Source organism: Schistocerca cancellata, chromosome 2 (assembly GCF_023864275.1).
Source record: "Schistocerca cancellata isolate TAMUIC-IGC-003103 chromosome 2, iqSchCanc2.1, whole genome shotgun sequence".
NCBI classification, from domain to species: domain Eukaryota; kingdom Metazoa; phylum Arthropoda; class Insecta; order Orthoptera; family Acrididae; genus Schistocerca; species Schistocerca cancellata.
The window spans coordinates 1,063,609,502-1,063,681,590 of NC_064627.1; positions in this window are offsets into that span (position 1 = coordinate 1,063,609,502).

The window sequence follows — 72,089 nt, forward strand, 5'->3', positions numbered from 1 at the left end:
GTTATGGATGTGTCGAAAGTGCGTTTGTGGGTGCGACAGTTTAATGAAGGCAGAACATCGTGTGACAACAATCTGAAACAACCTCAGGCTCGCACAAGCCGGTCTGACAACATGATCGAGAAAGTGGAGAGAATTGTTTTGGGGGATCGCCGAATGACTGTTGATCAGATCGCCTCCAGAGTTGGCATTTCTGTGAGTTCTGTGCACACAATCCTGCATGACGATCTGAAAATGTGAAAAGTGTCATCCAGGTGAGTGCCACGAATGCTGACGGACGACCACACAGCTGCCCGTGTGGCATGTTGCCGAGCAATGTTGACGCACAACGACAGCACGAATGGGACTTTCTTTTCGTCGGTTGTGACACTGGATGAGACGTGGATGCCATTTTTCAATCCAGAAACAAAGCGCCAGTCAGCTCAATGGAAGCACACAGATTCACCGCCACCAAAAAAATTTCGGGTAACCGCCAGTGCTGAAAAACTGATGGTGTCCATGTTCTGGGACAGCGAGGGCGAAATCCTTACCCATTGCGTTCCAAAGGGCACTACGGTAACAGGTGCATCCTACGAAAATGTTTTGAAGAACAAATTCCTTCCTGCACTGCAACAAAAACGTCCGGGAAGGGCTGCGCGTGTGCTGTTTCACCAAGGCAACGCACGCGCACATCGAGCTAACGTTACGCAACAGTTTCTTCTTGATAACAACTTTGAAGTGATTCCTCATGTTCGCTACTCACCTGACCTGGCTCCTAGTGACTTTTGGCTTTTTCCAACAATGAAAGACACTCTCTGTGGCCGCACATTCACCAGCCAAGCTGCAATTGCCTCAGCGATTTTCCAGTGGTCAAAACAGACTCCTAAATAAGCCTTCGCCGCTGCCATGGAATCATGGCGTCAGCGTTGTGAAAAATGTGTACGTCTACAGGGCGATTACGTCGAGAAGTAACGCCAGTTTCGTCGATTTCGGGTGAGTAGTTAATTAGAAAAAAAATCGGAGGCCTTAGAACTTGAATGCACCTCGTATAATTTTTCTAAGGGGACGTTTCAGTAATAGTGTGGAATTCACGAGTGATTCCTTCCGCTGGTTTCATGCGACTTCTTACTACGACCCGACGAAATGTCCGATGGGCTTTATCCGTCAGTTAACATAAACGAGTGCGTACTCTTGATTGAGATGTGGTTTATCATTCGCGTTTCCACTTCACATTTACATCACCTACAGTGGTTTTGGGTAGCTTAATGTCCTGATGGACTTATTACGTAGGTAACACCCAGTGACGTGTCCACGTTCGAAGTCATTCAGCTCTCCAGATCGATCCAGTCTGCTACTACTGCTTCGCTGCTGACTCCCGTTGTCCTGTTTAGGGGCGGGTCCACTTCTCCTAACACTGTGACATTTAGTAGTCAGTCCCGAATTACGCGTAGGTGGCCGGTCAGAAAATGTAGTTAGAGACACTATGCAATATCAAGAGAGATACTAAGAGAGAAAAAATGGCTCTGAGCACTATGGAACCTAACTTCTGAGGTCATCAGTCCCCTAGAACTTAGAACTACTTAAACCTAAGTAACCTAAGGACAGCACACACATCCATGCTCGAGGCAGGATGCGAACCAGCGACTGTAGCGGTCGCGCGATTCCAAACTGTAGCACCTAGAACTGCTCGGCCACTCCGGCCGGCTCCGCATAGCGAGCGCAATGTTTTTGACGAAGTAAGCATAACGTCGTAGGAAAAAAAAAAGGATTTCAGGTGGCCAGTGTAGGAAGTGCAGGCAATGCACTTAACATCATTCAAGCACAGCTCCAGCACAAGCAGTAGGTGTGACAGAATGTCATTTAGCCGTCTAAATTTGGTAAACACCTGCCCACTGTGGCCCTCAAGTCTCCACTACACTTCAGGTCCGGCTTTTTTTTTTTTTTTTCTTGCGTCATCAGTCTTCTGACTGGTTTAATGCAGAATGCAGCCCGCCACGACGAAATCCTCTCCTGTGTCAATCTCTTCACCTCAGAGTAGCACTTGCAGCCTATGTCCTCAATTATTTCCTGGATGTATTCCAATCTCTGTCTTCTTCTACATTTTCTAGCCTCTACAGCTCCCTCTAGTACCACGGAAGTCATTCCTTCAGGTCTTAACAGATGTCCTATCATCCTGTCCCTTCTCCTTGTCAGTATTTTCCACATATTCCTTTCCTCTCCTATTGTGCGAGGAACCTCCTCACTCCTTACCTTATCAGTCCACGTAATTTTCAACATTCCTCTGTAGCACCACATCTCAAATGCTTCGATTCTCTTCTGTTCCTGTTTTCCCACACTCCATATGTTTCACTACCATACAATGCTGTGCTCCAAACGTACATTCTCAGAAAATTCTTCCTCAAATTTCGGCCTATGTTTAATACTAGTAGACTTCTCTAGCCCAGGAATGCCGTTTTTGTCATTGCCAGTCTTCTTTTGATGTCCTCCATGCTTCGTCCGTCATTGGTTATTATGCTGCCTAAGTAGCAGAATACCTTAACTTCATCTGCTTCGTTATCATCAATCCTGATGTTAAGTTTCTCGCTGTTCTCATTTCTGCTTCTTTTCATTACTTTGGCCTTTCTTCGACTTACTGTCAGTCCATATTTTGTACTCATTAGGCTGTTCATGCTATTGGGCAGATCATGTAATTCTTCTCCACTTTCACTGAGGATAGTAATGTCATCTGCGAATGTTGTCATTGATATCCTTTCATCCTGAATTTTTATCCCACTCCTTTTATTTCCTACACTGCTTCTGACTACACGGTTACAAGTAACTGGGAAAGTGAGATACTCTGCACATCACACACAGCTGTGTTTCAGAGTTACGAAAAAGGTACATGCAGATTTACACCTTTCATAAAAGCAATGACCGTAATCTCGTTTGGAAAACTCTTGAGTTCAGACCATGTGCTTCACTGGACTCAAATAAAATAGCCATAAAAAATATCGAATTGTTTTCTAGAGACATCTGATGATACAACACAAAACGTTATAAGATTAAAGAAAAATTTCAGCTCCGCCGTTATCGGTCCCAAGCCTGGGGTCCCATCTCGCAAGTAATCCGTGGGTGGTGGGGGTAAGGAGGGAGCTAGGGCGGTGACGGGGAGGGGTAGCAGGGTATGGGTAGGGGCAGAGGACGGTGCAGTGCTGCCTTTCCAGTGTTACGTCGAAGTCCTCAACGGCAGCGAAGGCGGAGATAAGACCATCGGCGCAGTGGAACCGGCGGAAGAGGCAGCCCTCCTCTTAGGATTCAAAAATGGCTCTGAGCACTATGGGACTTAACATCTGAGGTCATTAGTCCACTAGACTTAGAACTACTTAAACCTAACTAACCTAAGGACATCACACACATCCATGCTCGAGGCAGGATTCGAACCTGCGACCGTAGCCGCCGCGCGGTTCCAGACTGAAGCACCTAGAACTGCTCGGACACAACGCCCGGCGGCTCTTAGGGTTAACAGAAAAGTTAGAAATTAAAATCCTAACATGTCTGTTCCCAGATCGAGCAGTGTTTGCTCAGTGTCGGTACTCCATATTAGGGCAGGTTGGAAAAGAAGACTCTTAACACTAACAATCTTAATTTTAAGTATGGTAAACAGATGTCTCTCCGCATTGCAAAAATAGGACAACTATGACGTGTAACGAAAAAAAAGTATTACTTCAGATGCTTAACCACCACTCCCGAAAGGGGAGCAAGCACACGTTCGACGTGTCTGCAGCATCAGGCAAGGATCAGTGATCAGATCTCCTCGCGTGATCACCCGAGAGGTGGCGTCGTCTTGTCGCAACATTTCAGTGAGTTTCTACCCATCATCTTCAGGCGAAGTGTCCAGATGCTGTGTTCTGCATATCTACATAGCCGCTGAACCGCAGACCTCTTCTCTGCGCGGGTCAATTAGGGGCCTCGTAAGACGATGGACAGGACAAACAACTGGAGTTCTCTGATAATACTCCAAAAGAAAATTCAAAACCGTCAAGCATCGATACGATTAGAACTTACATCAAACAATTAAAACACAACAACGTTTCAGGTGAAGACTTTGTTACAACAGAAGTTCTAAAACCTAGTGCAGATCTAGGAGTCAAAATTGTGAAAGAAAAACTAGATAAGGTCTGGCTCACTGAAACAGTTTCAGAAAACTGGACGGCCGAAGTAATTCAACCACTTTACAAAAAGAGATATCAAAAATTACATATGAATTTGACTACTATCCTTAGAACACAAAATCTTGTCGAATACTCTTCTGGTCATATTAAATCCTCAGTTAGATAAACAAACTGGAGAGAGTCAAGTTGGATTTAGAAGTAACAAATACTATGCAGAGAAAATTCTAAACCTTAAGCAAACAATCAGAGATATGAAAATCTATACTACTAACCAATCTGTAACACTGTAGTGCCGGTCCATTTGTCTTTGAAAACGCTAATCTCCAAAACTGCACACGAATTTTAAGGCGGTTTTCGCAGATAACTTGAGCATAGTTTGGGGCACCGCTTCAGCAGATCAAAAACGGATCAGGAAAAAAAAAGCTATCCCCATTTAAAGTTTTACTAAAACTTTTTTTCTGTCTGTCTGAACACACGAATCTTCAGAAATACTAGACGGGTTTTTGTTCAAAAAAATGGTTCAAATGGCTCTGAACACTATGGGACTTAACTTCTGAGGTCATCAGTCCCCTAGAACTTAGAACTACTTAAACCTATCTAACCTAAGGACATCACACACATCCATGCTCGAGGCAGGATTCGAACATGCGACCGTAGCGGTCTCGCGGTTCCAGACTGACGCGCCTAGAACCGCTCGGCCACACCGGCCGGCCCGGATTTTTGTGGGATGTTTCATTGGTAATATAGGATATATTTCGTCAAAATCTGATCACGAAGAAAAATATATTCATATACATTATAAAAATTTATGTAAGTGTGTATTATATGTACTCGTATGTTTGTTCCAAATCTCCGAAACCACTGGACCGATTTCAACCAAACTTGGTACACGTATCACGTACTGTCTGGAAAGAATCGCTGTTGAGGTAATAACCAACTACCTATCAAAAGGTTGAGGCTGGGGGGGAAAAAGAAGTGTAAGCACGGCGCGAAAATACTCAGAGATTTTGTTCATCCAGTATGTAAGAGCGACACCACTTAGTGCTTTGCAACAAACTTTGTACATAATTTCAAACTTTTACGAAAAGTTTTCTCGCTTACAACCCCCACGAATTGCTGAAAGGAAAAAAAGGTTTATCGCTTACTACATATTCGCTGCTCATGTAGCATCAGGCATGACGTTTTTGTTTGTTACTTCTTTACTACTAACTGTATTTACTCACATTAAAATTTGCAGACGGTGGTAACACGTAGCACTGGTTTTACCTGCAAAATTATATCACTGTACGGCACATAGTTCAGGAGATATGACGCCAAAAACATTGAGATGCGTGAGAACTGTCGCATCGTGTATGACATTTGAATTTATTACTTCTTTGATACTAACTGTATTCGCAACACATTTAGCACACAGTATTCACATACGCCACTAAATGTACTTACGTTGTGCGGCGGCACAGAGAGAAGGGCAGTAGGGAATGGACAGAGAAAGGGAAGAGGAGGAGATGGACAGAAATGAGGAGAGGTTGGACAGGGAGAGAGGGGAATGGCAGAGGGACAGAGAAAAGGGCAGGAGGAGATGGACAGGTAGTGGTGGTGAAGGTGGAGGGCAGATAGAAGGGGGAGAACGAGGCGGACAGAGGGGTAGGGGGCAGAGGAGCTCGACAGAGAGAGGGGGAAGAAGGAGACTGACTAATAGAATTGAAGTAAATACATATGCTGCCAACGCTGGGTACTCAGCTAGTATCAGACAAAAAGACAGGGCTAGTATTTGTTGATCGTAAAAAGGCATAGGATTCAGTATACAGGCTCCCTCCGCAAAAATCGTAAGGGGTTTGCGGTAGTTTGGAAAACTCTGGAAATAAGTAAAGAAACTCTTATAAGCAATGTATCTAAATCTTCTAATCAAATTGTACCAGGAGTTAGACAAGGAGATGGTTTGTCACTATTAGTATTCAACTGTGTGTTGAAAGAACGCTGAAAGAGTATAGAATATAGAGAAAGAAAAAGAGTTAACAACTACATAAAGTTGGGTAAATAAAAAGAAGCAATAAATTATTTGGCGTTTTATGACTGAAAACAGACACAACACTGGTGAAATGATAGTGAAATCATTATGTTTTAAGTACATGTGCTCATCTTTTATTAACCAACGTGTTCCCACTATTATTTATTGATATGTTACTAGATGATGGTTTTACGTCTGGCATTTCGTGGGGAGCCAATATGTTTCTTAATTTATGGCCAACTTCGATCCTGACAACATGTTAAGTGTCCTGTCGTATATGTTACGAACATAAAATCAAATTCTTGAAAATGCTCAAAAGGTCGAAACCTGGGTTGTACTTATAAAACAATCAAATGGCGATTTGTTTCTTTAAAAAATACTGTACGACTGTTGCTAAGAAACGCCAAAAACACTGTACAAAAGCAGAGCAGAAAGTATAATGGGGAGCTTATTCTAAAAGTAAAATTGAACATTTGACAAATCCATTTAATGCCGTACTACAAAACGTGTTGATGCTTGTTAGATAACATACCGTTCAAAATATTCAGAAGCTGTGAATATGCATCACAAGCATCATGAGCTGTAGCCATGCAATAACATACATCCGTAAATACCAAAACAATAACAGTACATAATTAAAAACATTACCGTGAGCAAGCCATGTTGTAGACCTGCTGAAAAATTTTAGACCAGAAATCTTAAAAAGCTTATCTTTGCATCCAAATCAATTTTAAAATTATAAAAGAAACAATGTTATAAAGTTAAAATTATAAGGTAGATATCTGTATTAGATCGTTAACTAGAACCCTGCCGTTTGTAGGAGGCAAATCCTACATAATTGGCATTAATTCAAGAATATTATCCAAGAAGATTGTGCCAAAGTCCAACTAATTTTAAAACAATAAAAATAACAGGAGAGTGAAGATGAAAAATACAAGACCAGGAGGCAGCCTTACATAGCTAACTGGTAACGTGCTGTGTGTAAAAGACAGTCAAATGACAAGTACATCAAAGTACAGTAATCTCGCAAGATGACGGTAGTATAGCAGGATGTCCAGTTGCGTGAGTGAAAGTTGCAGAAAAAGCTCATTATTTGCAATAGTGTAGCAGGTTAATAATTGGCTCATTTTACCGACCCCCCGACTCAGCAGCATTAGTGGCAGAACAACTGAGAGAAAATTTGGAATAAATTTCACATAAATTTTCTCAGCATGTTATAGTCTTAGGTGGAGATTTCAATTTACCAGATATAGACTGGGACACTCAGATGTTTAGGACGGGTGGTAGGGACAGAGCATCGAGTGACATTATACTGAGTGCACTATCCGAAAATTACCTCGAGCAATTAAACAGAGAACCGACTCGTGGAGATAACATCTTGGACCTACTGGTAACAAACAGACCCGAACTTTTCGACTCTGTAAGTGCAGAACAGGGAATCAGTGATAATAGGGCCGTTGCAGCATCCCTGAATATGGAAGTTAATAGGAATATAAAAAAAGGGCGGAAGGTTTATCTGTTTAGCAAGAGTAATAGAAGGCAGATTTCAGACTACCTAACAGATCAAAACGAAAATTTCTGTTCTGACACTGACAATGTTGAATGTTTATGGAAAAAGTTCAAGGCAATCGTAAAATGCGTTTTAGACAGGTACGTGCCGAGTGAAACTGTGAGGGACGGGAAAAACCCACCGTGGTACAACAACAAAGTTAGGAAAATACTGCGAAAGCAAAGAGAGCTTCACTGCAAGTTTAAACGCAGCCAAAACCTCTCAGACAAACAGAAGCTAAACGATGTCAAAGTTAGCGTAAGGAGGGCTATGCGTGAAGCGTTCAGTGAATTCGAAAGTAAAATTCTATGTACCGACTTGACAGAAAATCCTAGGAAGTTCTGGTCTTACGTTAAATCAGTAAGTGGCTCGAAACAGCATATCCAGACACTCCGGGATGATGATGGCATTGAAACAGAGGATGACAAGCGTAAAGATGAAATATTAAACACCTTTTTCCAAAGCTGTTTTACACAGGAAGACCGCACTGCAGTTCCTTCTCTAAATCCTCGCACAAACGAAAAAATGGCTGACATTGAAATAAGTGTCCAAGGAATAGAAAAGCAACTGGAATCACTCAACAGAGGAAAGTCCACTGGACCTGACGGGATACCAATTCGATTCTACACAGAGTACGCGAAAGAACTTGCCCCCCTTCTAACAGCCGTGTACCGCAAGTCTCTAGAGGAACGGAAGGCTCCAAATGATTGGAAAAGAGCACAGGTAGTCCCAGTCTTCAAGAAGGGTCGTCGAGCAGATGCGCAAAACTATAGACCTATATCTCTGACGTCGATCAGTTGTAGAATTTTAGAACATGTTTTTTGCTCGAATATCACGTCGTTTTTGGAAACTCAGAATCTACTATGTAGGAATCAACATGGATTCCGGAAACAGCGATCGTGTGAGACCCAACTCGCTTTATTTGTTCATGAGACCCAGAAAATATTAGATACAGGCTCCCAGGTAGATGCTATTTTTCTTGACTTCCGGAAGGCGTTCGATACAGTTCCGCACTGTCGCCTGATAAACAAAGTAAGAGCCTACGGAATATCAGACCAGCTGTGTGGCTGGATTGAAGAGTTTTTAGCAAACAGAACACAGCATGTTGTTATCAACGGAGAGACGTCTACAGACGTTAAAGTAACCTCTGGTGTGCCACAGGGGAGTGTTATGGGACCATTGCTTTTCACAATATATATAAATGACCTAGTAGATAGTGTCGGAAGTTCCATGCGGCTTTTCGCGGATGATGCTGTAGTATACAGAGAAGTTGCAGCATTAGAAAATTGTAGCGAAATGCAGGAAGATCTGCAGCGGATAGGCACTTGGTGCAGGGAGTGGCAACTGACCCTTAACATAGACAAATGTAATGTATTGCGAATACATAGAAAGAAGGATCCTTTATTGTATGATTATATGATAGCGGAACAAACACTGGTAGCAGTTACTTCTGTAAAATGTCTGGGAGTATGCGTGCGGAACGATTTGAAGTGGAATGATCATATAAAATTAATTGTTGGTAAGGCGGGTACCAGGTTGAGATTCATTGGGAGAGTCCTTAGAAAATGTAGTCCATCAACAAAGGAGGTGGCTTACAAAACACTCGTTCGACCTATACTTGAGTATTGCTCATCAGTATGGGATCGGTACCAGATCGGGTTGATGGAGGAGATAGAGAAGATTCAAAGAAGAGCGGCGCGTTTCGTCACAGGGTTATTTGGTAACCGTGATAGCGTTACGGAGATGTTTAACAAACTCAAGTGGCAGACTCTGCAAGAGAGGCGCTCTGCATCGCGATGTAGCTTGCTCGCCAGGTTTCGAGAGGGTGCGTTTCTGGATGAGGTATCGAATATATTGCTTCCCCCTACTTATACCTCCCGAGGAGATCACGAATGTAAAATTAGAGAGATTAGAGCGCGCACAGAGGCCTTCAGACAGTCGTTCTTCCCGCGAACCATACGCGACTGGAACAGGAAAGTGAGGTAATGACAGTGGCACGTAAAGTGCCCTCCGCCACACACCGTTGGGTGGCTTGCGGAGTATAAATGTAGATGTAGATGTAGATGTATTATCGTGAGAACAGTATGTGTAACGCTTCTAAAAATTCTCAGCTGTTCCGTAGCTGTAACCATACAAGCCAAAGAGTCCGTAGTTCCTTTATAACAAAGCTATATAATCAATAGTCATAAAACGAGAGGAAATAATATACCTTGGCTTACAAAAGAATGATCTTGCATGGCGTATAAAGTAGTTATCTTTATAAAATGTGCAAAAAGTTGAAGAATAACAGAAAAATGGTGAAAGCCCACCAGCCTGACAGCACGCCCCAAACTAAATGAATTATGCAAGGGCTCCTACGGGCGATAACTAACGAGAGGGAGCTTGCATTTACAAAAATTGACACAATTGTATCGTATGTGTACTGCAAAGGAACAAAGTAATGACGACTAAAAATGAAGGAAATGTGTAACTTAACACCTAATGTAATAATATACAAGTGAATAATTATAAAAAACGACTAGAGATAGAATCATCATCAATAAAGTGAAAGTATCTGAATAAAATATAGAGTACCCAAATTATCTTAAGATTATGAACAGCAGGGACTGCAATGTTGTTCTTCACAGAATTTTACATTTCAGGGTGTGGTAGGATCTCGTAATAACAGATGGAACCTCAGATGAGACACAGAAAAGACTAAAACATCCGAAGGAAACAGCTCAAAAGGCAGGTTTACAAATATCCTTAAAAAGACAGAATACATGACCAATGTAAGTAACCCACCAAGAATTTTAAAAATAAAGCATAACGACATCAAGACAACAGAGAACGTTAAATATCTGGGTGAAAATACATAAATAAAAAGCTAAAAAGTAGCAAGTGTAATCAGAACTACAAAATGAAACGAGCATACAGAGAAGAGAGAAGGATGTACAATAAAACACGGTGGTTTGCTAAAGACATCACCTTAAGACACTGTAATACAGTTGTAAAAACTAAACTCTTCTGCTGTGAGTACTTTTATTGGATGCAAAATGGCATTAGAAAATTTGAAAAAGGTAGAAAGAAAAGTCCTGCGAAAAATATTAGGTCGAATTAAGAATGAAGATGCCAGCTGGGTTTTGAAACCACATAAGGAAATACACTCACTCTGCCCTAACATAACAGACGAAATCACGAAGAGACGTAATACAATACATAAAAATTAGAGAGCATGAAGGCAGACAGGTTAATAAGGAAGATCCATATGTTCTTCCCTAAACAGGCAAGCACAAAGAAAATGGGTGGGGAGGCAAAACAAAAAAGGACTTGGAAGAAATGCAGATGGAAAAGGAGACGTTACTGAACAGAGACAACTTCAGATTGCAAGTCAAGAAATTCAAACGTTTTGACGAAGATAAAATGAATAGGAAAACAACTGGTTTCAGATGGTCGGACGAGAGGACTAAAGCACATTCCGAGAATCTACATGTACATCTACGTGATTACTCTGCTATTCGCAATAAAGTGCCTTGCAGTGGGATCAATGAACCACCTTCAAGCTGTCTCTCTTCCGTTCTACTCTCGAACGGCGGGCGGAAAAAACGAGCACTTAAATTTTTCTGTGCGAGCCCTGATTGCTGTTATTTTATCATGATAATCATTTCTCCCTGTGTAGGTGGGTGCCAACAGAATGTTTTCGCAATCGGAGGAGAAAATTGGTGATTGAAATTTCATGCGAAGATTCCGTCGCAACGAAAAACGCCTTTGTTTTAATGATAGCCACTCCAATTCACGTATCATGTCTGTGGCACTATCTCTCCTATTTCGCGATAATACAAAACGAGCTGCCCTTCTTTGTACTTTTTCGATGTCATCCGTCAGTCCCATCTGATGCGGATCCCACACCGCACAGCAGTACTCTAGAATAGGACCGACACGCGTGGTGTAAGCAGTCTCTTTAGTAGACCTGTTGCACCTTCTAAGTGTTCTGCCAATGAATCGCAATCTTTGGTTGGCTCTACCCGCAACGTCGAGATCACTAATGACAGGGTAAACTTGGAATTAACAGCCAAGCTGCAGGAAACCGCTTGGAGAAACGATCTCAACACTCGTCTAAAGTGACATGAGGAAACCATAGGAAAACATTAAGTACAAATACCCAGAGATTTTGACTGTGCTTCTCTCGTCCAATACTGCAGAGGGCTCGCTCGGTTTTTTACTGCATTTTTACATGTTGTTTTCTGCTATTCTATCTACATTTGCCAATCTACCTGCTGTACTCTATTCAACATATTCGATAATGTTAGGATTTAAATCAAGGCTGAGTATGAAGAGCTATTTATTAATGTAGGGGGGGGGGGGGGGTACATTCTCCCTCTCTCATTAAGGGGAGCCGGAGGTGCCTATGCTGCCCATGTTAAAATCACTAAGTTTGAGGAACATTTATGAATAAACTACCAAATAGAAAAATTTGAATTTTTTTTGCATATAGAGTGGTTTAGTATTGCAGTTATGACAGAGGGATTTTGGAGTATCTTTTCTAGTTTCCTTCCAATTATTTTTTTTATTAATGACCCAAATTTTTTTACAAATAATTGCTTTATAATTAAACTGAAATGAAACTACTGAACATATTGCCAAATGGCTGTGTTACACTGTAAGTTTGACCTCTAGGAGTGCTGTATAAAAACTTCATCTCTCTAGCTTGAGTGGATTTTGAGAAAATGTTCCTTATTTTCGAAAAATTCTAATTTACGGGAAACGGCTATCAAAGTTTCTCAATACATTCCTGCACTATACGATGGATTATCAGGGTCTTCTTCTTCATCCTCCAAAAGCTTCCTCTTCTGTCTTCTTTTCTGGCCTGTTGTTCCATCATACTTCATATACCTTTCTCTTCTTTCTGCTCCTCTTATCCTTTCTCTCTCAATATTTCTTAGTGCTCATACAGTGTTCACCCCAGCTGTAAATCCTAATGCCTTCAGAACTTCACACTTCACACTGTTCCCTTGGTTGTAAGTTGCTATTGCATCATAAATGCCAAAGTGCAGTGTTTTTATGCTTACAAACACCCTTTTACGAATCACTTTCCAAATCAAATTGTTTACGCTCTCATTAGGATTCTGCGTCTTTCAGTGTAGACATTTGTGTAACAATTCTGGCTGTGCTAAGTCATGAAAAATTGGTTTTATTGCATTTATCAGCTGCTGGGAAACCATGTTTGTCATCATAGTCCTTTTTTGCATTATATTTGCACCAGGAATCTTTGGGGCACAGGCTGCGTTGAGGGTATTCATTGGAAGAGGCAGTATGAAGGAACAATGCCCACACTGCTTTTCGCATGTCACTAACATTACTAGTATTTTTCCTTATAGCATATCCATAGTATCTCTGTAGACGTTCAATCACCTCATCAGTAAGCCTGCCTCTCCCTCCTATTGTCTTTCCATCACTGAGCTTACTTGAACCCAAAGTTTGTTTGAGCCTTCGAAGCCGAAACGGTAAACAGCAAAGAGAGGATGTTCCTCGCTCTTAGCACTTCATTTGTCACAGAAAACAATGTAGCCAACCCTTGCACACTCGCTGTATGCGTAACAGGCCGAGAAAATCCCAAGCAGTTCGCCAGGAAGTCACGAGAGGGTGTTAGATGCATTCAGCGGCCGACCATTTCCTCTGCAGGCGTGGGGGAAAATGGTAATAACTCCACTTCTAGGGCGAGTAGAACAATAATTCAGTTTACATTAAAGAGGAATGTTCCAATTAATTTACGGTAGCAAAAAAAAAATCGTAATTTTTTGGATTTGACCACCTCCGGCTCCCCTTAACCAGGCGATTGAGGCAATTGTGATGGTGGTGCACTTTCTTTTATCGTTCCCAAAATAAAACAGTTAGTTGGCCACGTGAGGAGAGATAAAAGCTGGAATCTTAAAACACCAGAAATGATATGCCCCTCTGTAAGAAGCTTGATGTTTACATTAGGAAACAGACCCGAAACGAACTTTTCTACATTACGTAAATGTTCGTTGATATTCACATTTGTTGGTATGCTGGACTTCATTAACACATATTCAGGCGACGTAAAGATGTTCGCCATGGAACAAGTAGTACGATCCGTATTCTGAGGAACCTTTTAGGGAGGTTTTCTTTGGTTAGTAGGTTAGTGCCAGAAGACAAAGTCCCCTCTCAGACATTTTCAGTTCGAAATCCGTATGCACCACTCCCATCTCACTGGAAGTTTACTAAAGAAAAATCATTTCTGTTAAAGACCGCCTAGCTCACAGGTAGCGACTGAAAGTTGAAAAATTAAATAAATCCAGGTACACTTTGGAACACGGCGTGCAATTCATCGACATTCGTCTCTTAAACGCACCATTAGGAACACATACACAATGAAGACGTTACAACTGCAGTAACAAAACCAAGGTAGTTCCGGTCTGATAGTTCTTAGCGAGTTACTGGGGAAGATTCCTTTTCTCGCCAGGTAAATGTCGTAAATGGTAACCTCCTTCCGTATGTTTCCCCGTTGGAAGCGCCCTAGAACACTCCCAGTTCGATGGGATTTATCCAAAAAGGGACGACTGCTTGCCAAAAATCTCCTTTGTCCTCTTGGATTAGGACTGAACGGTTCCAGAATGCATTCTTTAATAGTTCCCCACAAACGTTGAGGGTGGCCCCAACAGTAATAAAAAAAATTCTTATACGGAGCTTGCAACATTATAACATTACAAACAGGTATGAGCGAGTTATTTCACGGATTCAGTATTTAAATGTGTCACATCTCATTTCCGATATAGCGTCAACACCGTAAACAGAAATTTAATATTAATACCGAAACATTACTCGAAGTTGTGAGTAGCAGGTAAGAGGTTCGCGATGAATGCCTGAAGATATGTAGACAGTAAAGTGATACGGCATTTACGGAGCCGCGCCATTAACATTTCGTGGAGTCCGCTGCCGCTGAAGCGGCGAACACACGATCGGAGTGAACAATTCATGCTGGGGACGCGCCGAATGCTAGCACCTGTCGCACAGTAGCCGGCGAGACGGAGCGACTGCAGACGAAGAGGAGCGCGGCCTGCGGTCCTCTCGTTTATATTTCATACGCCGCCGCGGCGTACTGCGTACGGCGCGCGTTGTTTTTATAGCGACATGCGTCCGTGCCTGGGGCGCCAGAACAGCCGCGCCGCGTGTCCTGGCGTAGCGAGGACACCCCAGGCTGGAGGTGCCACCGACGCAAAACTCGTCTGGGCTCGCGTCGAAGGTGCTGCCTGGGTTTCAAATAAAACTCATCAGCAATGGCGACCGAAGACTTCCGGTGTAACGAGTTACCCTTATTCTGCCAATGTACGAGGGGGAGTCAAATGAAAACCTTAACTATTTTTTAAATATTATTTATTCAGCAGAAGTGGTACAAAGCTGTATCAATTTTTAACATAATCTCCCCCACGCTCAATGCAAGTCCTCCAGTGCTCACAAAGTGCATAAATTCCTTTAGAAAAAAATTCTTTTGGTAGTCCGCGCAACCACTCATGCACCGCGTAGCGTACCTCTTCATCAGAACGGAACTTCTTTCCTCCCATTGCGTCTCTGAGTGGTCCAAACATATGGAAATCACTTGGAGCAAGGTCTGCTGAGTATAATGGATGAGGAAGACACTCAAAATGCAGGTCTGTGATTGTTGCAACTGTTGTAAGGGCAGGGTGGGGCCTTGCATTGTCACGTTTCAAAAGGACACACCTACTGACAGCAATCCATGTCGCTTTGATTTCACTGCAGGCCGCAGATGATTTTTTAGGAGATCTTTGTATGATGCACTGGTGACAGTGGTCCCTCTAGGCATGTAATGCTCCAAAATGACGCCTTTTTCGTCCCAAAAGAGAGTCAGCATAACCTTCCCTGCTGATGGTTCTGTTCGATACTTCTTTGGTTTTGGTGATGAGGGACGGCGCCATTCCTTGCTTGCTCTCTTCGTTTCCGGTTGGTGGAAGTGAACCCAGGTTTCGTCCCCAGTAACTATTCTTGCAAGGAAGCCATCACCTTCTCGCTCAAAGCGCTGAAGAAGTTCTTCAAAGCATCAAGACGTCGTTCTCACATTTCAGGAGTTAGCTGCCGTGGCACCCATCTTGCAGACACTTTGTGAAACTGGAACACATCATGCACAATGTGATGTGCCGACCCATGACTAATCTAGAAACATGCTGCAATGTCATTCAGTGTCACTCGGCGGTTTTCCTTCACTATGGCTTCAACTGCTGCAATATTCTGTGGGGTCACAATTCATTGTGCCTGACCTGGACGAGGAGTATCTTCCACTGAAGTCACACCATTTGCGAACTTCCTACTCCATTCGTAGACTTGCTGCTGTGACAAACATGCATCATCGTACTGAACCTTCATTCGTCGATGAATTTCAGTAGGTTTCACACCTTCACTACGCAAAAACCGAGTAACAGAATGCTGTTCTTCCCTGTGGGGCGGCCATCTTTATACTGATACTGCGGTGGTATGTGTGCATCTGCACTATGCTGCCGCCTACAGGCCATTCTGCACGCTATTAGTAGCATGCTTACCAACTTACAGGATAACCGCGGGAAATTTCGATTTGTTATTACAAATTTAAGGTTTTCATTTGACTCACCCTCGTACTTGTCAAAATGGAATTTGTGGCAGTTGCGCAGAGTTGGAGAGTTATAAGTAGGCTGTTTAGTTTTTTTGTTGGTAACGTCACGTAGCGCTCTGTATGAAAATCACTGACTGTGCTGTGTGCAGTCTGTGGCTGGTTAGCATTGTTGGAATATTCGCTTTTGCAGTATTGGGCAGTTGGATGTGAACAGCGTGTAGCGTCGCGCAGTTGGAGGTGAGTCGCCAGCAGTGGTGGATCTGGGGAGGGAGTTGGCAGAATTTTAAAAGCGGACGATCTGGACGTGTGTTCGCCAGAAAGAGTAAATTTGTAATACTGGATGTCATGAACTGATATACATATGATGATTTTTGAACATTATTAAGATAAATACATTGTTTGTTTTCTATTAAAATCTTTTATTTGCTGCCTATACCTGTCAGTAGTTATGAGAGGTGGCATGATCCCCCTCTCATATTTCTATATTAAGATTTTCCTCTCTAATTGTATGCAGTGAAAAGTTGCTATTCCTTCACACGCGGACTTCCCATGCAGCGTCTTTCGTCACCCAGGTGGTCCGCTGACAGGTGGGCTCTTTGCTCTTGAAAGGGTAAGCCGTCGGGTGTGAGGGAGCAAATTTCCGCGCTTTCTGCAAAATCATAACTGTGATTGGCTTGCTCAGGGCATAGCTCCGTGACGTAGCAAAATCGGCGCGGAAATTGAAGCCAAGAATCTCCATTGGTGGAATGGTAGTGCTCCGGCAATAGAGTGGAATTTTCCGCCGGTTTTCGAGTTGCTGATTGGAACGGTTAACCACGGCCACTGTCGTGGGGGTGGGAATGTTCTGTGTTCGGTTTGTACGGGTGCTCTTGTGGGGTGTCGGCTCTCGCCTTTCGGTCGGAGTAGGTTACGAGACTGAGCTCTCGCTGCTCTGGCCAGCCTGCCTTCCGTTGGCTGTCTAATATACTTTTATTTAATTGTAACTGTTTGACGAAGTTGCTGAAGTTTCAACTTCAACATAACTTTCCGAGTACAGTTGGCAATTGAGCGTTCTGCATACAAGAGGCCTATGTTGTCTGTCTTGAGCAGTTTTGGCTAAAGTTGACTGTATCGGAGTTACTGGGTGACTTCGCTTGTTAAAATCAATCACTGTACCGTCAGTGATTGTGTGGCGAGCCTTCTTCGTCTCCCTCAGAGGCGCATTTGTATTGCTACGAAGTCTTTAGTCTGGAACAACCAGGCCAGGATAATTTGTTTCGGGCTATACGCGCGACATTATCATCACCACGACGGGACATCGAAGCAACCAGCCATCGCCTCCATTGTGCCAGATCGTGTCTGTGCAGTTAAGAAGACAGCTTGGTAATGGACGTCCGCAGCACCAGCAAAGCAGGCAATTTTGCTAGGTGATAATCCGAGCTCAGTAGAGCGCGCCTGTTTGTCTTTTATAACTTTGATCTGTCTTGGGTGTTCATTGTCTGAGTTATCACTAATGTAGCAGCAATTAATGCTGGGTTGGCTGTGTGTCTCTCTTAAGACTTGAGTTGCAAGGAATTGGCTCCACATACCACTTCGTCATAAATGTCACAATCTAATTTAGGGACAACTTCACCTTCATAGTATTTATTTGAGTATCCAATTTGAGCCAATTTGATGTATTGTAAATGTTTCATGTGTTTTTGTTTATTATTTTGAGTTATAATAAATCATATTGTTATTTTGGACAGAACTTTCATTCTGTTAATCAGTAGAGCAACCGTATCATTTCTCACTATGTTAATGAAACTTTCCTTTATTTAACTTATTTATCAAATTAAATTATTGCAGGTGCCAAACTCTTTTCTACTCCACTTGCAGGATCGATTACAGTCAGTTCGCGTTTCTTTTTAATCCATGTGCAACAGCAAAAGTCGGAGTTAGAATAGGGGGGGGGGGCTTAGAGCATCATTTACATATGTATATTCTAGAAGAATTTAGTGTTAAATACACTGGTAGCCGCGGCACCTCGCATAAAATGGCGACCCTGCCAGGATCTTTCCTGTGAATCACTGATAAGCTAACAGTGTTCTTAGTAGCAACATTCAAATTTTTTTCTACTTTTTTTTAATGATTAGTTCCCAAGTTCTTTTTCTTGTAATTCCGAGATTAGTTTTTATTAGCGGCACATGATTTCAGTTTTTGTTTTCAGTGTATATATTTTTTGTTTGTTCATTGTTTTTTGTGTTTCTTTGATGTGGTGTCCATACCACATCACACTTCATCGGGTTTGTGTGCGGTTTCTGTACCACAACAAATCGTGCTTGTAGTTACAGCGTTGGAACGGCGTTGTTGAAATTTTATGTCTATGTGGAAAAATATTGGGAGTAGATTATTTTTATTGTGAATTTTAGATAAATTTGTTTTTTTATGAATGATAACGAGAAGTAAGGCACGACTATTTGCGTGTGAAACTAAAACAAAAGAGAATAGCATAATGGATAAGAGGCAGGTTGCTGACGAGGATAAGTTCGGAGATGAGATGGGCAGATTTTTAGCAGCACCGGACGACAGGGTCATTGATGAGGAAGGTGATTTGGACGCGATCTTAGAGCAACGTCGCGACCATGATAGTGAGATAGAGGATGAAACAGAGACAGGCACACAGGTCGAGACGGCAGCAGAAGTTTATAATCAAACGAACGAGTGCAGACAGAGGCCAGCTCGGTCACGTCAGAGCTCTAGCGCCCAGGTGTCCAGAGTTACATCACCCATATGTGACGAGGATCAAAATGATGACATTAACCCAATACTGAACTTACTACGATCAATGAAAGAAGAAGCTGACGAACAGCGTAAGAAGGAGAAGGAAGAAGATGAGAAACAACGCAAGAAGGAGAAGGAAGAAGCTGACGAACAGCGTAAGAAGGACACTCAGGCAATAATTTCGCATATAGGAGAAATTCGAGGGGAATTACTAACAATAAAGAAAGAATGTGGAGAAGTAAAACAAATGTCAATGGCTGCACAAAAAGTAGCAGGCCTGGCCAAAACGGCGGCAATAGGGGCAATGAAAGTCGCGGAAGCAACTTCTAAACTCGCAAGGCGCTTGCGATGTACAACACAATCTCACTCAAAATCCCTAGCGTTCTTAAAAACTCAGGGTAATATCGCGGTTGCGAACAACACGAAACGAATGGAAGAAGTAGAGAGTCGGATAGCAAAACTAGAGCAAAACGGGCACACGAGCACTGCGCGTTCGGATACCAATGATGGAGTACACAGAATTGTGTCTCCGACGAAAAGCCCGCCGTGCTCTAGCCCAATGACCGAGTGCGGAACTAACAATGCTCCAATAATTGTAGCCCACTTAGGAGAGTGAATTCTGAGTGCCACTTCCACTGTGATACAGTGGTAGCACGTCACAATTATCAGCTAGATAGAACAGGACACTCAGCAGACGTGCAAGTATCGGAAACGAGTGACAACACCAGTGCGAGGATCAGACAGGATTTTGATCACAATCACTTCCTGTCGATACTAAAATTCCAGAAGTTCAAAGAAAATGGAGGGTCGATGCATCCGAAGAGCTGGGTGATGCAGTTTACAAATTCATTACCGGCATCATGGCCAACCCAGGAAAAATTAGAATTCATGTGTGGACACATCGAAGGCCAAGCCGCGGAAAAGATGCGAGGTGTGGCAGCGACGTATCGGACTTATCAGGAATTTGTTGGTGCATTCCTGCGGACCTACTGGTCAAAGGAAACGCAAGACAGGATTAAAGAGGAAATAATATTTTGTCCTGAACTGGAAGTGTCCGGGCATAGGAGCGCAACCATTTTTCTTGATGATTTACTCAAGAAGAATCAATTTTTAGATAGTCCATATAGCAACGGAGAAATCATTAAATTTTGCTTTTCCAAATTGCCAGTTAGGTACCAACAGACACTTGTCGGGAAGTGTGGATCTGACATAGAAGCTTTCAAGAGTCTATTGCGCGAACTCGAAGTAGTCTTTGATAAACAAGACGCAAAGGACAGGAAGAAGGGGCAAAGTAACAAATACCACGGGCCAGGAAGGGAAGACGACAACAGATCGCATAATCGCACTGGTCAGTTAGGAAACCAGGGTTACGGAAGTCAAGGTTACGCTATTCAAGGTTATGGGAACCAAAGACACGGAAACCAGAACGTCAGGGAGCAGGGTCAATCTAGACAAGGAATCTGGGATAGGAGGAATAACGAACGGCAAAGCGACCGTAATTGGAGAGAGCGAAACCAAGGACAACAGTGGAGGCAGGAGATTGAAACTAGACCCGCAAATCCTAATGCACGTCAGAGGAGGGGGAGCTTAAGAAGGGTTTGACGCCAGACTAGTGCGAACACAGGCCGCCGTAATGTCGTACGTAATCTCGGACCTGGCCGACTACGGATGATAAATTACGAAGATTTATCAGAAATCCTGCTCGAAGAACATAAAACAACTCCTCGACAGGATCGGCAGCCTCTTATCACAGTAGCAATAGCTGAAAAGAGTCTGAATGCGATAATAGATAGTGGAAGCTACATAACAGCAATATCTGAGGCAGCATACAAGAGGTGCTCTCAGGAGATGGACTGGCCTGTCCTATCGGTTAAGGAAACCAAAATAAAAGGGGCATTAGCGGGTAAATGTACGGAGGTCACCCAACAAACAAGACTGGAATTCTCCTGCCAAGGAGACAAAATAGAGTCTAACTTCTGGATCGTGCCAAATCTGGCGATCGACATGATAATAGGAACGGACTTCCTAAATGAACATGAAGCGATAGTTGATCTAGGACGAGGTGAAGTGGTTTTGAGGAAAGGGAATCCCGTCCACATTAAGTTCGACGACCAGCTGATCCCAGCTCAACTACCGTCTAACTGTGTACTGATAAACTATGCGTGTCTGAAAGACAGAAAGGAAGAACAGGTCGACGTTGCGGGTAGGGGAGAGGACACGGATGAGAATGAAGTCGGAATAATGGGAGGAATAAAGGAGAAAATAGGAGAAAAAGTGGAAGCAATAAAGAATATAAGGTGCGACCACCGCAAAGAACTTCATAAATTACTAGTAGAACATGCGGAGGTCTTCATTCCCAAGACAGGATCAATAAGGAACTTCCAATATGAATTCCGTGTATGTCCGCACAACCAGTTTCGTGTGCCACCCTATCCAATCCCCTTGGCATATCGACAGAAAGTAGCAGCTGAAATTACGCGAATGCTGAGTGAAGGAATAATAGAACCTACGGCTTCAGCCTATAATAACCCGTTAAGAGTAGTCGAGAAGGCAGATGGTAGTATTCGTTTAGTATTGGACTCGCGACAAATTAATACCATAATAGAACCCGAAACAGACAGACCGGAACGATTACAGGAACTCTTACAAAACTTCCATGGAATATCAATCTTCTCATCAGTTGATCTAAAATCGAGTTTCTGGCAGATCAAGCTCCATCCAAATTGCAGACAGTACACAGCCTTTTTAGCATTTGGAAGATGTTACCGGTTTCGTCGTCTACCATTTGGTTTGAACATTTCGTCTGCCGCATTCATTCGGGGGCTGGACGACATACTAAGCGATAATTTGAAACGTCATGTCACCAGCTATGTGGACGATTTGCTGATCGCGGAGTAATCTTGGGGAGAGCACAATGCGGTCCTTGGTGAATTCCTTGCGACATTCAAGGAATACGGAGTGACTATCAATATCGAAAAATCGAATTTTGGGACGTCCTCTGTCAAATTTCTAGGACATATCATCACGGGTGAGGGCATTGCTCCAAATCCCGAAAAGATCGAAGCGATTGAAAAGTTTCCCATTCCTACGACAAAGAAGCAGTTAAGGGGGTTCTTGGGGATCATAAATTTTTACAACCGCTTTATACATGTCAAAACTCAGAGCAGTCCTAGGTTGCATCAACTTACAGGAAAGAAGATTCCTTGGGAATGGGATGAGGCGGCCGAATCCGAATGGAAAGCATTAAAATTCGCATTATTACAAGCACCCAACCTCTCACACCCTAATTTAGCAGAAGAGCTTTGCATAGTCACGGACAGTTCATACTCAGGTCTGGGTGTCATGGTGTTGCAAGACTATGTACATGAAGGAAACGGGGTGTGGAAGACAATTGCGTTTGGTAGCAGAGTACTAGCCAAGAGTGAGAGGAATTACTCAGTAACCGAGTTAGAGGCGCTGGCTATTGTATCGGCGTTTGAAAAATTCAGATACCTTCTGTTTGGTCGCAAGACGAGGGTCTACACAGACCACAAGGCACTCGAGTTCCTGATGACTGCAAAGCTTAATCACAGGCGGCTCATTAGGTGGGCATCATATCTGCAGCAATACAATTTTTCGATAGAATATATCCCCGGCAGTCAGAACATTATTGCAGACGCCTTATCACGGTCACCGATCGGATTTGAGCACAACATGGAAGAAGATCTGGAGGAAAATCACTACCGCCTTTTCTATATGCAGAAAGTAGCCATTGAAAATTTTATTACCTGTAGTATGCAGGACATCAAGAAGGAGCAAGAGAAGGACCCTGCCCTAGTGTTATTGAAACAGAAATGGATAGACAGAAGACACGCCACCGTCAGGCAGTTCTACCTCTTGCGGAAAGGCATAATTTTCCACCGAAATTATGCCAATGACACTGAATGGGGGGTATGCATCCCTGAACACCTAATAAACAAGGTTATATGGCATACTCACCTCAGCTATGGACACTTCGGACCACGCAAGTGCAATCTCAAGCTAAGGACCATGTGTTACTTTCGAAACATGGAGCGTCGAACTCGGAGGGTACTGTCGGTGCGTAAAGACTGCCAAAAGGCTAAGCACACCACTGTGAGCATGCAGGCACCATTATACCCAATCGTACCAACCAAATTAAGACAATTAGCAGCAACAGATTTGATGGGACCTTTGCCAAGAACAAGAAGAGGATATACTTACGCATTAGTGTTTGTTGAACTAACGTCCAAATACGTTACCTTTACGGCACTGACGAGGGCGACAAGACGAACTGTATCACGAGCCCTAATCCGTGATTTCATACCACAGGTTGGTCATGTGAGTAGAATTATTTCTGATAACGGGTCACACTTTAAGTCAAAACATGGAGGGAGACGTTGCGTCGATGTAAAATTGATCCCATTTTTATATCTTCACACCATCCGAGCTCGAATGCTGCAGAACGGATTATTAAGGAACTCGGGAACTTGTGCCGGTTGCACTGTAACAAACAGCACACGACATGGGACGTTTTCCTTAAAGACTTCCAGGAGGTGATCAATGAGGCACCCCATGGGATAACAAAATTGGCACCCATTACAGTACTGAAAAACCGGATTCCTAAGGACTTGATAACCGAAGTCGTAAACTTCCCACCAAGGGCGCGAACGCAGCACCGAGCCATAGTGGATTTGGCTCTCAAGAGGATACGGGCTGCAGCAGAGGTCAGGAAGAGGCGTGCCGACAGGGGAGCTCGTCTACGACACTTCCAAATTGGACAAAGGGTGCTCGTGAAGTCTTTCCGACTCTCTAACAAACAAAAAATGAAATGCCAAAAATTCTATTCTGTTTACAACGGCCCGTACCGTATAAGGAGAGCAGCTCACCACAATACTTATGAATTGGAGACGCTGAAAGGAAAGAAGTCCATAGGACTCCACCAAATCTCTCACATAAAGGAGTTTGTGGAATAGTAGTAGTGTAAGTGGTGTACATAGTAGAATGGGGAAATACATGAACCTTGCTATAGAAGTAGTGTAAGTGGTGTACATAGTAGAATAGGCAAATATATGAGCCTTTCTTCTGGGAACAATAATCGTTGCATTAATAGATTAAGATTGCTAAAGTATTAACACGCTGCGTTGTCTCGCATAAGAATTTACTGCTGCTATCCTTTTTTGTTTCTATTAGCGACTTCCAATGTCGATGGAGTAGGAGACACTACCTTTCCATGAGCAATGTTTTAGTCCTTTCCTGACTGGTGTCCATGTTGAGGGATAATGATGAGTGAGGAGATGTCGCACAAACGGGCGCATACAAGAACGTGCTCTTAGAAGTCGTGATACGCTCCATAGCGGCCACAACCAGTTCGTGAGACGTTCATACCAATGCTTGCAGGCACGCGTCAGTGCACTGCAAGATTGTGGTATATTGCGTGGTTTCGAGGATGAATATGGGCAGTATAGTTTTTACGGTGATGCGCCAGCATCGTTGTCTTGCAAGTCGGGGTGAACCTGTGAGCGTTTGACTCCAATGGTGCCCCAGACGGTAGAAATGCGGGCATAAAGCCTACCATGCCAATGTGCTGGTTGGTGATTTAGCGTGCTGCTTGTGACTGTCACAGATGAATAACCAAGGAATTATACTTGGAGATTCGTGACATACTGTGTAGCTGGTGTGTGGTGGGCGACGGAATCCTCAACAGGAACCAGTCCTGGCTTGGTCATATTACATTGCCTCTGGAAAGGTGTGCTTTGATCGCGATAACCGCATCACATAGAAAAAGAAGTTGCAACTATAAATTTATTGTCTTGTATAGCCATGGCTAACCCAGTCCCTGGAGTTTCAGTGAGGCGTAGTGAGAACTCGGAGGTCATGTCGTACGGCGCGCACATCACTGTCGTCAATAGTGGCGAGCAGCGAGACGTCTCAGCGTAACAGGAATTATGTAAGAGTGTTGTATAAGGTAAACAAAAAGAAAGAGAGAGAGAGTACCATATACTAGGATAAGTTAAACTTTAGGATTGAACAATAACTAGATCCTTAATATTGTGGTGGTTTTCTACCACAAGTGTTTGGCGCGCGCCTGTTGGGATGCTATTTTTCAGGTCACCAAACCACAGACCGAGATTGAGGGACGGCGGGCGAGCGAAAGTAGAATAGTTGCATGTTCTTTATAGCACAGTAAAACTTCGACCTGCATAACAACATAATTTAATCAAAAGACATAGAATTTAGATCGTTGGCAAATGGTAGTTAATTCTTGAGCATGTCTACTGTCGATCTATATAATTAATAGTAATATTAGTGTGGGCCCACACATTTAGTTGTTCATCCATTACGTAGCATCAGTTGTCACACACCATGTACAGTACTGAGATCGGTCTCTACACAAATGTCAAAATAAATTATTTCCATGTCTAGATTAGATACATTAAGATTTCGTTATAATGATAGCTACAGAGAAATAACTATAAAATTAAAATTAGAGTGTCTGAAATGACAGACCATCGATGTATCGTTATGTAAATTTATTATAACATAGAAGGTCATGGGGAAAAGTTAGGCATAAGATTTTTGTAAGAATTGTGCAGATGACGGGGATCGTGGCAATGCAGAGGCCAGCCGGAGCAAAAACAAGAGGTCATCGGCTACCTGCAAGAAGGGGAGCGTCAGCGCACCAACTGACGAGAAGGGTGCGAGAGCGTCCGGTCCTACAAGCTGACGATCACCGGGCCGTATACCTGAGGGATTAGGTGGGATCCTCGCCGGGCCACAAGCGAAAGTGAGGCTGGCCGTTGACACTGACACGCGACCAGCACGCAACAGCCAGCTAGTTCTCCGGACGCGGCAGCCGTTTGGAGGGATTCCCTGCAGCATACCACGTTGTCGTGAGTACACGGAGATCACGTAAGGTGCCAGAACCTGCGCCTCATGTGCCTCAGGACAGAAAGGGACGTTATATAATCACCTATTTGAGTTTTTACAACTCACTAGCATTGGCCGATCTGCATACACAAAGCAGTATCGTGCCACAAACTCTAACAAATGAATTGTCTCATTTCTAACTTCTCCTCTCACTTAGAGAGCAGTTGTAGCAATCGTCGCTCCTAGTTCGATCCTGTCTGGATGACCTCACACACTTGTGGAGTCACTCCACGTGCCATCATCCCTTGTCGAACTGCAATATTGGGAAACGTTAAGTACTGTCCAGGGAGAGAAGAGACCTGGACTAGTGATGTATCCCAACTAGTAGACCTCAGAGACAATTAATCGACGTGAGGAGAGCCTATCACTATGTCTTCCTACCGGAATACCGTGATCATATGCGTTGGTCTTGCTACAATCTCAACAGAGTACTGCAGATGCTCCAGCACACCCTATTGCTGCTGCAACAACGTTGCAACAACAGCCGACGTTTAGCCCTATGTGATGTCAGTACTGTGGCCCCATCCCAACAGTCCCCCCTCCGATGCTCTAGACATGGAACCACATGCATCAATGCATATGACTCAACATACTAACCCCCTCAGAGAAACTACCGAATTTCTGAAGTGCTTCGAATATTTCTAACAATGTGATTTAGTGCCTCATTCTCAGCACAGTCGTAAACATAGTGCAATTTGCAAGCACAACTTGACACCTCATGAACCTTGTTTTTTTTTCTTAAATTTCTTTCTCTAGAGTTGTTTTTGTAATGTATGTTATACCTTGTATGTGTTTGTGTTTTACACTGTAATTCTTATGTAAGTGATAGAGTGGGGCGCACAAATTACAAATTACTGTATTGTTCTCCACACCATGTTGTTTTTTGTATTTTGTATTTATTGTTGTGTGTATGCAAACAGTGTGCCTGAAGTACCCATAAACTGAAGCAGATACCACCACTGTCATTGTGAATGGACCATCAGTTCAGGGAACATTTTGTAAAGGTTATTCTTGCTGCAGGGAGAGTGAATGAATCGGAGGTTGTAATTAGATTCTGAAATCTCACAAAGAGATTGTTAACTTAAACAGTATCATGTGTGAGTGAGTTCAGGTTAGTTTAATGATTCAAATTGTAGTAACATCTTGGGCATTTAATTGTGGACCACTCCAACTCTGATTGTAAAAAATAAACTGCTCCATATTTGGCTCACATGCCAGGGCCATATTTAGAGCGTGAATGTCTGTGTGAATCGGTGTTTGGAAGGGGCTCCCTGAGTATGGATGTGTGATGTGAGTGTTAGAGTTCCATATTAAGAAGGTGAAGTTGGCTACATCATAAATAATCCTCCCTCTATGAGCTGCATTTTTCAGTTGCAGTGATTTTCCTTATAGAGTGCGGCATGTGGAGTCAGTTTACAAAATTGTTCTTGGGCGATTGACTCACTACCTTGCTCCTAAGTGAGCCAACCGCTCACCAATTACAATCTAAAATGGCGTAGGGGCTATGAGAGGTGGCATGAGCCCCCTCTCACATTCCTATCTTACGATTTTCCTCTCTAATTGCATGCGGTGAAAAGTTTCTATTCCTTCACATGCGGACTTCCCATGCAGCGTCTCTCGTCACCTGGGTGGTCCGGTGACAGGCGGGCTCTGCTGATCATGAAAGGGTAAGCCGACGGGTGTGGGGGAGTCGAGTGGATGCTTTCCACACGCCAACATTGTAGAATAGCGGCGGAGACACGCTCGCAGGGGCCTGAAATAGCGGCTGGGCTAGAGGTTCCGTTACTTCGCAGAAACTTAGCGAAAACACTTTTTTGGCGGGCTACCAGCGAGGCGTGGGAATGACTTGTGTACCCAGGCAGTTTTGGTGGGCAAATTCCCGCGCTTTCTGCAAAATCGTAACTGTGATTGGCTTGCTCAGGGCATAGCTCCGTGACGTAGCAAAATCGGCGCAGAAATTGGCGCGAAGAATCTCCATTGGTGGAATGGTAGTGCTCCGGCAAAAGAGTGGAATTTTCCGCCGGTTTTCGAGTAGCTGATTGGAACGGTTAACCACGGCCACTGTTTCGGGGGCGGGAATGTTCTGTGTTCGGTTTGTATGGGTGCTCTTATGGCGATTCTGCTCTCGCCTTTCAGTCGAGGTAGGTTACGAGACTGACCTCTCGCTGCTCTGGTCAGCCTGCCTTCCGTTGGCTGTCTAATATACTTTTATTTAATTGTAACTGTTAGACGAAGTTGCTGAAGTTTCGACTTTCAACATAACTTTCCAAGTACAGTTGGCAATTGAGCGTTCTGCGTACAAGAGGCCTATGTTGTCTGTCTTGAGCAGTTTTGGCTAAAGTTGACTGTATTGGAGTTACTGGGTGACTTCGATTGTTAAAATCAATCACTGTACCGTCAGTGATTGTGTGGCGAGCCTTCTTCGTCTCCCTCAGAGGCGCATTTGTACTGCTAGGAAGTCTTTAGTCTGGAACAACCAGGCCAGGATAATTTGTTTTGGGCGATACTCGCGACATTATCATCACCACGACGGGACATCGAAGCAACCAGCCATCGCCTCCGGTATGCCAGATTGTGTCCGTGCAGTTAAGAAAACAGCTTGGTAATGTACGTCCGCAGCACCAGTAAAGCAGGCAATTTTGCTAGGTGATAATCCGAGCTCAGTAGAGCGCGCCTGTTTGTCTTTTATAACTTTGATCTGTCTTGGGTGTTCATTGTCTGAGTTATCACTAATGTAGCAGCAATTAATGCTGGGTTGGCTGTGTGTCTCTCTTAAGATTTGAGTTGCAAGGAATTGGCTCCACATACCACTTCGTCATAAATGTCACAATCTAATTTAGGGACAACTCCACCTTCACAGCATTTATTTGAGTATCCAATTTGAGCCAATTTGATGTATTGTAAATGTTTCATGTGTTTTTGTTTATTATTTTGAGTTATAATAAATCATATTGTTATTTTGGACAGAACTTTCATTCTGTTAATCGGTAGAGCAACCGTATCATTTCTCACTATGTTAATGAAACTTTCCTTTATTTAACTTATTTATCAAATTAAATTATTGCAGGTGCCAAACTCTTTTCTACTCCACTTGCAGGGTCGATTACAGTCAGTTCGGTTTCTTTTTAATCCATGTGCAACAGCAAAAGTCGGAGTTAGAATTGGGGGGGGGGGGGGGGCTTAGAGCATCATTTACATATGTAGATTGTAGAAGAATTTAGTGTTAAATACACTGCTAGCCCCGGCACCTGGCAGTTAGTGCCTTCAGTAGTTAGAATCTTTTATTTAGCTGGCAGTATTGGCGCTCGCTGTATTGCAGTAGTTCGAGTAATGAAGATTTTTGTGAGTTAAGTGATTCATGAAAGGTATAGGTTATTGTTAGTCAGGGCCATTCTTTTGTAGGGATTATTGAAAGTCAGATTGCGTTGCGCTAAAAATATTGTGTGTCAGTTTCGTGTTGATGAGAATAAGTAAAGAGAGAAATGTTTGAGTACGTTCAGTTCTGCTCAGCTGTTTGAAAATCAAATAACGTAAGAGGTTTATCAGTACAGTAATTCATTAATTTTTCAAAGGGGATGTTTCAGAGTGCTGACATTTCTGCAGACGCCAAGACACTTCAGGCAGTTTTCTTGCTTTCACATGCCAATCTAACATAAACCTCAGGCCAAGCTACAGATCAGTTTCTCATCACTACCAGGTTTTTTGCTTTAACATTCGCTGGCTTGTTCAACTACAACCAAACTTGCACATTCTAACCTAACATACACCTCGTCAGAAAATGGCAAATCATCCCGAAATTGATAAGAACAAAATAAAAAGCCGTAAAAAAGTGACAGGTCCCAGTTTCTTCAACACGTCAATGTATATTAAAACTAATTCCTAGTAACATATGTTACAGAATTTTGTGCGGGGAGTTGCTGCTTTGTTTGAGCATTCCTTTCGTTTCCTTGTGTCGGCATAAAGAACTGTTTGTCGTCACCAGTAACGATACAGGAAAGGAACGGTCGGTGCTGTTCATGAGCCAAGTGATGACGAGCAAATGGAGATGCACATACGGCCACCCGTTGTTTTCTGTAATTTTGGCTTGGAGCGTGCTGTACCCACACAGTCGATTTCTAAACTTTTCCCACTGCACGAAAATGTCGCACAATGACAGTTCATCACATTTGCCAGTACTCATGTGGAGTAATGCGTTTAAGCGATCTTCATCAAACCCCGAAGGTATTCCTGAACGTGGAGACTCAATAATGTCAAAACGGTTCTTCTTCAAACGAGAAAACCATTTTCTTGCCTTGAACTGTCCATTCATTATCCCCATGCACGGCGCAAATGTTTCTGGCTACCTCCGCTGCTGTCACCCCACTACGAACTTCAAACGGGAGAATATCTCGGAAATGTTACGATTTCTCCATCTGATATTCCATTTTCTAGCGTGTCCAGCTCTACTCGCTATCTCCAAATGACAAAATGACGATGTGTAAACTCAAACAGCAACAGTGAACTGCAAATATAAAATCACACTCGATAAATAGACCCATAGCAACCGGAATACCAATATTCAAAACGAAAGCGCTACGAACTTATGCACCAACCTAATACAATGATGCATCACGCGCTGCGACTAGCAACTTCTCACCGGTAGCAAGCTGTTGTCCACTCAGCACCAAGCACTGCAGCAGCTCGGTTATCGCGTGAGCAGCTCGTAAATGACGTGGCTGATGCCGTCCTTCGAGCTGCGATCACATACGGGCAAAACTATCAGTTGTAGCCGATATAGGTGAGTCGGAACCGTTAATGGTCGAAGCGGAGCCGGAACATGGTAATCGGAAACTTTCTGTTGTACATGCCGAGGGAGTATCAGGATCGTTCAGGGATATGTGCAAGTCTGAATTTGATGAGTAAGCCAGGAAGGGTAAACTGAGGTAAAGACATCGGCACAGGAGGGGTAATCATGGTGAGTCGCATTAAACCAACTAGAAGAAAGTAAAAAAGCCGGCATTACACTCCAATTTTCTATGAGTAAAGCTACAACCATTTTGTGTGGCTCAGTGGTCGGATGGAAACCTTTCGAGTGGACGCCACTTCGGCTACCTGCATGTCCCTAATCCACAACGGTTGTACAACCGGGGAAAAGTGACCTACAGTTTAATATGGAATCCGAAACACGCGTTGTGTCTGGTAACTTTTAACATCGTTGAGAGGTGCAAGCTACATTAAACGCAGACTGAAAATTTCGTCTATCCGACTGCTGAGATTCCATGCACTAGATACACTGCTAGACCACCAGACCTGACAAGAACTAAAATCATAGCAGACATTACAAATTGCATTCACCTACAGCCATTGTCACTAACATGGGAAACATTAACGAAGGCGACAATAAATGGAGGAAATGAATAATGAAAAACAAGCCAAAGGCTAAAACTTGTATTACACGGCAAGAAATGATTGATTAACTACGAGATTTTTTTTAAAAAAGTGTCAGTTATTTTGAGAGGTACTCACCGTCACAAGAAAAACATGTCCAATAAAGAATAGGAAACGCATGATTTCTGAGGTGTGACCACTTGTTCATAGAAGGGCTCAATGTCAGACAGCCCGTTTATGGCACTCGTGGGACATTCATTAACGACAATTCGTCGATCTGCCCTTCGGCGTTACGAATGGTACACTTAGAAGCATGCTGCATAAATCCTTTATGAGGAGTGGCGGTCACTTTTTGCACTATAATAAAATTTTAATCTCGACCATAATTCTTTACTAAGTTTTACTGATCCTTATGCTCTTTGGCGTTACACCATTTTAGAAGAATCTAGTAGTAGGTGATAGTAGTAGCAGTAGTTATATTCATTCGCAGATCATTTTTATATGGCTATTGGACATGTCTTAATATAACAATCTGAGAACAACAAAGTAATTCACTTTTACCGACATTTACACTCTTACAGGTCTAGTATGACAACGCTGGGACAGGTAGCGGAATGGCCAGATCAAAGGCCTCCACCCTCCCGAGCACAAGGTCACTCTGTTTAAAACGGTGCTACCTCATTCAGTCTACCTCTTGTGTACAATACTAACAAGTTTTTTTTTTTAATGTAAAAGCTAATCCTGCAATGTTCACTGATTTCTCACTCCCACTCACTGCACACACTACACACAGACACACACACACACACACACACACACACACACACACACACACACACACATGCTCATTGTCTCATAACACTAAAACACAGTATGTCAGGACCAATTTGTGCACCGTACTTCCCATTTGTTTGCCTGAAAACTTGAGTCAGAATCCTACCATAACGAGTGGGATGTTAAGCTCAGGAAGAGAATGAGTCAGTGTTAAACATTGCACAGTTCTGGGAAAAGTTTTTCCATAAGGGGAAAAAAAGAAGGTAGAAATATATTCTTCTAATAATTTCCGGGTATGCAGCCGGATCCCGTCGACATTCTGCCACGATATAGAAATATATTGTTAAACTTTTACATGGAATGTTGGACGTCTTCCTACCGTCATCATTACCTTTTTGTGTTGCATTTTTTACCAGTCCCCCTTTTGTTTTAAATCAGCAGCCTTCCGACTGGTTTTATGTGGCCCACCACGAATTCCTCTCCTTTGTCATCCTTTTCGTCTCAGTGTAGCAACTGCTACCTCCGCCCACAATTATTTGCTAGATGTATTCCAATCTCTGTCTCTCCCTACAGTTTTTACCCTCTGCAGCTCTCTCTAGTACCGTGGGACTTATCCCCTAATGTTTTAACAGAAGCCCTATCATCTCTTCTTCTGGTCAGTGTTTTCTGTATGTTCCTTACTTCGCCGACTCTGAGGACTTTCTCGTTTCTTACCTTAACAGTCCTTCTAATTTTCAACACTCTCCTGTGGCAACACATCTCAAATGTTACTATTCCGGTTTTTCCACACTCTACGTCTCACTGCCATACAATGCTGTGCTCCAAACCTACAATCTCATAAATTTCATCCTCAAATTAAGACCCGTGTTTTATACTAGCAGATTTCTTTTGGCCAGGATTGTCCTTTTTTCCAGTGCTAGTCTTCTTTTTATGCCCTCCTTGCTCCGTCCGTCATGGGTTATTCTGCTGCCTAAGTAGCAGAATATCATAACTTCGGCTACTTCGTGATGCCCAAACCGGATGTTAAATTTCTCGCTGTCCTCATTTCTGCTACTTCTCATTACTTTAGTCATTATTTGATGTAATCTCAATCCATATGCCGTACTTATAAGACTGTTCATTCCATTCAGCAGATCCTGGAATTCTTCTTCACTTTCACTGAGGATAGTAATGTCATCTGCGAATGTTGTCATTGATATCCTTTCATCCTGAATTGTTATCCCACTCTGGAACCTTTCTTTTATTTCCCTCATTGCTTTTCGATGTGTAGATCAAAGAGTAGAGTCGAAAGACTACATTCCTGTCTGGAACCCTTTTCAATGCGAGCATTTCCTTCTTGGGCTTCCAGTCTTACTGTTCCCTCTTGTTTCTTGTAGATATTGTATTTTAGTCGTCTCTTCCTACAGTTTACCCTTTTTTTCCTCAGAATTTCGAACATGTTGCTCAGATTAACATTGTCGAACGTTTTATCCAGGTCTACAAATCTCATAAACATGCCTCGATTTCGCTTCACTCTTCTTTGAATTATCAGCCGCAGCTTCAGAACTGCCTCTCTGGTGCCTTAACGTTCCTAAAGCCAAAGCTCATAGTCATCTGACAAATCCTGAATTTTCTTTTCCATTCTTCTTTATACTATTCTTGTCAGCAACTTGGATTCGTGAGTTACTAAGCTGATTATGTGATAATTCTCACAGTCGTCGGTTCTTGCTGTCTCCAGAACTGTGTTAATGACGTTATTTCGAAAGTCTGCTGATATATCACCAGTCTCGTACATTGTACGCTCTAACGTGAATAGTCGTTTGATTGCCAATTCCAACAGTGATGGAATGTTATCTTTCCCTTCTCCCTTACTTGATCTTAATTCTTCCAAGCTCTTTTAAATTCTGAGCCTAATGCTGGATCCCCTATATCTTACGTATCAACTACTGTTTCTTCTTCTATCACGTCATCAGCTTTCGCGCTCGAAGAGGCCTCCAGTATACTCTTTCCACCTATCCGCTCTCTCTTCTGCACTTAAAAGTGGAATTCCCATTGCACTTTTAACGTTACCGCCCTTCCTTATAACTTCACCGAAGGTTATTTTACCGAGCGAGGTGGTGCAGTGGTTAGCACACTGGACTCGCATTCGAGAGGACGACGGTTCAATCCCGCGTTCGGCCATCCTGATTTAGGTTTTCCGTGATTTCCCTAAATCGCTCCAGGCAAATGCTGGGATGGTTCCTTTGAAAGGGCACGGCCGACTTCCTTTCCCGCCCTTCCCTAATCCGATAAGACCGATGACCTCGCTGTCTGGTCTCTTCCCCCAAAAACAACAACAACAACAACAAGGTTATTTTGACTTGTCTGTATGCTGAGACCGGCCTTTCCGACAATCATTTCTTTTTCGATTTCTTCACATTTTTCATGCAGTAGTTTTTCCATACTTTCCCTCCACTTCCTATTTATTGCATGCCTAAGTGACTTGTATTTCCATATTCCTGAATTTCCCTGTACATTTTTGTACTTTCTTCTTTCGTCAAATAGCTAAAGTATTTAACCTGTTAATCATGGTTTGTTGCAGTTGTCTTGCTTATACCTCCGGTTTCCTTTCCAACTTCTGTGATTGACATTTCTGGAAATGTCCATTTCTCTTGAACTGAACTGATTACAGAGCTGTTGATTACACTAGTCAACAGCCATTTTGCATCTGGGATGTGCTACATCAACTAGTAAGTATTTTGGTGTGTAGAATCCGAATATACCTTTCAAAATGTTCTAGCACGTACCATTTTTTACTTTTTAAAGGTTTTTTATTTTTCGCATTCAGTATTTCGATTTTTCCTGTTCTTCTGTTTTGATGTTTAATTGTTTGTTTTTGATTTGCAGAGGAGAGCTAGAAGATCTACAAATCGTTAGTACACGGTTGGTGTGAAAGAAATCCTCAGTGAGTGTTTCCTGTGAAAGATAGTTCAAATATTTTGTGTTTAAAATTTACACTAAGAAAAATGGCATCTAGTAAATCCCGTTGCTGTCTAAACCACCCTGACAACTTTTGTTATGTGTATGGGAAATTCACTACAAAAGTCCAGAGAAAACCAATCACTGATTTGGTTAAGAAGGCATATAAATTGTATTTTGATTGTCCTACTGGTGGTCAAGATAAAAATCTTGCACCTCATACTGCCTGCGTTACCTGTACTACAACCTTAACCGAGTGGTTGAAAGGAAAACGCCGAGCCATGCCGTTCACTGTTCCGATGGTGTGGTGTGAGCCTAAAGACCATTATTCAGACAGTTACTTCTGTCTTAAAATATTTTGGGACATTCAAGCAAAACTAGACATAATATAAAGTATCCAAATGTATCTTCAGCGCATTTGCCTGCGCCCCATGATGAGGGGTTGCCTGTTCCTGTCTGTAACTGGAAAGCCACGGAACCAGACACCGTGTCAAGCGAATCAGAAAGTATTGAACATATAGAAGAGTACTGCCCTCAGTACTATGACACTTCGCCTCAGCTCTTTAATCAAAAGGAACTGAACGATTTGGTTCGCGATCTACAACTTTCGAAAGAGCAAGCTGAACACTTGGGGTCGAGACTGCAACAACGTAACCTTCTGGCTCCAGGGACAAAAATTTCTTGTTTCAGATCAAGAGGTGCTTCCTTCGCTCAGTATTTCGATATGTAGTATTCTGTGTGTGTATGGTCTGATGTCAATGGTCTGATGATGCGGCTAGGTGTACAAAATAATCCACGGGAGTGGCGACTATTTACTGACTCCAGTAAAACCAGCTTGAAAGCGGTACTACAGCATAATGGCAATACATTTCCGTCGGTACCTTTGGATTACGCAGTAGACATGAAAGAAACTTATGAAACCATGGCTTTGCTGCTAGAGGAAATCAAATATAAGGATCATGAATGGCAGCTTTGCTGTGATTTAGAAGTTGTTGCACTCCTTACTAGAGATGGGCAAAACTGTTCTTTTCAGAGATTGGATCAGAACTGTTCACTCCCTGAAATGAATTAGCTCTTTTTCATGACTCACCACTCATTTACAATAGAAAATAAATGGAAGCACATTGCCCTTTAAACTTGGTTTATTCCAGTACTATACCTGTATTTTGATCTTATTTCATCCTATTTTGAAGTAACACGGATAATGAGTAAGAATTTTGTATTGTTTATTGAAATTTCCACGATATGACAAAGTTTTTGATTATTGATTTATTTTGCACTATCGTGGTTTTCTGGGTGATCAGAAAATGTTGTAACTTGAGATTTACATTAACAATATATTTGGCTATAATGTATTAAAATTTCATTAACCTCATACAAATACATCGCAAGCCATATATTTTTAAAGTGAACATTTCCTTCCGAAGACGCCTAAAATCGCAAAATCCGTACCAGAATAAAAAAAAATATATAAATTTGACTGTTAAACGAAAGTGCTGCATATAGCCTTACGCAGAATAAAACAAGGAAAATATTGGTGTATCACATTTTGCGATACGTTTATCGGTTCCCTCGTAATTAAAGCGTTAATTCGAGTGTCCATAATAAAAATCCTATAGTAAGAGGAGTCATCAGGAACCTAATCTAATCAGTTTAAACACATAAAAATAAAATAAAAACAATTGATGTATACATAACATAATAATGTAATATACATAGCGGTATTACTACGAAGAACAATATCCAGTAGGGACGAACTCCGATGCAGAGGCGCTGAGTCGAGCAGGTCGAGCCGTGAGCTGTATTACTGCGTGAGCTGAGACCGCAGAGACCAGAGTGACACCTGAGTCGCTTTGCTCAACGCTCTGGCTAGAGTCGAGACGGTGGGGTGAGCGTTGAGCGGGCGAGTTCCGAGGGTGGGGGGAGCGGTGAACTCACCCGCTCCGAGACAAATCGTCCGTTCCCTTGCGAGCAGGTTGTTGCAAGTAGTTCTTATGTTCTCCGCTAGGTGGCTCTCTGTCCTGTTGCTCGCATCAACTGCCCAGAGGGCAGGACGTGCGACTGAAACGATCGCCGACAGAGTGCGATGCGAAGTTAAGCTGTGCCAGACACTGCAAGCGGCAGACGACGCACACAGACGGCACGGCATATGTGAAACACAAAATCCAATGGGGCACTGCACAATGCAGGCAGCCAAGGTAGAAGCAGGGCAGAGGCCGGCGCTGGCTGTGTTGTGTGGCGTGCACTGTGCTCTGACCAGCAGAGGCGCTGCTGATATGCTCCGTCTCTCTCTCTCTCTCTCTCTCTCTCTCTCTCTGCCATGGGAAACGTTTGGAACTACCGTTCTTTTTTTCTGAATCACTGATTGTTCACTCCTTTGAAAGATTGAACTCTATGAATTAGTTCAAGAGCGGATCCCCCATCTCTACTCCTTACAGGTTTACAGGCTGGATTCACGTAATACTGCTGCTTTTTGTGCCTTTGGGACAGCCATGACACCAAGAACCACTGTATATTCAATGAATGGCCTATAAGGAAGTCATATGTTCCTGGAAACGTAAATGTGAACAATACCCCATTGGTTGAACCCGATAAAATCATTTTGCCTCACCTTCATATCAAGCTGGGCCTTATCAAGAACTTTGTAAAAACTCTGGATAAAGAAGGTGTGGCCTTCAATCACTTAAAAGAAGAGTTTCCCAAATTCAGTGAGACGAAGCTGAAAGACGGTATATTTGTTGGACCACAAATAAGAAAAGTGCTGAAAGATCCAACCTTCGACACCAAACTCACAGAAAAACTCTTCTTTTAAAGCATTTGTGAAGGATTTTTTGGGTACCAGAAAAGACAAAAACAATGTTACGATTGTGAATGATCTGTTGGACAACTATAGGAACATGGGGTGTGGAATGTCGCTTAAAATTCACTTTTCACATCCTCACCTTGATTTCTTCCCGGAAAATTTGTGAGCCGTAAGTGATGAGCATGGCGAACGCTTTCACCAAGACATTCTTACCATGGAACACCGTTACTAAGGCCATTGGAACCCTTCGATGATGGGTGACTACTGCTGGGATCTTGTTAGGGAGAGTGATGAAACAGCGAACAACAGGAGACCTCCGTCGTCGCATTTTTCAAAAACCAAAACTCGATTAAAGCTGAAAATATCTTCTGAACTAATTTGGACCTTTTATTGGTATCATGTCCATTAATACATACAAAATAATATTGTTTTCAAACGTTCTGAATGTATATTTTTGTTTGACTCACTTGTGTCAATGTTCGCTATTACCATTTTTTATTCTGCTGTGTATTTAAGAAATGTGAGGTCATAGAGAAAAACTGATTTCACCAGTGTATTCAGCACCCCAAAATTAGGTAAATCCATCCATTTACAAACCAGATGCAGAAAAAAGTTTAAATTTGTTAACTAGTGTTATCACAGTGTCTGTAGCCTCAGACAACTTCAAGAGTGTCTCTTCATTCCTTAGTACTTGCGTATCCCACCTCTTTGCGTATTCATTCTTTCTTTCTGACGAGTCTCTAAAACTTGAGTCTACTCTTCATCACTACTGAATTGTGATCTGAATCTATACCTAGTCCTGGGTACACCTTACAATCCAGTATCTGATTTCGGAATCTGTACCTGACTGTGATGTAATCGGAAATTCTGGTGGCACGTATCGATAGCATCCCACGGACGTCTTTAGGTTGGTAACGGAACTGTAAGTTTCCGATGGACGCCGATAGAGGTCGCGAGTGATGTGGCGGATCGCTGAGGCGACGCCCCTGACGGCTCTGCGCCCTCTGCCGTCGCGGTATGGGATGGCTAGTAGCAGCCTCTCAGCCCAGTTGCAGTTGGAGCCTAATCGGTACAGTACCACCTTTCGTGCTTAGTGCAGCGCTTCATCCTACTAGTCACTGTATGAACTGGTCACTATTTCTCACTGCATTAGATGTATGAGTCTTCGTACGATTGGAAAAATACAAGTTAAGTAAAGCTTCTCTTTGCTGTGTTAACGTTCCCGCTAATCGCTACTGCTACTGTCCAGCTTTCCTCCGGAAACAGTTTTCGCGCCACTCTGACGTTCACCTTTTCTTACCATTGTGATCGAAGTCGTACACAACAAAAATCTTCGTGTATCTCCAGGCCTTTTCCAAGTATACCACCTCCTCTTGTGACTCTTGAACAGAGTATTCGCTGTAACTAACTGATACTCACTGCAGAACACATTCCTATTACCGAGCCCATATTTTCCCGTAACCCTTTCTCTACTCCCTTGTGGGGCGGCGGGTGGAATAATTGTTAATGTTCCTATTATTTATTTAATGCTGTTGTTTACCGTTCTCAACACTGGCTCTCTAACTACAATATTGGCAACCAGAAAGTGATTAGCGAAACGTGAAGCCTGTAATTAGAATTCCTAGTGCCCACTTCATCTGAGAAACACATTTATAGCTACAGCTTATAGCTGAGGAATTAGGAGATTGTCTGGGATTCATTATCAAAAATCATTCTCTCTAAAATGGTCACTATATTCTGAAAGTCACAGACCAAAAAGAATCCACACAATCCAACTACCGGAGCAGTTCAGAGTCTAATGCCCTGATGCAACTATAACTGTTCAAATTAAATGTTTAAGTGAATGCTCGCCATAATTTGATAATAATGTTCATCAAACGCCACGCTAAATAATGGTAGAATGTCAGTCCTGCGGCGGCATGTGAAAATACGACATACGCAAACTAAAGATAGATCATTAACGTCATCCCAAAATTAACACTTCACTCGAAAACGATTTCATGGTTACGCGTATCCCGAGTAAATTATTACTGCATCCGAGGCTGTTCATATCAACGATACCGACGCGACGCGACTCCCGGCACAGGTGGTGTGCTAATCAGCGTCTGGAGAGAACTGGGGCCTTCTTTCTTTCGCACAGCGTTCTTACATATAAAGCCGCGGTGCGGACGGCTAAGGGAACGCCTGATCAAATCTGCTCTCCCGACTAGCCGCTGGGCTAGTAATGCACCACTTTAAGTTATCGAATAAATCATTGCTTCCTTTGCTGATGGCCGATGAAGCTTTCAATTTAATTGTGCAATCAGCACACAAGTAAGTAATCATAATAAAAGTCTGACGTGGCTAAGTCAAATATTTTGGGCGAGAGAATTAATTTAATTACAGTACACGCAGTAGACGAGCTCTGAACTTGCCCTTTGGAGATACGCTATCGCTATAGTTTTATAGATATTCTGTTGAAACTTCTCACGTTTTTATGATTATAGCGGATCTCCCTTCTACTTAAATTTAAACATCCTAGCTTTATTATTCGCCTACTTAAATTACTTTGCTTCCCTAATTTTTAAGATAAAAACCAGAAAATCATGAATTTCAACTAAAATTTTAATTTGTGAGAGCCAGAATACTGTTTCTACTAAATTATTATGCAAAAGGAATATAAATATAAATTTTTAAGTTTCTAGCTCTTTTCTGTTGCGCCAATGATTTTTACAGCAAAATGTCCAAATTTCGAAAATGGTTAAAGTTATTGAACTGATATTCAGCACATATTGATTTAGTATTACTCCTGACATGCTAGAAACGTTTCAGGTTATTTACTTGATTTTTAAAGTATTGTGCAACATTTATGACGTCAGAACTAGTTACAGCGGACTGGCTGGCACACAATGGAAAGACTGATGTGAATTTTATAAGGCGTGAGTAGGCTGCTTCCCTACACCCTCCTTCTTCAATCGCATTCCAGTCCCCCATGACTATTATATTTTCATCTTCCTTTGCACACTAAGTTACTCATTCAATATCCTCAAAGACTTTCTCTGTTCATCCTCTTCTAATGACGTCGTTGTCATTGTTGGTTTGCTGACCCGTGCTCTATGGATAGCGTCTTTTACTAGTAATCAAAACGTCCTCAATGCGGTGTTCGAGCCTCACAAACGCTTAAATTATGAATAAAAATCATCAGCATATGGCTGCCGATGACTTCCGGCATAAGAAGTCACCCTCGTTCAGTCAACAGATGGAGGTTCAAGACACTCTTTTGTCCTTGCCCATGTAAGGTGAAAGAACCAGCAATGATCAACTGCATGAGCGTACGGAAGGCAATGGAAACCAGGACATGTGGACAGTAATTGAAAAAAGTGTCACGATGACCTGTCCATTGACAAAAGATTCCAGACTAGTCCCCCATTCGGTTCTCTGGGAAGGGACTGCCAAGGGCAAGGTGACCATGAGAAAACACTGAATAACCAACGAAAGGGTAAAATTCAGTGAGTAGGGTCGTAGGATATCAGAAGCATGAACGTTTTAGACATGTGGAGCGGCGAGTAAGTTACTTCACTGGTTTAAAGTTTTGCTGCCATCTTTAATCACGTGAGCCTGGCAACTAATGTGGTGGTCAGCCAGAAAGCGAAGGGAAACATATTGACCTTAGTTTCCAGTCTGCACGGCCACATTCCGGTCCAGCCCACTGAAAGAAAAGTGTCTATTTCCCATTTCTTTGCGGGATCAGGGCTATGACTTCAGTAAAAGTTTAAAGTTCCAATAAAGATTTAATTTAATTAAAGTTTATCACAAACAACACTTAAAATTGCGTTATGTTCAATTGAAAGCAAGTCTTTCTAATCTAACAGCACCTTTAGCAGTTCAGAGGCGACCTCTACGGTAACTTCCTACCAGATTGTTTTTCACCCTGACTAACATCACTCAATTGAAAGTTCGCAATAAATGTCCAAAAATTAATGTTCGCCATAAAAGAGGAAATAAATTCACCACTTGTCACGCGGAATTGAATTTCGCACGGACGGCACACTAACAGTTATTTTACCGAATTCTAAACGATCCAGGACAGTGTACAGTCCTCGCGAGTTCACTATCCGTTTTCACTGCCAAATACGCTCTTGTCACAGCTCGGCTCTGACGTCATCCGAGGCAGAGCGCGACCAGACGTTTTACTGGCGTGGACCTCACAGTGTCTGAGAGCGAAATGAACCTTCCTACTGTTTTGTTTTTTTTTATTGAATTTCGATTCACAGTCTGGTTTCTGTTCGCAAAAGACATAAAATTCACACCCAGCGACAGTATGGTTTCTGTTCGCAACACGGGAAAAGACGAAACAACACTGAACAGTCACTGGAACACTGCACTAAAATATGACATACCACAGCCGACTTCCTGTTGCTTCAGGGGCTGTACTTATAAGGTGCCGGTGCGCACTGCCGAGAAAACATTTGTTGTCTCTGTCTATTTGCATATGGCGGCAGTCTACAAACGACCGCTATCTCGGGCACATAATCTTCAACAATATAGTTACCAATTACTTCAGAAACTTCTTAATTTTTGCTGGTATACAGATAAGCATTCTGAAAGCACGTAGAAAGTTTCAGCTCGCTAGAATGAAAACTTTGCTTAATAGAATTTATTTAGTGGAGCTAACGGTAGATTGTTACCTCTGAACCATACCTTTGCTAAGACTTATATCAGTTGCTATTTATATTACAAGTCTTAAACTTGGTGTAGCTCTATTATTTGATATATTTGGTCGTCTGGTTTAACCAAAATCCTCTATCATTAAAATTTCAAGTACTTAATCTACAACACTTAGGTACATTTTAGTTACACAATTAGTTTTTATTTAATTACTCAAACCTATAAGAGGTAGATTAACGTGGACTCTCTGTTATTATTTTTGGGTGTACTGAAGTATAAAACAAATTTTCAAGTTTCCAAGTCCATTATTTAGCGCCTCTGATTTTTCCGAAAAACGTGGATTCTGGCGTTAATTTTTGTTTTATGGTTTTGGAAACCAGCATCACTTATTTATAACTTCTAACTGCACCTTCTGACTAAATTCTGGCTTCCTAGCGTCATTATTTAGCGCCTCTGATTTTTCTCTTAAAACGGCATTTTTCCGTAAACTATTAAGTTTCATCAAGACTTGGTATTTGGAACATTATTACACTAAACTATAATTTAACAAGGTTTTAAACATAAATTATGATTTTTAATTTCATACTAAATTGTGGTGCAATACTTGTGCGCTACACGCAGATGCGTTAAGGTGACGTGGCGCTTCCAGCACTGAACTGGGGTAAGTGCCGGCGCACTCGCTCGCCTCTGTATCTCACACATGATACAGCGCTTGGTTTGCTTCACATATTTGAAAATCTGGATAGGGAAATGCTAAGGATCAATCTAGATACAGTGGGGGTCAGTGAAGTGAAACAGAAGGAAGACAAGGATTTCTGGTGAGAGGAGTATTTTTGTGAGAGGAGTATTTTTGTTTTAGGTGTGAGTCCCTCCACGCTCGCACAAGCATGGTGACCAATTCAAAAGGTCTACTGACACCTCTGCATTGTTAGTAATTACATCGAGGAGATCGCAGGAGCGAGGAGCTGCGATGTTATCCGTACGTCTGGGTAGGGTTGGCCATTAATACGGGCGCATCTGGGTGATAGAAGTGGTCGAAAAAGCTCGACAGAGTCAAGCTTGAAAGAAGAGCGGTTTTAAGGGCAGAGGGCAAAAAGTGCCAAGGCAAGTGCCAAGGGGAAAAAAAACCTCTGCGACAGTGTCAGGTTGGGTAGTAAGGACAGTAGCGGTTTCTTGCTATCTGCGACAGATCGTGCAAGGTAGGGTTATGTTAGCGGTTGGGTATCATGTATTAGTAGCATAGAAGTAATGTCAGATTGTCATGGAATGCTCAGTGCTGTCGAGGAGGTGAGCGCTGCTGCTGCTGGGCCGACGATGTCTCCTAGGCCAGCTGCTGCTGCTGCTCCTGTAGCATAGCCATGTCGTTTTAGGTTTGTCAGTTCGATGGTCCTCAAAGGAACTGGCAGTGTGATATGTATTGGGAGTTTGTTTGTGTGTCGTGTGTGGCTTCCCTGCGATTGTCAGTTCTCATGGCAGAGGCTCAGCTAGCAAGCTAGTCAGTGGCTCAAGTGCAGGGGCTCGCCTCATTGTATCGTTTGCGTAGTTACGAAGTTACCATAGATGGCTAGTCCCTAAGGAGTGTCTTTGGGCGCTTGTGTTTCCATCTATGGTTGTACAGATGCAGAAAATTGGAGAAGGATTCGTTATGAAAAGGAAGATAGTGCAGAGAGTGAGTCACTGGCGACCCTACCAGGATCATATGAAACGTACCTTAGAAAAATTATACATGACTGTCCTTAAACAGACACACAATATTTTTAGCGCAACGCAATCTGACTTTCAGTAATCGCTACAAAGAATGGCCCTGACTAACATTAACCTATACCTTTCGCAAATCACTTACCTAACAAAAATCTTCGTTACTCGAACTACTGCAATACAGCGAGCGCCACTACTGCCAGCTAAATAAAAGATTCAAACTACTGAAGGCACTAACTACTGATAGGCATAGTTAGCAAATGAAAGATTTTTTATAGAGAACAAACAATGTATTTTCCTTAATAGTGTTGAAAAATCATAATATACATAGCAGTTCATGACATCCAGTCTTACAAATTTCAAAACTCCGCCATTTCTCTCCCCACATCCACCACTGCTGGCGGCTCACCTCCAACTGCCCAACGCTACAATTGCGGACAACAATGCAAACTAGCCACAGTCTGCACACAGCACAGCCAGTGATTTTCATACAGAGCGCTACGTAACGTTGCCAATAAGAAAACATAAACAGCCTACTTACAACACATCCATGCCTGAGGGAGGACTCGAACCTCCTACGGGGGGAGCCGCGCGAACCGTGACAAGAGGCCTAGAACGCGCAGCTACCCCACGCGGCTGGCCAAGTAACATTGTTTAAATGCTGTGTCACAGAAACAAGATATTAAGTCAGCAAGTTCTATAAACAACGGAACGTTGTACCAGTCGTTCAATTCCTCGACGACCGAACTCCGCTCCTTGGCCAGAGAGTGTTTCAAGAACCGTTGGGTCAACGTCCTCATCGTTGTAAAAACCTTCCCCCTCCCCTCGTTCCCCTTCCTCCCCCCCCCCCCCCCGCCCTCAAGTGTTCTTTCACCTTGCCTTAAAGCTGCAAACCACACAGTGCGAGATCTGGACTTCCCAACCACAATCACCCACGTGTGTGCTGCCTTGCCTTGCAGTGAATCCGTCTGCAAGTTAGAGTTGTCCACAAGAATCGTCGTCTGCCGCGTTGCAGAGCTTTGCAATATATTTCCAGCTGCCGCGCCATTTCACTCGAATACTGTCATGCACGTGTTATCTGCACCGCAGCACAACTGTCTCTGCAGGAAACTCGGAACATGTACTCTTTGCTGATAATCTGCAACTCTCCTTGCCAATTGTCATAGCGTGGGAGGACGTGTGTAATTCTGAAGTTCCTATGGACGACAGGCGTTCAATATGTAATGCAACATTTTTTTTTATCAAAGCAGGTTGGTTTTATTCGGGATTACAATACACCATATCATTCCCCAGTCTTTTGGCTACAAACCACTATTTTTCAACATAATAATTCTAGACAAATAGGGAGTATCATGACAAATACCGGGATTAGCGACCACATGGCAGTTGCTGCTAGGCTGAATACCGTAGCACCCACAACCATCAAAGAGAAACGCAAAGTACATCTCTTTAAAAATCTCATAAAAATGCTCTTGACGCCTTTTTAAGAGACAGTCTCCCCCCTTACCGATCTGATCATGTAAGCATAGAAAATATGTGGAATGATTTCAAAGAGATAGTATCGACGGCAATTGAGAGGTATATACCACATAAATTAAAAAGTGATGGTACACAAAACATGGCACACAAAACGGATCAGATCACTGTTTCAAGAGCAACGAAAAAGCATGCCAAATTTAATAGAACGCAAAAGCCCCAAGATTGTCATAGTTTTGCAGAAGTTCAAAATACAGTGCGTACTTCAATGTGAGATGCTTTTAATAAGTTCCACATCGAAACTCTTTCTCGGTATCTGGCAGAAAACGCAAAGAGATTCTTGTCATACATAAAGCACGCCAGTGGCAAGGCGCAATAAATAACTTCACTGCGCGAAAACAACGGTGAAGTCACCGATGACAGTGCCACTAAAGCAGAGTTATTAAACACGGTGTTCCGAAACTCCTTCACCAAGGAAGACGTAGTAAATATTCCCAAATTCCAGTCAAGAACAACTGACAAGATGAGAAACATAGAAGTAGATATCCTCGGTGTAGCAAAGCAGCTTAAATCACTTAATAAAGGCACGGCCTCCGGTCCAGATTGTATACCAGTCAGGTTCTTTTAAGAGTACAATAGCTCGATATTTAGCAATTATATACAACCGATCGCTCATAGAAAAATCCGTACCTAAACACTGGAAAATTGCTCAAGTCACACCAATACCCAAAAAGGGAATAGGAGTCATCCGTCATCCGCTGTATTACAGGCCCATATCACTAACGTCGATTTGCAATAGGGTGTAAAACATACACTGTATTCGAACATTATGAAGTACCTCGAAGAAAACGATTTATTGACACGTAGTCAGCATGGATTCACACAAAATATCGTTCTTGTGAAACACAACTAGCTCTTTATTCGCATGAAATAATGAGCGCTAACGACAGGGGATGTCAAGTTGATTCCATATTTTTAGATTTCCAGAAGGCTTCTCCCAAGCGCCTTCTAACAAAACTGCATGCCTATGGAATATCGTCTCAGTTGAGCGACTGGATTCTTGATTTCCTGTCTGAAAGGTCGCAGTTTGTACTAACAGACGGAAAGTCATCGAGTAAAACAGAAGTAATATGCGGCGTTCCCCAAGGAAGTGTTACATGTCTCTATTGTTCCTGACCTATATTATTGACATAGGAGACAATCTGAGTTGCCGTCTTAGATGATGCTGTCATTTACCGTCTTGTAAAGTCATCAGATGACCAAAACGAATTGCAAAATGATTTAGATAAGGTATCTGTATGGTGCGAAACGTTATCCACGAGAGTACTAAAAGAAATCAGCTAAATTTCAATGACGTGGGAAGTCACACAAATCTGAAGTTGAAAATTCAACTAAATACTTAGGGATTACAGTTACAAATAACCTAAACTGAAACGATCACATAGGTAATGTTGTGAGCAGGGCAAACCAGAGACTGCGCTTCATTGGCAGAACACTTAAAAGGTGCAACAGGTCTACTAAAGAGACTGCTTACACCAGGCTTGTCCGCCCTATCCTGGAGTACTGCTGTGTGGTGTGGGATTCGTATCAGATGGGACGGACGGATGACATCGAGAAAGTTCAAAGAAGGGCAGCTCGTTTTGTATTATCGTGAAATAGGGGAGATAGTGCCACAGACTTGATACGTGGACTGGCAACCATTAAAACGAAGGCGCTTTTCGTTGAAACAGGATCTTCTCATGAAATTTCGCTCACCAGTTTTGTCTTCCGATTGCGGAAACATTCTGTTCGCATCCACCTACATAGGGAGAAACGATAATCACGATAAAATAAGAGAGATCAGCGCTAGTACAGAAAAATGTAAGTCCTCGTTTCTCCCGCGCGCCGTTCGAGAGTGGAACGGTAGAGAGACAGCTTGAAGGTGGTTCATTGAACCCTCTGCCAGGCACTTTATTGTGAATAGCAGAATAATCACACAGCTGTAGATGTTCAGGTCCTCTTGCGCACATCGTACTTCTCTGCTGGTCGACGTCGCAGCGCCCCATCATGCACGTGCCTCTTCCCGCGGAGTGTATCCTTCATTGGACCATACAGAATGAACTCTGAAGGTGCGAGGCTGGACTGTAGGTTGGATGGGGAAGAACGCTTCAATTAAGTTTTAAGAGCTCCTCTCGGGCGCACAGGTTTATGTAAGGCATTACATTGTCATGGAGAAGGAGAAGTTCGTCTGCATTTTTGTAGCGATGAACTTACTGAAGTTGTTACTTAATTTTTCTAAGGGTAGCACAATACACGTCGGAGTTATACGTTTGCACCATGAGCGAGAACATCTGACTTTCAGAGACCCAGAACATCGTCGGCATGACTTTACCGACCGAGGGGGCGATTTGGAACAGTTTCTTCGGAGGTGAGGTGTTGTGGCGCCTTTTTGTTTCCAGTTCGAAGTGTTGAGCCCATATTTCATCGCCTGTGACGATGTTCGACAAAAAATTGTAACAACCAGTCTCGTAACATGCAAGCAATTCCGCACACATGGTCCTTCTGTGCTGTTGATTATCTTTTGTTAGGCGGCGAGGAACCCAGCGGCCACACGTCTTTCAGGACTCCAACTGGTGGACAAGTGTGCCAGTACTACCAACAGATTGTTATCCGTCGATCACCTCGAATGAGAGTGTTCACACGTTCCAACACTGCAGGAGTGACAGCTGTTTGCGTACGTGCAGCACGCTGGAGATCGGATAGATTTGCACTACCTTGTTGCGATGATGACACTTACCTCGCCCAACGACTCACCGTGCTTTTATTCACTGCAAGGTCTCCGCGAACATTCCGCAAGCGCCTATGAATATCTGCAGTGATCTGGTTTCCCGTCAAAAGAAACTCAGTGACGGCTCTCTGCTCGGAAAGCACCTCCTTATAGACGCCATTTTGAAGGCTACGTACAGCGCCGCCAGCGGTCGGAACTTAAACTATAGGGGCTGAAACGAGAATATTCCACAACTTCTCACTACAAATTCCGCATTTTTTCAATCGAAACTGGCCGAGAAGGAAAAGTGTTGCATTACGTATTGAACGCCGCTCGTATTATGAATGCAAGATGCAAGGGATTATGAATCTTCATACTGATGAAGTTAAGTGGAATGAAGTTAAGTGGAATGCAACGTTAGCAAGTTCAGGAGTCTGGTAACGTGAAAGTGTCTTAACAGTAATTTAGTCCATTGTTTCTTTTCAGTTGGTCAGGTATACCTTTATAGCTTGCAACCAACATCAATGTACGGCCCTCAGTGCCCTTTCTTCCTATTTACTCCGCCTCCATTTCTTACTGCGATAAATTTTAAGACATTTTATACTACTAAGTACCTAGTTTGATAGATACTCTTTGACCGCTCACGTTTTCCTTCTGATGCTGACACTGACTATGTTAATTGTCAATAATCTGTTCATCCAACAAAGAAGCGCTCCATAGCTAATATGTACACGAAATTTTACACTCAGAAGGTATCGGGAACTATGACTGAAAGATGCTTATTAGGTATCGGCGTATTCTATCAGTTTAGAACAATAACCGATCAGCAGAAAAAGCAGCTGACTGGATAAGGCCGAGACATAAAAAAGAGCCGGTGAGATGAATTTCAAAGTAGCACCGTATTCAAGGAGTAGTGTTGCGGATATACACACAATGCGTAATTAATGGCAGTAATTACATGGCGAGAAAAGCTGTGAAGCGGAACTAAGGCGGGGTCGTTAACAACAGAACCGTGCGTGAGACAGCATTTCATTTGTGACGGCTAAAATCTGTCGGGATGGGATACCGCAACAAGAGAACGCCGGCTCTCATTGGAAAGTACGTTCGCTAATTTTCCGCCTAGTTGATCGCCGGCTGCACTCCGCTCGTTACTTGTTTTATTTCCGCTTTGTGCTTCATAAATAGAGGGCTGTCGCACGCACGAAATTTCATACTTATTGTTTCCGGCTGCCTTCCAGTTATTACGAAGCGCGAAATTGACAAAGAGTACGAGCTAATTGATACCAGCACACTGACACACACACACACACACACACACACACACATACACATGCTTACACACATACACTTTTAATATTATTTTCTTTAAAGATGTGAAGTTCACAAGCTTATTTACAATATTACTCAGCTAACATTTCAGTCACACTGTCTCTTCTTTTCCTGCTTTTTTTCCCTATACATGGTATTTCCCCATTGATGAAACAAACTTTTAGGAATGACGATGTCTGATTTGAGATGGATAACCGTGGTTCAGAAATAACTGAGTCGAAACTTATATGCGAAAATAAGAAATTTTCAAACTCACCGTTTGTCTAATGATGACAGAGTTTCAAATAGACACTTGTTGGTAATAATTTTGTTTTCCCAGCAGCTGTTCGGGAGTCGTGCGCCAGCTATTACCGAGGCATGACATGGCCGTACCAAATTCTGTCGTAACCGTTCGAACAGTCAAAGTGATTCCAGAGTGAGTGTGTCTTTCACAGTGCACATTAAAACTGGTCCCGGAATAGACACATCCTCTAACAATCCTCTAGACAGTGACTAACAAGGGAACCAGCCCTACCCGTCAGCACCAATTTCGTCCAAGTTTATGGTATACGCAGGACTTGGCCAGTTAAACTACAGCCGGCCAAGCGATTAGATTTTTGAGGCATTTCGGCCTGAGCCATTTGTGTTAGTGTCTTCGAAGTAGCGGTTATCGCGGCGGAAAGAGTAGAGAACGGTAATTCGAGTGTCGAGTCACTATTCGGAACCTTTTTCTTTCTTTTCAATTTCTACGTCACTTGCACTGAAAACAGACCGAAAGCACTCCCTCTTCAGGCCACAAGTGGCCCATCGGGACCATCCGACCGCCGTATCATCCTCAGATGAGGATGCGGATAGGAGGGGCGTGTGGTCAGCACACCGCTCTCCCGGTCGTTAAGATGGTTTTCTTTGACCGGAGCCGCTACTATTCGGTCGAGTAGCTCCTCAATTGGCATCACGAGGCTGAGTGCACCCCGAAAAATGGCAACAGCGCATGGCGGCTGGATGGTCACCCATCCAAGCGCCGGCCACGCCCGACAGTGCTTAACTTCGGTGATCTCACGGGAACCGGTGTATCCACTGCGGCAAGGCCGTTGCCCTATTCTCATAAAAGGCATGAAAAGAAAACGAAAATTTGGGACTGAAAATAAATTTCCGGGAAGGAACTGTACTTACACCTTCCAGTGGGACTCTGCAAATACCTTTCCAAGAAGGGATTGCAATTAAACCGTCGGATCGGACAGGTAAGTCGAGAATTCTCATTTATCGGTGTCAATCGAAATACTCTTTTTAACGTCACGTATAGCAAAGTATTTTCATTCGTTTGTCCTTTTTCCTGGTTGCCGGTACCAGTCGACTTATAACCGAACCTTGGACCATCGAGGGGCAAAAACAACAGGATATGAACAAAGTAACTCCTACATGCCGCAATATGCTACGACCCTTTCTGGAAAATTATTGCCAACAATATACGTATACAGCAAGATTGTGACTCTTTTGGAGCAAGGATTAAAAAAATAACAGTGGATGGATACGAGGAAAAATGTAAGAACGTCATTATTCATCAGAATCTGGAAAACTTACAACAGCCCTATACAAAAGAATGTTTCTGGTGTGATGGTTCGAATGGCTCTGAGCACTATGGGACTCAACATCTTAGGTCATAAGTCCCCTAGAACTTAGAACTACTTAAACCTAGCTAACCTAAGGACATCACACACACCCATGCCCGAGGCAGGATTCGAACCTGCGACCGTAGCAGGCCCGCGGTTCCGGACTGCAGCGCCAGAACCGCTAGACCACCGCGGCCGGCCTGGTGTGATGACATCCTATGTACAGGAAAGCAAATTTCTCCTGGAAACTGGCTCTTGAGGAGCACAAAGCAGTCGACAATGAAACAGCGAGGTTTTTCAAGATGAAGAAGAAATTCCATCGATCAGTTTTAAAGTGATTCTCCGCAAATGCACTCAGCTAGTGCAACTCTGCGATGTCTGTTTTATGCTAAGATAAAGAATTTAATCAAAAAGCTTCATAACTATCGTTATCTCATCGAAACAGAAGAAGAAATATTCTAAGAAGACTGCATTAAAATACGTTCTGTTGTACATCACCAGCTATTAGCGTCCGCAGACGAAAACGTAAATGTACCGGACGACCAAGAATTGAAGAGGGCTGTATAATGATTCGAATCCATTCAGATCATAGTGAAACACGAGGGTTGAGATAATCACTTATTATTCATAGGTAACAACAAACAAAATATAAATCTTTGCCGCATACATGGCTCGCGCGGCCTCGAGCTAAGGACAGCCGCCCGACCGACAGCCCATTCACCACTGTGCCGTTAGGTGCCCTTGGAGGGGTGGCCCACTGACCACTCACTGTCCCTCATGAACAAATACCTCCATAGAGGGCAGCACTGTCCGGAGACTCAGTCAAATGTAACAACCGAACACCAGCTACCGTCGCCAATCAGACACTCTTTTATGAATGTAAACTAAGTTTGTTTCCTATAGACAATTAAAAAAACAAACATACTGTTTTAAAAATGTGGTGCTTATAACTTGTGCGAAATGCCAGGAAAATTACTGATTCCACAGATTTTACAATGAATGTCAAGCAGCACGTATTAATCGTTAACTAGGCTACCAGATAGTAAAACCACTTAATTTTACATACGTAGTTCTTGTACACGCCTTACAATACATACACCGATGAGCCAAAACATTGTGACCACCTGTTCAATACCGCGTTGTTCCACTTTTCAGACACAGTACAACAGATACTCTGCTCGGCGTGGATTCCACAAGTCTTTGACAGGATTCCGGAAGTATGTGGCACCAGAAGTCTACGCACATGCCAAGCAATTCCAGCAAATTACTGGTGGTGGTTTACGGGCACGCAGCTGGCGCCCGATATATGTTGCAATGGGTACAGAACAGGAGCAGTTGCTGGCCAAGACATCAGTGTGAGTTCACTATAATGCTCGTCAGACCACTGTAGCACGATTCTGATCTTACAGCTGGTCCGCAGTAGCGATCACCTAGTTCACCGCAGTCATGACATCTACATCTCCATGGATACTCTGCAAATCACGTTTAAGTGTCTGACAGAGGGTTCATTGAACCACCTTCACAATTCCCTATTATTCCAATCTCGTATAGCGGGCGGAAAGAACGAACACCTACATCTTCCCGTACGAGCTCTGATTTCCCTTATTTTATCGTGGTGATCGTTTCTCCCCGTGTAGGTCGGTGTCGACAAAACATTTTCGCATTCGGAGGAGAAAGTTGGTGATTGGAATTTCGCGTGAAGATTCCGTCGCAACGAAAAACGCCTTTGTTTTAATGATGTCCAGCCCAAATCATGTATCATGTCTGTGACACTCTCGCCAATATTTCGCGATAATACAAAACGTGCTGACCTTCTTTGAACTTTTTCGATGTACTCCGTCAGTCCTATCTGGTAAGGGTCCCACACCGCGCAGCAGTATTCTAAAAGAGGACGGAGAAGCGTAGTGTAGGCAGTCTCCTTAGTAGGCCTGTTACATTTTCTAAATGTCCTGCCAATAAAACGCAGTCTTTGGTTAGCCTTCCCCACAAAATTTTCTGTGTGTTCTGTCCAGTTTAAGTTGTTAGTAATTGTAAAGCCTAGGTATTTAGTTGAATGTAAAGCTTTTAGATTAGACTGATTTATCGTGTAACCCAAGTTTAACGAATTCCTTTTAGCAGTCATGTGGATGACCCCACACTTTTCGTTATTTAGGGTCAACTGCCACTTTTCGCACCATACAGATATCTTTTCTAAATCATTTTGCAATTTATTTTGATCTTCTGACAACTTTATTAGTCGATAAACGACAGTATCATCTGAAAACAACCCAAGACGACTGCTCAGATTGTCTCACAAGTCGTTTATATAGATACGGAACTACAAAGGCCCTATAACACTACCTTGGGGAACGCCAGAAATCACTTTTGTTTTACTCGATGACTTTTTGTCAGCTACTACCAACTTTGACCTCTCTGATAGGAAATCACAAATCCAGACACATAACTGAGATGATATTCCATAAGCACGCTATTTCACTACAAGCCGCTCGTGTGGTACAGTGTCAAAAGCCTTCCGGAAATCCAGAAATACGGAATCGATCTGAAATCGCTTGTCAATAGCACTCAACACTTCATGTGAATAAAGAGCTATTTGTGTTTCACAGGAACGATGTTTTCTAAACCCATGTTGACTGTGTGTCAATACACAGTTTTGTTCGAGGTAGCCGGCCGTTGTGCCCGAGGGGTTCTAGGCGCTTCAGTCCGGAACCGCGCTGCTGCTACGGTCACAGGTTCGAATCCTGCCCCTGGCATGGATATCTCTGCTGTCCTTAGGTTAGTTAGGCTTAAGTAGTGCTAAGTCTAGGGGTCTGATGATCTCAGACGTTAAGTCCCATAGTGCTCAGAGCCATTTGAACCAATTTTTTCTTCGAGGTAATTCATTATGTTTGAACACAATATATGTTCCAAAATCCTGCTGCACATCGACGTTAATAATATGCACCTGTAATTTAGTGGATTACTCCTACTGTCTTTCTTGAATATTGGTGTGACCTGTGCAACTTTCCAGTCTTTCGTCGAGCGAACGGTTGCATATGATTGTTAAGTATGGAGCTAATGCCTCAGCATACTCCAAAAGGAACCTAGTTGGTATACAGTCTGGACCAGAAGACTTGCTTTTTTAAGTGATTTAAGTTGCTTCATTACTCCTAGGATATTTACTCATGTTGGCAGCTGTTCTTGATTCGAATTTTGGAATATTTACTTCGTCTTCTTTTGTGAAGGCATTTCGGAAGGCTGACGCATTCGATTGCCACCGGAGGTCCTATGGATGGCCTGCTCAGTGAACTCATGCCATAATTCTGCCCTCACTGGATTGCATCTGTGACGCAGCCATTCGCCTGGATGATCACGTTAAGGACTAAGCCATCGATCTAGTGTAACAAGAAATGCGATTCATTCGATAGGCGTCTCGTTTCTATTGAGCCACGGTGAAACCTGAGTAATGCTGTGCCCATCGCAGTCATAACTGACGATGTCGTTGCGTCAACACAGGATCATGCTCAACAACGGCCTTAGAACCAGGTTCTCTGGTCGTCAGATCTGTCACAGATCTCTGCGTACCCTGGATTGCACAGTGAGGGATCCTCCGACCACTACGTTCTGTAATGAGACATAATCTGCAATTCCATACGGCCTGCTCGCTTTCCCACCGTCTTTCAACCACTTTCCACAGGTGGTCATAAGAGTAATACGCCAAGAGGCGTCCAGCGGTGCCGTTTCAGGGATTCTCGTTTCCAGCAGCATCGCCGCAACAATTCTGCACTTTGTCAATAAGGCTTACATCAGTGGATTTCCGCATTCGCGGCGGGTATCTTAGCTATAGTGACTGCCCGTTCGTCTCTGTTCCGCTGACATTCTTTCCTTACTGCGTCACGTGACCACAACACCACCAGCAGGAATTCAACCACTGGGTGGCCAATGGTCAGAGTGTTGTGGCTCATCAGTGTAAGTGGCTCATGCCTGCCCTATCCGCCACAAAAAGCCTTGGCTGTCTGAAGCTCACTTTTATTTCTGGCCAAGTCCCGCACACTCGTGTACCACAAATCTGAACGAAAGAAGAGGCACGGCTTCTCTGTGATATGCTATCTGATCTGACCCACGATTCCAAAAAAGTGAACTTTTAAAGAAAAATAACTATAGTCGAAATTACTTGAAGGATTGACCTGAAGTCGTTGCTGCTGGCGGAACTGCATTCACTGACAAAATGTAACACCAAACATACCGCGAAATAGAGAGTAATAAGTGAGAGAGGATAATGTGCGCAGCGGTATGAAGCGTGTGCATTTGTTGCCGCAGTAGAGACGTTAAATGGGACAAGTAGTCATGAGAAACCCAGCTCTTATCATTAATAAGAAAGCCACGTGTGGGCCGCGCGACCGCTACGGTCGCAGGTTCGAATCCTGCCTAGGGCATGGATGTGTGTGATGTCCTTAGGTTGGTTAGGTTTAAGTAGTTCTAAGTTCTAGGGGACTGATGACTGCAGAAGTGAAGTCCCATAGTGCTCAGAGACATTTGAACCAAAGCCACGTGGTTTCACGCTCACACAAAGGGAAACAAATAGGCGAATGCTGGTACCCTTTCCTTTGTAAAGGCGATATAAGATACAAGTGCTTTGATTACAAGATACGCAGCCCTGTAAGGGTCACTGCAAACCGTCTCAAATGTTACACAACAGCCATCAAATTCCTAATTTTACAACAAAAGCAAAAAATAACAAAACAAACGTAAACTGCTTACTAATAGAGAGAGAAAGAAAGAGAGAGAGGGAGAGAGAGAAACAGGCAGACAGACAGACAGACAGAGACAGTTAAAGACAGGCAGAGAGAGACAAAGGGAGAGAGAGAGAGAGGAAGAGAGAGAGAGAGAGAGAGAGAGAGAGAGAGAGAGGGGTGGGGGTGGGGGGGGGAGATTCTTTCCGTTATTCATCTGGTCCGTGTTTCCGAACCTAACTAATAAATTCTGTGTTCCATTATAACTGCAACAAACACGCTATATGGGAAATTACTGTACGTGACACATGACTCGAAACGAGTACCTTCCCATGGTAAATTAATACTGCTTAATACTGCTGACACGTACACATGTATGTGAACAATCTTGGCAGCGTTTTGTCATTTGTAATATCTCTTGGGAGGTCTGAACTATCTAAACAGGGTGAGATACCTTCAGTTTTTAGTGCTGGCACCGTTGAAACCATCAGCAGGAAAGGTTCTGTGGTATTACTGAACGTAAACTGTTAGTTTATATGGGGGAATCACCTAAATCGCTGCGGAAATGGTAAGTGCTATTGATGTGCGGTTTTTACAGAATGGATTGACAATCCAGTGCTCGTATTGTTCACTAATCAACAGACTGTAATAACCCTTAGAAACTGTATATTTTGTGCAAACATATAGTTTTCTAAACGGAATAATGCTTATTGACATTAACAAACTGAATGTACAATGTCAGTGATGTTTGTAGCACTACTTTAGTGCCAGTCGTTTACGAGATATCGTATTATAAGTTCCCACACGACACATGTACAATATCCGTAGTAAAGAGCAACAAAAGTGCATACACTTGTTAGTAACGAGACAACTGATCATCACACGTTATGTTCAGAATGACCTCCGGCGGAGGTTCGAGTCTTCCCTCGGGCATGGGTGTTTGTGTTTGTCCTTAGGATAATTTAGGTTAAGTAGTGTGTAAGCTTAGGGACTGATGACCTTAGCAGTTAAGTCCCATAAGATTTGATTTTTTTTGTACCTCCGGCAGCGGCAATACAAGCTTCCAGTCTGGTAAGGAACGACTGCTGCGCATGTGCTAGCATTTCAGCGGAGATGTCCAAGCAGACAGCAGTAATACGTCATTACATATCATCGGGTGTAGCTGGTAACACCTCGTAGAAGCGTCTTTCAGAGTTTCCCACAGAAAAAGTCTACAGGCGTCACATCGGGGAACGGACCGGCCGAGGTAGAGGTCCTGTGCGTCCAAACCATCGATGTGCAAACATATCGTGAAGACATTCTGTAGTACTTTGGGCACTACGGGCAGGACAGCCACCAAGTTGGTACCACAGGTTCTTCCTAGTATGCAGAGAAATGTCTTCTAGCATCCGTGGAAGATGGTCTGTTAGCAGGTTGCGATAGTTGTACGCGTCTATGAAAAGCGGGCCTATGAGCTGATGGTCCACTATCCCACGCTGCACGTTTACACTCAATACTCGCTGACGTTCGATGTCACGATGACAGCGGGGACTGTCAACAGACCAGTAGTGCGTGTTTCGGCGGTTTGTCTGACCATGAGTGGTAAATGTTGCGAGGTGCCGGGGCTACCAGTGTATTTAACACTAAATTCTTCTAGAGTCTTCATATGGAAATGAAACTCTAACCCCCCCCCCCTCCCCCTTTTCTAACTCCGACATTTGCTGTTGCACATGGATTAAGAAGAAACGCGAGCTGACTCTAATCGACCCTGCAAGTGCAGTAGAAAAGAGTTTGGCACCTGCAATAATTTAATTTGATACAAATTAATTTGATTAATAAGTTTCATTAACATGGTGCGATATGAAAGGGTTGCTCTACCGATCTTCAGAAAGAAAGTTCTGTCCAAAATAACAATTTGATTTATTATGACTAAACTCAAAATAATAAACACAACACATGAATCATTTACAATACGTCAAATCGGATACTCAAATAAATACTGTGACGGTGAAGTAGTCCGTAAACTAGCTTGTGACGTTTATGACCAAGTGGTATGTGGAGCCAATTCGAGAACTCGGACAATGAACACCCAAGACAGAACCACGACAGAACCGGTGCTGACGACATACATTACCGAGCTGTCTTCTTAACTGCAAGGATACGATCTCGCATACCAGAAGCGATGGCTGGTTGCTCCGACATCCAGTCGTGGTGATGATAATGTCGCGAGTATAGCCCGAAACAAATTATCCTGGTCTAGTTGTTCCAGACTAAAGATTTTCTATCAATGCAAATGCGCCTCTGAGGGAGATGAAGAAGGCTCGCCACACAATCACTGGCGGTACAGTGATTGATTTTAACAAGCGAAGTCACATAGTAACTCTGATACAGTCAACTTTAGCCAAAACTGCTCATGACGGACAACATAGGCCGCTTGTACGCAGAACGCGCAATTGCCAACTGTACTCGGAAAGTTATGTTGAAGTCGAAACTTCAGCAACTTCGTCAGACAGTTACAAGTAAATGAAAGTATCTTAGACAGCCAACGGGAGGCAGGCTGTCCTGAGCAGCGAGAGCTCAGTCTTGTAACCTACTCCGACCAAAAGGCGAGAGCCGACTCCTCAATAGCACCCGTACAAGCCAAACACAGAACATTCCCGCCCCCACAACAGTGGTCGTGGTTAAACGTTCCAATCAGAAACTCGAAAACCGGCGGAAAATTCCAATTGCCGACGCACTACTATTCCACCAATGGAGATACTTGCCGCCAATTTCTGCGCCGATTTGCCACGTCATGGAGCTATCCCCTGAGCAAGCCTATCACAATTATGATTTTGCAGAAAACGCGGGAATTTGCCCGCCAAGACTGCCTGGGTACACAAGTCATTCCCACGCCTCGCTGGTAGCCCGCCAGAAAGTGTTTTCACTAAGTTGCTGCGATGTAACGGAATCTCTAGCCCAGCCGCTCCATCAGGCCCCTATGAGCGTGTCGCCCCCGCTCTTATGGCAATGTCGGCGTCTGCAAAGCATCCACTCGACTCCCTCACACCCGTCAGCTTAAGCCTTTCAAGATCAGCAGAACCCGCCTGTCACCGGACCACCTGGGTGACGAGAGACGCTGCGTGGGAAGTCCGTGTGTGAAGGAATAGCGACTTTTCACCACATGCAATTAGAGAGGAAAAACTAATTACTCAGAGTAAGATAGAAATACGAGAGGGGGCTCATGCCACCTCTCAATGTGGCTTCATCAAGATATATGATACATCTGCAGAGTTAATACCCATATACAGGGTGTTACAAAAAGGTACGGCCAAACTTTCAGGAAACATTCCTCATACACAGAGAAAGAAAATACGTTATTTGGACATGTGTCCGGAAACACTTACTTTCCATGTTAGAGCTCATTTTAATACTTCTCTTCAAATCACATTAATCATGGAATGGAAACACATAGCAACAGAACGTACCAGCGTGACTTCAAACACTTTGTTACAGGAAATGTTCAAAATGTCCTCCGTTAGCGAGGATACATGCATCCACCCTCCGTCGCATTGAATCCCTGATGCACTGATGCAGCCCTGGGGAATGGTGTATTGTATCACAGCCGTCCACAATACGAACACGGAGAGTCTCTACATTTGGTACCAGGGTTGCGTAGACAAGAGCTTTCAAATGCCCCCATAAATGAAAGTCAAGAGGGTTGAGGCCAGGAGAGCGTGGAGGACATGGAATTGGTCGCCTCTACCAATCCATCGGTCACCGAATCTGTTGTTGAGAAGTGTACGAACACTTCGACTGAAATGTGCAGGAGCTCCATCATGCATGAACCACATGTTGTGTCGTACTTGTAAAGGCACATGTTCTAGCAGCACAGGTAGAGTATCCCGTATGAAATCACGATAACGTGCTCCATTGAGCGTAGGTGGAAGAACATGGGGCCCAATCAAGACATCACCAACAATGCCTGCCCAAACGTTCACAGAAAATCTGTGTTGATGACGTGATTGCACAACTGCGTGCGGATTCTCGTCATCCTACACATGTTGATTGTGAAAATTTACAATTTGATCACGTTGGAATGAAGCCTCATCCGTAAAGAGAACATTTGCACTGAAATGAGGATTGATACATTGTTGGATGAACCATTCGCAGAAGTGTACCCGTGGAGGCCAATCAGCTGCTGATAGTGCCTGCACACGCTGTACACGGTACGGAAACAACTGGTTCTGCCGTAGCACTCTCCATACAGTGACGTGGTCAGCGTTACCTTGTACAGCAGCAACTTCTCTGACGCTGACATTAGGGTTATCGTCAACTGCACGAAGAATTGCCTCGTCCATTGCAGGTGTCCTCGTCGTTATAGGTCTTCCCCAGTCGCGAGTCATAGGCTGGAATGTTCCGTGCTCTCTAAGACGCCGATCAATTGCTTCGAACGTCTTCCTGTCGGGACACCTTCGTTCTGGATATCTGTCTCGATACAAACGTACCGCGCCACGGCTATTGCCCCGTGCTAATCCATACAACAAATGGGCATCTGCCAACTCCGCATTTGTAAACATTGCACTGACTGCAAAACCACATTCGTGATGAACACTAACCTGTTGATGCTACGTATTGATATGCTTGATGCTAGTACTGTAGAGCAATGAGTCGCATGTCAACACAAGCATCGAAGTCAACATTACCTTCCTTCAATTGGGCCAACTGGCGGTGAATGGAGGAAGTACAGTACATACTGACGAAACTAAAATGAGCTCTAACATGGAAATGAAGCGTTTCCGGACACATGTCTACGTAACATCTTTTCTTTATTTGTGTGTGAGGAATGTTTCCTGAAAGTTTGACCGTACCTTTTTGTAAAACCCTGTATAGAAGTTAACACGATTCTCATAATTGTTTCCACGTAGTTCTTGATGGAGAGAGATGTGATGGTGCTGGAAACTATGTCGACAGAGAATGCGTGGGACACTTGCCTGACTCACGCCGCTTCCTCGTGCCATTGCGCGGGAGCCAACGTGCGGATCAACTTCAACAGCAGCAAGAACATTAATTTCCACCCTCTTCTGTCGTCACTTTATAGAACCACCCTCCGCTACTGCTATACCATAACCTCAAAGTTGGAGGCAGATCGTAAAATGGAACTATCTTGTTAAAGCAATTATGTTATAAAGCAACAGAGCAGTGTTACCCTCTGAAAGGAATTTTGTTGTGTGGACCGCGATGTACCTAACGAGGTGTCTTATCGGAAGTGAAATTCAGAATTACGTTAATATTCAAACAGTAACAAACAATAATTTACCTATCCACAGAGTCCAAATGATAATAAAAACGATGGCCTGCCTAATTAAGCATAAGAATGAGTAACATTCTGGTTCAAGAAACTGAAAATAAGTAACTTCAATGGGCAAACACAGCCTATACTTTGTCACACGAGAGTGCAATGAACTCTGGCATCGGCATACAGTATGTTCACGTTAAGGTTAGAGCTGACAGAGCAGAACAAACTATTTGCATAAGTATAAGAGATAACAAAACACACCGTTACCTTGAGGACTTAGTCAAACTGAATGCTCTCAATGACGTTACTATTAATATGCCCAATGTTGGGCATCCAGTGGGCATCAGTGCACTCCGCACCACACCACTGCAACCCACAACAGTAGAGGTCACAAGTGCTCTCTCGACAATTAATTACCGGAGACAGCTACACAAACTGTATGGCAGCACGTGGTGGATAGTCCAGAAACACTTCATAAAGAACACCTAGTTCATAATTTTCTATGCTTAGTTACAAATTTTAATAAATGAATTAGAATTTTCCACAGTTTCACCAGTAGTTTAAATTCCATTAGAGACACACAAATGTAGACAGCAGCAATTCTAAGAGCATACGATATCCTACAACATTCAAGTTCCATTTGTATTATATTGTAAATGTTTGAGACAGACTGAACAAAAACTGAATACTGGTCTCATCATTTGAAATGTGAAATAATTTTAACGAAGACTTTGAGCGAAATACTTACTCTATTTTTTTGTAATATACACTCCTGGAAATGGAAAAAAGAACACATTGAGACCGGTGTGTCAGACCCACCATACTTGCTCCGGACACTGCGAGAGGGCTGTACAAGCAATGATCACACGCACGGCACAGCGGACACACCAGGAACCGCGGTGTTAGCCGTCGAATGGCGCTAGCTGCGCAGCATTTGTGCACCGCCGCCGTCAGTGTCAGCCAGTTTGCCGTGGCATACGGAGCTCCATCGCAGTCTTTAACACTGGTAGCATGCCGCGACAGCGTGGACGTGAGCCGTATGTGCAGTTGACGGACTTTGAGCGAGGGCGTATAGTGGGCATGCGGGAGGCCGGGTGGACGTACCGCCGAATTGCTCAACACGTGGGGCGTGAGGTCTCCACAGTACATCGATGTTGTCGCCAGTGGTCGGCGGAAGGTGCACGTGCCCGTCGACCTGGGACCGGACCGCAGCGACGCACGGATGCACGCCAAGACCGTAGGATCCTACGCAGTGCCGTAGTGGCCCGCACCGCCACTTCCCAGCAAATTAGGGACACTGTTGCTCCTGGGGTATCGGCGAGGACCATTCGCAACTGTCTCCATGAAGCTGGGCTACGGTCCCGCACACCGTTAGGCCGTCTTCCGCTCACGCCCCAACATCGTGCAGCCCGCCTCCAGTGGTGTCGCGACAGGCGTGAATGGAGGGACGAATGGAGACGTGTCGTCTTCAGCGATGAGAGTCGCTTCTGCCTTGGTGCCAATGATGGTCGTATGCGTGTTTGGCGCCGTGTAGGTGAGCGCCACAATCAGGACTGCATACGACCGAGGCACACAGGGCCAACACCCGGCATCATGGTGTGGGGAGCGATCTCCTACACTGGCCGTACACCACTGGTGATCGTCGAGGGGACACTGAATAGTGCACGGTACATCCAAACCGTCATCGAACCCATCGTTCTACCATTCCTAGACCGGCAAGGGAACTTGCTGTTCCAACAGGACAATGCACGTCCGCATGTATCCTGTGCCACCCAACGTGCTCTAGAAGGTGTAAGTCAACTACCCTGGCCAGCAAGATCTCCGGATCTGTCCCCCATTGAGCATGTTTGGGACTGGATGAAGCGTCGTCTCACGCGGTCTGCACGTCCAGCACGAACGCTGGTCCAACTGAGGCGCCAGGAGGAAATGGCATGGCAAGCCGTTCCACAGGACTACATCCAGCATCTCTACGATCGTCTCCATGGGAGAATAGCAGCCTGCATTGCTGCGAAAGGAGGATATACACTGTACTAGTGCCGACATTGTGCATGCTCTGTTGCCTGTGTCGATGTGCCTGTGGTTCTGTCAGTGTGATCATGTGATGTATCTGACCCCAGGAATGTGTCAATAAAGTTTCCCCTTCCTGGGCCAATGGATTCACGGTGTTCTTATTTCAATTTCCAGGAGTGTATTATTTTCATCAGCATTTCAGCATACTCCTACTGACGTCTCTAGCTTTAAGATCAAATTTCTTTATCGAAAGTCATAATTCAGCCTGGCGAAATCTCTGATCCGCGGAATGATCTAAATTCGCAGAAATTCGGAGGTTAGGGAAACGGATCTTACAGAACTGACCGCCGTCTCCACAGCTGGGTCAGCCGTCCGGACGCAGTAGCAGTGCTTCTCCGGGCGGTATTTCAGCAGCACGATTTTACGGACTCGGAACTTTCTTGGGCGGCAGGCGTGAAAACGTGGAATAATTTTTGCGATGGTTCAGTGTGGTTTGTGAATACAGTATTTCGCAGTAGCCGACACTTAATATAATTTCGTCGGTTGTTCGATTGAACTCGTGATTTTCACTTGTAAGGCTGGTACGGACTTCGTGTAATCTCCTAGCAAGTTGGACTCTTAACTGAGACTGTTCACAGCGGGCTCTGTATATTTCCCAGTTAGAATAATTTCGTTGGATTCTGACGGACTTGTCTTTATCACAATTAGTACTGGTCAGTGATAGAACATTTCAGCATTGTGAATGCACACACTTTAAATAATTTTTGCAGATTTACTGTATTTATTTAAAATTTATAGCGAGTTTCTAACAACTGTATGGGAGCTCGAGTCATAATAGATATGTGTAGCTACAGGGAGTACATTTTTCACCATTCTTCTATTTATTATGTGCAATTAATGAATAAATAGCGAATGATATTGAACTCTAAATCCATTATTGGGGAAAATTTTTTGCATGCAGCACCTATGAACCACCCTTACAGTATTATATTCTGATTTTGTGTATGTAGCATAACTAATTTGACTTTTTTGTGTAGAAAGTGACTGGTACGCACTCTTAAACCAAACGACAATGATACGAGCCAGAAGACCATTACTCTTAGTTTATTACCGTACCGTCGCAGGGAGATTCAATCAACTCGAGATGTTGTCTACTTGCCCTAGTAATTCTCCTACAGCCGCGCGGGGTAGCCGCGCAGTCATAGACGCCTTGCTACGGCTGGAGCGGCTCCCCCAGTTGGAAGTTCGAGTCCTCCCTTGGGCATGTGTGTGTGTGTGTGTGTGTGTGTGTGTGTGTGTGTGTGTGTGTGTGTGTATGTGTGTGCGTGTGTGTTGTCCTTAACGTGAGTTAGTTTAAGTTAGATTAAGTAGAGTGTAAGCCTAGCAGCCGATGACCTCAGCAGTTTGGTCCCATAGGAACTTGCCACAAATTTCCAAAATTCCAATTCTCCTGTTAGTGTGTGGTTCAGTTCTGCTGAAGCCTAAACGGAGATTTCTTCCTCCAAAGCACCTTTGGTAGCTAATTTGGAACTTTCTTCATACCATTCCACACGCCCTTCTTCTTCAGACTTACTACTATGTCTACTATCCTGGAAAAATGAAGTAAATAATATCTTCATATAGACCACTCTTGCAGGTCGAGATGGAATAGAAAATCACAGCACCGTATCAAAAGAAGGAAAAATATTTGTTCAAAATTACGAACGTGTGCTTTGGATTCATTACCTACCCCTATTGTAATTAGATTTGTTATTTCATGCCTGATTCCTTACAGTGTGTCACGAAACGAAAGTCAACAGTTTGCTCGCAAGAAAACAAAGAAAAGACGATGAAACATGTCCGACAGCGCGGTCTACAAGCAATTGTTTACTCGCTGTAGACAAAAAATTGTGCTATTTGTAGAGCATGATAATGTGCTGCCATCTAACGCCAGATCCTATAAATTCCAAGTGGCCCGTATCTACCCACCTGATCCTACTATCGGTCTCTCCTTTGAGTAGCAGGGACAGGAATTTGTACAAGACAGAACGTGGTGTCGATACTGGTTGTACAACGCGTCAAAAAAAATTTAAGTTCTAAAGTACTTCTTCCTACGTGCAGTTCGTTTTGCTACTACTTGTTTATTGTTGGTGAACACTGAGATGAGAGAGGGAGGAAGACCCGTCGACGACGAGTTAGGAAGAGACGGAACACAAGCTGTGGCGGGTGTCCGTCCGATCGCTAACATAAAAATGGTTAATGGGAACGATGGAAACTTGTAGGAACAAGAACAGTGCTTTAGTTGCTGCGTTTGATGTGTGAATATAGTATGGTTAATGGGAACGATGGAAACTTGTAGGAACAAGAACAGTGCTTTAGTTGCTGCGTTTGATGTGTGAATATAGTATACTGGGAGCGTTCTGTGACCACTGAGGGACTGATTTATAGTTGTCGAAGTTTCTCCTAGATACTAATAAATTAAAAGCACCAGTTTGCTTTTGTTCTACAATATTATTTTTATTGCTAACCGGTTTTCGGCTTACAAGGCCATCTTCAGGCATTTACTGAGTATTATCACCAAAGAAGTTAAATGTTAGCAGACAACATTGGAAGAGAAGTAACACATCTAGAGTGAAGTAGAAACATACAGTGAGTAACATCTTTGCAATGAAATAGTAAAAACTGAACAGTACATAAATAACAATGGAGTTCACAGGGAAACCTTCAGCACAAAATAAGAATAGCATGCCCACATAACAGTTTCTATTGATAAACAAAACTATTGAAATAAGATAAAATTAGTACTAGGCAAGGCTACATCAAGAGGTATGAAACATGGAGAGTGATACACAACCAATTAAAAAAAATAATAAAGAAGAGACAGTTGTCAATGTAAATACAGAATACACGAGGAACTTAAGCCATATCAATACGATAAACAGAAATTAATAAATGCAGGAAAATTGAGGTGTTTGAGAGAACCTACAGTTTGAGAGTGTGGTGGTACTGCATTTTAACATTAACATTATAATCAAAGCAGTGGCTGTATACCAGTTTACCTTAAACAAATGAGCAAAGTAAAATATGAACAGTATTTGATGAGACAACTACAAGGGGAGTTAAACATGGACAGTAACATCTCCTAGATAACTTATAGGTTTCTGGCACATCGCTCGCTGACTGTGGATACTAGCTCTCTCCTTGAGAGCGATTATAAAAACAAGACTCTGTGATATAATCTCCCTAGAAATATGTGATATCCCGAAAAATAAATCTTTACAGACAAAATAGTAAAGGAAGGCAAAGACAGAAAACTGTGGTCAACATTACCACTGTTCTGAGCTCTAATAAGTACTGTACGTACGGTTGAAGAGATTGGCAACAAAACCGAATTAGGCTAATGAGGAGTCTGTTGGGAACAAAAAGCAGGGAAAGGGGCGTCTTGAGGACGGCCCGTCTTCTCTGTCTGGGACCCGCGGCAGACAGCTGACCTCGAGATCGCAGTAGCAGCTGTCTGCTGGGCTGACGTCCACCAAGTGTGCGGCAGGTGGCTCTGTGGCGTTCCACTCCTGCCATTACGCTGATTATACTGTTTAAATCTATCACTGCGCCGGAACTGGACAGGATTATTGACAACTGGGCTGTTTGACGTAGACGATGAAAAGGTGCGAAATAATGACGACGCAAGCAATAGACGTGTCATAAAAAAGGAACTCAGGACAGTCACCGAGCGCCGAAATTGACACTGACGCAATTGTGTGTACAAACTCATTGGCTACCGAGGTACCTTGAACGCTGTCTTCGAACATCTCCATACACACACTATTCTCAAAACCTCGTCACTAATCATGGCGTGCAGATAGCGCGTACAAACACATTGCATCGGCCCAGCAAATCTTGGGCGTTATTCGTTTCGTCCTCTTCTCTCTGACCAGCAATTTCTTACCTCCAGAGAATTTCTCTTATCACCGTGGCCGCGGCTGCGTCGGACTTCTGGTGTTTCTGCCGAAATGCTATATGAATATACTGGGTCTGGTTGGACGATTACAAACAAGAATCAGCAATATTTTAAGTTAATTTACACTACTGGCCATTAAAATTGCTACACCACGAAGATGGCGTGCTACAGACGCGAAATTTAACCGACAGGAAGAAGATGCTGTGATATGCGAATGATTAACTATTCATAGCATTCACACAAGGTTGGCGCCGGTGGCGACACCTACAACGTGCTGACACGAGGAAAGTTTCCAACCGATTTCTCATACACAAACAGCAGTTGACCGGCGTTGCCTGGTGAAACGTTGCTGTGATGCCTCGAGTAAGGAGGAGAAATGCGTACCATCACGTTTCCGAATTTGATAAAGGTCGGATTGTAGCCTATCGCGATTGCGGTTTATCGTATCGCGACATTGCTGCTCGCTTTGGCCGAGATGCAATGACTGTTAGCAGAATATGGAATCGGTGGGTTCAGGAGGGTAATACGGAACGCCGTGCTGGATCCCAACGGCGTCGTATCATTAGCCGTCGAGATGACAGGCATCTTATCGGCATGGCTGTAAGGGATCGTGCAGCCACGTCTCGATTCCTGAGTCAACAGATGGGAACGTTTGCAAGACAACAACCATCTGCATGAACAGTTCGACGACGTTTGCAGCAGCATGGACTATCAGCTCGGAGTCCATGGCTGCGGTTACGCATGACGCTGCATCACAGATAGAAGCACCTGCGATGGTGTACTCATCGACGAAACTGGGTGCACGAATGGCAAAACGTCATTTTTTCGGATGAATCCAGGTTCCGTTTACAGCATCATGATGGTCACATCCGGGTTTGGCGACATCGCGGTGAACGCACATTGGAAGCGTGTATTCGTCATCGCCACACTGGCGTATCACCCGGCGTGATGGTATGGGGTGCTATTGGTTACACGTCTCGGTCACCTCTTGTTCGCATTGACGGCACTTTGAACAGTGGACGTTACATTTCAGATGTGTTACGATCCGTGGCTCTACCCTTCAGACGCTACAGTCAGAAACCGTGCGACCGCTACGATCGCAGGTTCGAATCCTGCCTCGGGCATGGATGTTTGTGATGTACTTAGGTTTAAGTAGTTCTAAGTCTAGGGGACTGATGACCTCAGAAGTTAAGTCGCATAGTGCTCAGAGCCATTTGAACCATTTTTCTACCCTTCATTCGATCCCTGCGAAACCCTATATTTCAGCAGGATAATGCTCAACCGCATGTTGCAGGTCCTGTGGGCCTTTCTGGATTCAGAAAATGTTCGACTGCTGCCCTGGCCAGCACATTCTCCAGATCTCTCACCAACTGAAAAGGTCTGGTCAATGGTGTTCGAGCAACTGGCTTGTCACCATACGCCAGTCATTACTCTTGATAAACTGTGGTATCGTGTTGAAGCTGCATGAGCAGCTGTACCTGTACATGCCATCCCAGCTCTGTTTGACTCAATGCCCAGGCGTATCAAGGCCGTTATTACGGATAGAAGTAGTTGTTCTCGGTACTGATTTCTCAGGATCTATGCACCCATATTGCATGAAAATATAATCACATGTCAGTTCTAGTATAATATATTTGTCCAATGATTACCCGTTTATCGTCTGCATTTCTTCTTGGTGTAGCAATTTTAATGGCCAGTAGTGTAGATAGAATATTCTACAAAAATGAAAGTTTAGGCGGCCTTTGCATTATGAGAGTCAGTAAGCCTCAGTGCCAGATTATTACGGAAAACGACCTATTTCACATAGGAAAAGAGATGAAATTAAAAACTATTAAAGAGAAAAGTTCGCTCACTCCAACGAAACGGCGATGTGGCCGCAGACCAAGTAATTACCATGCTCGCGTAAGAGACAAAGAAAATGGTTCGTATTTGAAATGCGCAGAGGGGAAAACTATACGGAGGGAGACTGCTAGCTGTGAGCTATAGCCATTGAGGCTCTACAAATTCGATGCAAGAAGCGGCGCAGACAGTTGCGCTTACCAGCTTATCGTGAGGAAATAGGTCTGCGGCGGTAGCCCACAGCGCCGACCCGAGGTGTGCTTGCGTCTACTCCAGCGCCTGTCAACGCTACAGCGTCGCGACGTGACAGGATTAGCGGCGAGCCTGCACTCTGTTAGTCTGACTCCAGGCTGCTGGAGGTCGGGGCGCGTGCCAGATTGCTGCACCAGCGTTCACATCGGCAAAGAATGAATACGCCACGGTAAACAAATGAGAACCGAATCAAGCGAGTGAGACGAAACGTTACAAGTGACGAACGAATGAGCAAACCGAGACGGAGCACGGTGTTCGGCCATTTCATAGCATGGCCAGTATGTTTCCACGGCTGTAAGTATAGACTGCGTTGCCAGTCATGCAGTGTAGCTGTACCGACCTACCCCTGTTAACGCCTTTATCGCTGGGTTGAGGACGTTCTTAGCTCTAGTTTCCCCTCTGCATCTGATGTCAGTATGAAGACACGCAGACGAACTCCTCTTTCAGCGACCACAAGGACCACTAAAAAAAATGTGAACGGAAAAGGCTGTTCCTAAGGCACACTGCCAAGTTGTGATCATAATTAAAGAAATTAAAGAATCATAATTCGAAATGGAGCAGCTGGTTGCAATACAGACGCCAACCGGCTACAAAGCGTGACACAGGACCTCATATGTCTGAGCCCTTCCCTAATCTACCTTGCACCCTTATATTTCTTTTCCCTCTTCCTCCTGTTCCATCACATACTGTCCCTCTAAGCACTGCCTCCTCATACTCTGCCTCTCATTCATCTGCCTCCTCACTCCCTGTACCTCTTCCATTTACCTGAAGTTTTCCTCTTCTTTCTCCTTCTACACTTGTACTTCTCCCACCTGCCTCACTTGCACCACTCTCCTCATATCTCCTCCTTCTTCCACTTCACATCATCTCCCTCTTCCACCGTCTTCTCACACCCTCTTGCTTTTCCATCTGACCAGTAACCGTCTCCATCTTCCACCTCCCCTCCTACCTTTCTGTTTCCATCTCCTCCTTCCTGCTCTCTCTCTCCTTCTCCTCCTACATCTCTCTCTGTCCATCTTCTCGTCCCCCCTTCCCTCACAGACCATCTCGTACTCCCCAACCTGTATCCATAACTTCCTCATTCCTCTGCCCATCTCATCATCCCCCATTTCTCTCTCCATAACATACCTCCCTCTCTTTTTCCATCTCCTTCTACTGTTTTTTCTATCCATCTTCCCTCTCTGTCCATCTCCTTCTCCCTCCTATTTGTCCATCTACTCTTCCCCCTTCTCTCTCTGTTCATATCTTCCCTCCTACTCCTCTCCCCCCCCCCCCCCCCTCTCTGTCCGCTTCCTATGTCAGCGGGAGCTAGGTGCGTCTTATAACGGCAGTTATGTGTACAAAGTTTGATTGAAAACGATCCAGGGGTTTAGCAGAAGACGTGGAACACACACACACACACACACACACACACACACACACACATACACACACACACAAACTTGTATACACTAGCTGTTACCCAAACGTGCGCTCGCGTATTAGTAAAATTAAATGTCCGTATAGATTTATTCACTGGGAGACACGTTCCTGATGTTCGGCCGTTTGGTGCAAGTACTTTTATTTGACACCACTTTGGCGAGTTGCTCGTCGATGATGGTGAAATGACGGTGAGACAACACACACACCAAGTCCAGAACGGAGAAAATTCGACCCGACCAGTAATCGAACCCGAAATACTGGGGTGCTACGGAGAGCCGACAATGATAAAACGCAAAACATATGAGAGAGGCGAAATACCCTCAGATTTCATGTAGAATGTAATAAGCCCAATACCATAGAAGGCACGTGCTAATTGTTACTTAAATAAGGCATTGCTGTAAAATACTGGCACGAATTATTTGGAAAAGAATGGGAAAACTGGCAGAAGCCGATTTCGGAAAAGAACAGTTTGAGTTGCGAAGTCTCGTCTCAGAAGAGAGGTTGAAGAAAGGCCAAACTACGTTCATAGCATTTATAGCTGCAGAGAGAACGTTTGACAATATTCCCTGTAGTAAACACATTGAAATTTTAAAAGAAGCAGGGATAAAACAGGAAGAGCGAAAAGATGTCTGCAAACTGCGCAGAAACAAGACGGTAGTTCTAAGAATCGGACAAGAAACGGAAGCAGTAGACGAGAAGGAAGTGAGGCAGGTGTGTTCCCTTCGCTGATATTATTCTATCTGTACATTAGACGTGCGTGAAAGAGAACTAGCAGAAATTTAGAAAAAGAAATAAAGTTTACGGAGGTAAAATTTAAATAGAAATATGATTGCTATAGACGTTGTAATTATGTCTGTCCGCAGTTTCGAATACACATGTTATTCGGTATAACTGAAGCCATTCATATGGAAAAAGAGTAATGCAGCACTTTTTTTCTGAAAGCAAGGTTGGTTTCATTCCAAAACACCATATTATGCCTCTGCTACAAAGCTCCATTTTCCAACATCCGTTCAGTGCGATGGCCTTTCGCCTCCTCACTTGGACGTCGTATACGCCCGCATGGTACCACTCTACTGGTCGACGTTGGAGCCAACGTCTTGATGCATCAGTAACCGCCCCACCATCCATCCTTCATTGGGCCAAACACTGGAGGTCGTAAAGTACGTGATCAGGGCTGTAGAGTGGATGACGACGAACAGTCCAACAGAGTTATCTCAGCTCATCTCGGATGCTCATACTTGTTTGATTCCTAGCGTTGTTATGGGGAAGGAGAAGTTCTTTTGCAGGTTTGTGGCGATGAATACAGTGAAGTCGTTTCTTCAGTATCCTGACGGTAGCACAA